We start from the raw sequence: 60,948 nt of genomic DNA on the forward strand, positions 1-60,948 counted from the left end.
AAAGCTGAAAACAAAGATGTTTGTGTGTTTTATCTCAACAGGATCTCACAGGCAGAAGAGGAGCGATGACCTCCAGATAGTTTTGTTGGGAAAGACAGGAGATTGGAAGAGTGCAGCAGGCGTCACCTTGCAGTATCCCATTTTGTTCAGATTGCATCTTCTGTACAGTATAAATCTACCTGTGAACATCTACTCCACTCTTATAGGTCCCTATAATCCTCTCTATTCCTGAAATACATATTCACCACAGCCGTTTCCATCCTTTTTTCAAAATCGACAACCGTCTGTACTTCCAATGTTCTCTCCTTCACCCCATACTTACCAAACACCACCTCATCACCTCAACATGCCCACTGAAGTCTGGGGAACAGGGGAAGATCATTTCAGGCCTAGATATTTAAACACAAATTCTTACATAAATTCTACAAATGAGCAACTAGAACAGGGGTGTCAAACATACGGCCCGGGGGCCAGAACCGGCCCGCCAGAGGGTCCAATCCGGCCCACAGGATGAATTTGTCAAAATATGATTACAATCTAAACGTAATGTCAAATGCAATATTTTTCACTTCCAGATACCTGTGACTAAATGTTTATGCCTTTATAGATGATGTGTAAATAGTAAATTTAGGCATGATATTGTTGAAATTGCACTTATATTTCTCAAGAAATGTCATGTTTTGTAAAAATATCCCTCATTAAATGTAAAACAAAGGAAAAAAAACAAAGGAGTTCTTGTTGGTCATAGGTTATTATGCTATTATTTTACTATTTTTACTGGTCCGGTCCACTTAAGATCAAATTGTGCTGTATGTGGCCCCTGAACAAAAATGAGTTTGACACCCCTGATCTAAACGTAATGTCAAATGCAATATTTTTCACTTCCAGATACCTGTAACTAAATGTTTATGCCTTTATAGATGATGTCTAAATAGTAAATTTAGGCATGATATTGTTGAAATTGCACTTATATTTCTCAAGAAATGTGATGTTTTGTAAAAATATCCCTCATTAAATGTAAAACAAATGAGTTCTTGTTGGTCATAGGTTATTATGCTATTATTTTACTATTTTTACTGGTCCGGCCCACTTAAGATCAAATTGTGCTGTATGTGGCCCCTGAACAAAAATGAGTTTGACACCCCTGAACTAGAAGAAGAAAACGCAATATTTATGTAAAACTGGAACGCTATAATAGTGTTTTTATTTACACTGTATATGTACAAACTAAAATGGGCTATATCGCTGAGCAAATAACAGCAAATACAAATACAAATAAAATACTGTCGTGGAACCTTTGTTATTTGCTGACATTTGCGGACAATTTTAGTAATCCCATATATAACTATTGGGTTTATGGTTTTTCATAAAATATTTGAGTTTCAATGTTATCTGTTTACCTTGATGTTGTGCTACATTCTTGTTATGGTTAAGGTTAGGGATAACATGTGTGCATGTAAAATTCTCAAACGACACTGACATCAAGTGGCAAAAAGAAGCCTCTCACCACCGAGTTGCCTCATGTTGTCTTTGTTGAGTTTCAGTGCTGACATTATCTTCAGTACGTTAGACATGAGACTAAACTGCCAGTGTCTCTCTCACTTATCTTTGGCTGCAACTCAATATTTAGTAACAACAAAAGCAGCAGATGTTTCAGGGAAGCAAAACTAATATTTGGCATCAGAAGAAAAAGAGAAACTTTTATCAATACATGAGCAAGGTTACAGAGCTAAACTTACGCCATCTCATCATCTTCCATTCAGTTTCAATTGGCAAATCACAACAACAGACACTTATGTAGAAAACCTTAAAGTGACAGTTGTGCAATAATAAAGACCAGGACTGGGCCATTTGACTCTGGACTTCTTTCACTAACATGTAACATGTAAATCTCTATCAAAGTAATTTTAAGATCCTGTGAGGCAAATTCAGCATTTTTGCAACTGGACTTGCTTGAGTTAAGTTTGAAAACATCTCAACTCACATCCAAGAGCTGAAGAAGCAGAAGAAGAAGAGAGGAAGACTATGACCTGGGTGACTGAGAACCTTCACAAATTTGTCAGACATACATTTTTCCCTTCAGGTCTCCTTATCATGATGTAGTGAGATTTATGTCCATCCATCCATTTTCTACTGCTTTATCCTCCACAGGGGGGTCGCGGAGGGTGCTGTGCCAATCTCAGCTGACATAGGGCAATAGGCGGGGTACACCCTGGACAGTTCGCCAGTCCATCGCAGGGCCACATATAAAGACAAACAACCATTCAACCATTCACGCTCACTCTCACACCTACGGTTAATTCAGAGTGTCCAATTTACCGAATCTAATCCCTATATTGCATGTTTTTAGACTTTTTAGACACACGGAGAGAACATGCAAGCTCCATGCAGACTGGCTAAAACCGGGGTCTTCTTGCTGCAAAGGCAAGAGTGCGACTATACGAACCATGTGGCCGAGACTTATGTCATGTTGACTTAAATGTGCTCAGTTTAAACTGGAAAAAAATAATAATACATGAACTGCACCAAGGACACTAATTGGAGCCAAAAAGCCACAAACAGTCCTGCAGGTACACACTGACTTTGGGATAAAACCCTATACTACACACAATCTCTAGCAGTAGGTGCACACACTAGGAGTAGGATTACTATGGCTACTTAGCACATTACTTTACTCCTAATCACTCCCCTTCATAGTTCAGGTTTTTGAGTTTAGTTCTGTCAAGGTTGTTACAAAAATGGAGGACCCAAATTCAGATTGAAAAACAAAAAGTTCAAAAGATGAAATAGCAAATATGTATCAAAGGCAGGAGGGAAAGATGAGAAATCCAGAGAATGGTTCTTCACCATTGAGTCAATGACACTGTTCAACCCTGTTATTAAACAATTACATCTAGATGGTGCCAAGTTCAGTTCTGAGCTCTCTCAATCTGATCACAGAGGCCCCATTCTGAGGTGGTTTGAGGACCCATGAGACCACATTCCTGATTAAAGGTGACATAGAATGCTTGTATCTCACATATATGTTAGTTATTGAGGTCTACTTACATATATTAACTTTTTTTTCATGATTAAAAACCTCCTAATCGCTGCAAACGAGCCGATCAAAATATCTCCTCACTGACGCTCTCGTCAGCCGCGCTGTTTCAGACCAAAGCCACACCCCCAGAACGTGGACTGTGTTGTGATCGGCCAGCCAACGAGAGCTTTCCTACTGTCCTGTGATTGGCCAGGTACCTGGAAGTGACGTAATAGATAGGCCAGCTCTCAGATACACAGCTCCCCCTCTGGCACGGTGGATGCTCTGCATCTCAGCAGCTACAACCAGAGTAGTTCTTCTTCTTCTGCGTTTGAATGTACGCAACCGGATGTGCCCGGACTAGTGCCCGCACCGGGAGGCGCTACGGTGGTGAGAGGAGTGGTGAGGATTTCTGATGACGACATCAAATTAAGGAAGTGCCGATCCGCTTCGCAGAGCCCAGGAAAACAATACAACACTATTTTCTCAGCAGTGGCTGAACTGTTTGTTCTGAAACTTTAGGGTTTCATAAACGAGGTAATGACGCAGATACACACACAAACGCAGCGTTAATTGGAGCTTCCGGTCTATGTGGCCTTCAACAAGCTCTGTTCTTTGACTGATTCATAAACCGCCTCCTCAGCTGATATTTTCTGATATTTATTTGTAGCCACCTCCACAATATTGACGCCGATCGTCCCCATTCGTTAAAATCTCATTTCATATTACAGCATTGTAGGTAGAGTTTTGACTAACTCAAGCTTCTCCAGTGCAGGTTGGTAACGGTCTTTATGAGAACCACAGCAGAGGAAACGGCAAACAGTCAGGAGATGAGGAATTAGGGTTCAGACAGAGGCAGCCCAGTCAAGGACAGGCAGGGTCAGGAAGCGATAGCCAGTCCATAAATAAACGCTGGAGAGTCTTGCATGAGGGCTAAGAACAATCTGACAAAGGAGTGAGTGTGGAGCTGGAGTATATAAGGAGGGCAGGGCTGATTGCACCTGTGATCATAGGCGAGTAGTGTAGCCAACACACCTCCATGTGTTGGCAGGCAGAGTGGTAGAGTCAGGTGAGTGGAAACTGCTGAGTGAACTGTGACACATCCAGGAGGCATTTTAATGCCAGGTGATCAGATCGCTGAGGGCAGATGTTAACACCAGGTCTGAACAGGGAGGTCACTGTCACCATGTGAAAACTGTGAAGTGAAGGTTACATATCAGGCTTTCATCACCAGCTCACAGGGAACACGAGGGAGAAAACAGACTTGTTATTATAATAATAATTTAGATATTTTGGACTATTTACAAACTGCACTTTCCAAGTAAACTCTCCCACACCACAGTTCATCAAGAAAATCAGTGCCATAATGTAAAATCAAGTGTCTTAAAAGCATTACCTACACACAATGCTGTTTAAATACTGACTTTATGCCTTTGTTGTTCTTGTTTTTTTGACTCTTGATTATGGACAGAATGAAAGACTGCCCAAATGAAGTTCAATTAATCAAGTGACCATTTAAAACATGTGAGGAATGTTCACTGTCTCCAACAATGCAGAGTTGTTGCAGGGTAATGAACTGGTGCAACTGGTTTTGTTGCACAACAGGAGAAAAAAAAATAGGATTTGTTTATAGTGTCTTTGGTTGCATAGTTATGCTTATAATTCCAGAAAAAATAATAAATACATTTTGTGATGTCCTGCTTCACATGTTTTATGTGTTGTATACGCGGCATAGTTACTTTGACATCCAATACAATCTATAATAAAAGGTAAAAAAGGTAGATTAATAAACCCCACACAGAATTGTACTTCCTCGTACAATTCTATTACACAGAGAGGAAACACCCATGCAGAGGTACGACGGGTGAAGTGAGAACAAGTGTCGGGAAGAAAAAAAGATCATACATCACAAGACACACGGACAACAGGAGAACAAGATCAGTTCAACATGAGTAAGGAGAAATATCAAGGTAAGAGTCTGATGTTTTGCACATGTGACAACTCAAAAGTGCTTTTTATCTTCAGAGGAGACATTTTAATGTTGCTGTTCTCTCTCTTTCATGATGTGCACAGTCATAAGACTTGTTTTCTCTGATTTGTCATCTCTGGAGTGTTACTCAATCACTTTCACCGTGTCTTTAAGTAATTGTTTAAATAGTAAGCCGTGAGTGACTCAACACATTCTATTACTAATCACTAAAGACTCTTGGTCATTTCTGCACACACCTATTGTAGAACATATCTTTATTTTTGGCTGACAGCTTACAGGAAATGGAAATGTTATTGAAATCACAGGAGGCAGATTTGGAGACCATTTGCTCTCTCATCCTCTTCTTCACATATACTTCACACACTGGTATAGTCAAATTAGATTAAGATGAAGCGAGACATAAGGTGACTCTAATTATTATTATTTAATTTATTATAATCTTATGTTATTTGTTTAATTTTCTACACAATCTGATTAAAAATATCCTCAGCTCACATACCCTGGTTTAAACAATAGAACAGTATTTCTGATTTTCCTTCAAGTACCACCAGTGGAAGCTTGCGTACCACTGTTTGAAAACCATGGTAGTAGGTGGTTTCTACTATTTACAGGTTCAAGCTTGGGGCGGAAACAGTGGACTAACTGAATGTTTATGCAGTAGTTATTACAAATACATTATCAGGATGTGTTAGTCCGACTTTGAGAAATCAATTTAGAACATTTTTTTTTTTTTTTTTAAATCTAGTTTTAGTTGCAATAAGATATATATCCTTTAATAACATCATGATACTGTGTGACATCACCTGTCTCTGTGACATCACTCTGTGACTACATATACAAATATATACCCATGGGCAGTTCAGTCAAACTGTTCTGTTAGCTAGTTAGTTAGTCGTCAGTTACCCAGCTAGTCGGGCTACCTAGTTATTTAAAGGTAAAAATCACAATTGAATATGCATGTCAGAGAGACCACAAACAAAGCAACTGTGACATTTAATACCAGTGAGCTATAAGCATATTCTGACAGGGGACCAGTGAAAACACACTAGGGCTGCCAAATTGTGTCCATGGTCTGTATATCCATGGTTGGTTCATAAAGTTCAAGCTCAAAACTGTTCAATTTAAAAATAAAAATAATAAAAATAATGAAAATATACAGCCTAGAAGCGCTACAGAGTTTATGAAGGAATTACCAAATTGTCCAAGAGAGTACACTGTGGGTTCAGCTTGGCCTGCTTTCAAGGATCTTTGCTTGTCAAAAATGCTGACTCATGTGCTAGCTGTTAGCTCCAGTAAAGATGAGGAAGTTGTTTGTTATTGCACGCATGCATGTCATTTTCTTTCTTTTTTTGTGGACAAAGTAGCATTCCTAAAACAGACATGTAACAAATATTAAAAGTTACTAAAGATCCAGGAGAAGAGCTAGCTCCGATTCCTGTTTACATTTTATTGTTTTGTTTTGTTTTTCATCCAGAAGATACACAAAGCCTCTAACAACACAGCTCTGTGGTGTATTTCTGTTCGACAGGGTTTCACAGTGCCACAGACTCCTATGAGAGGAGGATCATTCTAGTTGGCAAGACAGGCGTGGGGAAGAGTGCAGCTGGAAACACCATCTTGGGCCGAGAGGCTTTTAAGTCTGAAATATCTCCATCCTCCAAGACAGCTGAATGCCAGAAAGATAAAGAGAATGTTGGAGGCCGAAAGATTGCTGTTATTGACACTCCGGGACTGTTTGACACTAATTTCACTGAAGAGGAAGTGTTGAAGAGGATCAAGATGTGCATCTCACTGTCTGCTCCTGGCCCTCATGCCTTCCTGGTGGTTCTTCAGCTGGGCAGGTTCACCAAGGAGGAGAAGGACACTGTTAAGATGATCCAGACCACTTTTGGTGAAGATGCCGCCAAGTACACAATGGTGTTGTTTACTTATGGAGACCAGCTGAAAAAACAATCTATTGAGGGCTACATTTCAGAGAGTGCTGATCTGCAAGCCTTCATTCGCTCGTGTTATGGCCGATACCATGTCTTCAATAATGAAATCAAAGATGCTGTGCAAACCAACCGCCTCCTGGACAAAATTGACGAGATGACCATGGCCAACAACGGAAGCAACTACACCAATGACATGTTCATGAAAGCAGAGGAGGCCATAGAGAAGGAGAAAAAAAGACTCCTGCAGGAGATGGAAACTAAGAAGCAGAGAGAGCTGGATGAACTGAGGGCCAAATCTCTCGCACTTTGCGTCTACCACAAGGAGGAGAGGCGGGTGCATGACAGATATGAGCATGAAGCCAGAGCTCTAGCAGAAAAATCAAATGGCTTCATAGCTGCTCAAGTGATTGCTATAACAACAGCCTGCGGTGCAGCAGTTGGTGGTCTGATTGGAAGTGCGGGAGGTCCAATAGGTTCAGGGGTTGGAGCTGCAGCTGGAGCAGCCATTGGAGCTGCTGTTGGCGTTCTGTCAGTGAAAGTCTCTAAGAATTGCAAGGTTCAGTAACAACAAAGAAGCACACTCCAGAGAAAAACAAACCCTATTGTGACAGATAAATGCCAGTAAGCTAAGATGCCCATTTTAGTTGTACAGCGCTTTACAATTAAAACCAAATATCCAAGTGTATATATACAGAGCCGGCCCTGGGCATAGGCAGTAAAGGCAAATGTTAGGGGCGCCGTCATCCGCAGGGGGCGCCGAAAACGGAGGAAAAAAAAAAAAATTATAAATACAATTTTTTTTTTTTTTTACCAGTGCCATTATTACTATTATTTCGAAATATTATATAAGCCCACAGCAACATAAAGTCATAGCAAAGACTATTAAATAATGCAGAAGCCTTTTTTCTGGGTGCAACGAGCCGTTGCTCTGTACCTGCCCTCTGTGAGGGGGGCAGGGTCAAGAGGCCAGCTGCCTGAATCTGAACGGACCGTGACCCAGAGACGAAGAAAAAGATTAATGACACTGTATCGGAATTATGTCCAAAAGAATGAAGCCATCCAGCGCCCAAGGAAGGAAAGGAAGGAAAGAAGAGGAAGAAAAACGTGAAAAAGATAGAGGTACAGTAATGTCAATGTGATGAAGTGCATGAAATGCAAAATAGTTTAATGCATCGTAGTTACCGTTGTTGGAGCAGAGTGTTAGCTTGCTAGCTTACTTCGGACGATAGCAACATTGTTTAATAATCAATAAATAGCTGAGTCGACGTGTGTTAATGTTACTCCACCATAAATTCATCAGGGACGTTTGGAAACTTAACGTTAGGCCTGTTCAGGTGTTATTTTACAGGTGTCTTTCCTGCTTGTATGTCAGCTAAAATGCTTTTAGTTGTCCATCCCCTTTGTAATAGGGTGGTTGTAAGCCTTTGGTTTTATGTGTCACAGTTTATGTTTGTTAAAGTTTATATCAGTGTTAAAGTGCAGTTAAAGTGTGTTACTGTTAATATTTCATACCTTAGCTTTCCTATATCATTCATAGGCTATATATACATATATATTCATTTCACTGCACTTTACTTTTTTGCACTCTGGTTAGACTGAATTGCATTGCAATAACAATAAAGTTGAATGAATCTCATCACATTTTCCTTATTAGTCTATATTAGTCTCATGTATAGCACACCAAGCATCTGTTTTTTTATTAAAATGTAACATGCAGTCGTCACATATACTTCTCTTCTCTCTTCAGATGCACTTTTAAAATATTTCAGTACCACCCCCAGTGACACAGCATCAGGTGCTGCTGTCCTTTTTAATTTTATCACTTGTTTCTTTCTTTAGTTTTTATTTGGTGTGATATTTTTTACTCAAAGAAATAAAATCTTGAATACACACATGCAGTTTCTGTGTGATTGTATGAAAGTTGATTGTGAAATTGACTGCTGCGATGCAAGGGGGCGCCAGCTAAAATCTTGCCTAGGGCACCAAATTACTCAGGGCCGGCACTGGGTGATTCACTGAACATCATATGTTGGGTGCACATTTAAACACAGGATCCACGCAGCTTTCCAAGTTCCAATATTTTATTTCCAAGTAAACGGTAGTTGTTGACGAGGGGTAATGGTGGATGATTTTGTCTATATGAAAATGATAAAGGAAATATTGCAATCTAGAAAGTATCAAATATATAATAAGAAATTAGGTTGTCTTAGATTTACATCAATAATGCATCCACTCTTACTTTCCTCTCTTTAGCAAAGGATTAAACTCAGGAATCTAGTATAATGAAACACAAACAATAAGTAAATCTTCAAACAATATGTAGTATCAACCAAATTAATCATTAAATGAGTGAACGTCCATAAAACTCACAGACGGTGTCCCTTTATTCTTGTGGATTGTTTGGAGGGAAAATAGGGGGGTTAAAGGAAGGAAGAGGCGGGTTATATAGGATTAGGGGTGTGGTCCAGGTAGGTGTGGCAGTGATGAGGCAGGTGAGGAGGAGACAGGTGAGGTGGAGACTTGGGATTTTAACAGTTATGATTATTATTACTATTATTATTGTTGTACGTATTATTATTATTATTATTGTTATTATTATTATTATTATTATTATTATTATTATTATAATAATATCACTATTATTATGTAAGTTATCGTCCTCCACAGGGGTTGACACATGGATGTATTGGTTGACATCATAACACACAAATCTACTTTATGGCAAACGTCACAGCCCCGCCCCCCGCGCGGTCCTCAGACGCTGCACGCCGCGAGAAAGTTACACCGGTAAAGTGAAGTGCAAGTCCTGGTACAAAACCCGACGAGGGCGTCTTGTGCTGTCGGAGTAGAAAAGAAAACGGGAGAATGACAGAATCAGAGGCCGGACACGGATGAATATTGGTCCGGCTTTCACTCGCTGGTCTGAGTTGAGAGAGGAGGGATTCCTGTCCGGCGCCGACCTGGCTTGGTACTGTTGGACTAGTAGGCATTAATTGTTTACTTAACATCTACTGCATGTCTTGCTGTTATTCGCCGAGTCCTCTGTTTATGTTCAGAAATTAAGTGATTTAAACAATGTTCATAATGTGATAGTTTGTCAACAAATGCACATGTTTCACCGACATACTTTTTGACAGCTGTAACCGACGATACCATTTCCCAACTGTAGGGGGACAATAATTAATGAGAGCCCAGACACTACATGAGTGTTTGCAGCTGTAAAATGAATGTGTACCGGATTCAAGGGTCTTCGTAACAAAAACTACATTCATACGTACACATATGACGGGGGTGTGTAGTGTTGTTTTCCTTTGAGTATGTATGTTATACCAGGCGGAACGTCGTCTGTTTTGTTCTCGTGTCGCCTGGTGACAATTCGCTCGCTGCGCACAGGAAGTGATCTGTTCGACTGACAAGACGCCAAGGAGGAAATAACAGTAGTAATAAAACACTATAGGACGGTGTTAGTATGGCTGAAAACTCAAACAAACGCCCACAGAAAGTTTCGGCAGTGGAGCCCGCGGTTAAAAAGAAGCCTAAACGCACACCGGAAGGAATAAAGTCGAAAAGAGAAAGTGACCGGCGGCGAAGACAAACGCGAGTAACACTTGGTGTAGCTTTCCCTCGCTGGAGAGCACTGAAAGCAGAGTCGGGACTGAGGGCAGACACGGATTTTGCCTTATTGCTAATGGACAGGTTGGTGATCTAATATTACAAGTACGATGCTGCGCTGTTGTATTTCCGCTTCCTACGTAACCTTCTCTGCTACCGCTCTACAAATGTTCCCGTTGAAGGGAGTAGGTTCATGTTATTTGAGCTCTCCTGTATCTTTCTGGTCAGCTTCTGTCTGCTTGTCAATGAGGTGGTAATGCCAAGTCAGTTTGTGCAACTCTCACGTCCCGTTTCCTTTCATTCTGATTGGAAATGCTAAATCGGCATTTACTAGTTCCCATTTTCTGTATTGGCATTCGTTTGGAACGTTGAATCAGCATTTCAGTGTCCTGGTGTTCTTGTTTTACTGACAATTAGTATCTTATTCTCCCTGTTACACCCCCATTTCAAATTAGATGAAATGGTGACCCGCACAGTCAATAAAACACGAAGTCAAATTAACTATGTAGTTTTGTACCTTAATTTAACAGCCTCAGAGTTGTTGTGATGGTTAAATGTCTTGTTGTGGGGGAATGGGGGCTGTCTCTACCCTCTACTATCTTATTATAATTAATATTATTATTATTATTATTATTATTATTATTATTATGATAATAACAGTGTGATAAGTGCATGCCGTCAGATTTATATCCCAAGTTCACAATTTCATAGCCTGTTCAGATCGTGTTTAGATTAGTCCTAGCTGTTATTATTGTTATTGTTGTTGTTGTTGTTGTTATGCCTAACCTTAAACTATCTGTCCCTAAGCTTTAATTTAAACCTTTCCTCTGTCTAGGCCCTAACCTTAACCTATTTGTTCCTAATTTCTAATCTTAACCTATCTATCCATAAATACCCTGGGTTGCCTGTTGAGCCAGCTGTAACAGAAAGGCATGAAAAAGATGGCACAATATGGAGAGTTGTGCAGCACTGTCCACACAGCTGTGGCCATCATGAGCGGGTAAAAGGCTAAACCAGACATGGTAACGTACTACAACAGTACCAAGTTGGTGTGGATTTACTGTATCAAATGGTGAGAAAGTATTCAGTCAAAGCAACCATGCGTTGATGATGCGGAGGAAATTCATCATGCGCCTTGCAACTGCAATGCGTTCTGACCACATGAGCGCAAAAGCCCAACATGTCAAGGTGCCCGACGAGCAGCAAGAGATGGGGATGAGAATGCATTAAAAGGCTTTGATATACATATGTCAATGATTTAATGAAATAAACATTTTTAAGGTTCAAGAAACAATTAATTTCTATTTAGTTATAAATGAAATAAATCTGTAATTTCAAGAGCGGATTCGATTTCTGTTCATCAATTAACACATTTTCTCACTTGTTAGAATTCACATTTTGCTTCCTCATATTTACTATCACCTTTATTTACATTACATATCTATTAATTTTCACTTTGTACTTGATTATTGAAATTACATGCAAATTAAGTATGAAGGGTCAAAATGACCGCTATGGTACATGATTTCCGGTAATTTGAGTGTTAAATGGTCTACTAAAATTACAACTATGATGAGACTTTAACTAAATATTATTATAGATACAGAAATTAAATGTTACTTTCACTTCTATAAATCAGATACCTGGATATTCTTGGCCAGAAACTCAAATTTAAGTATCTCATCACGCAAGTATTGATCAATACCCATACCAACGTTGTATCCATACTCATTATTTTAGATTGATCGGCCCACCACTAATGAACAGCGAAGGATCTGACAGTATTCACAGATCTTAGAGGATTTAATATAAAATATTTGGATTCATGGCATTTTTACTTTGTTATATTTTGTATTTACTGATTTATAATGTCTTTTGAAAATGTTGATCTGTCTCAGCTCTTAATTTCATCATTGTATGATAATAATCAAAGTTGCTGTAAAGCATGAAAAGACCTACGGAAAGTCACTGTGTACATTGTGGAACTTTTTTCTGTGAACTGGATGTTTATGTGACATCATCAAACTTATAGGTAATAACAGGTAAACAACATTTCCTCAACAGTTCTATTGTCCATAAATGTTGCTATCACAGAACTCAGGGATTTTATATATTATTGTCCAAGAAAATGATGACAAAAAAACAAAACCAAAAAACCTTTATAATTATTTTACAAAGACAATTCCAATTTTTTAGTTGTCTCATTGCTTTGTTTTTTCATTCGCTTTTTCTTTTGGTAAACAATTGTAGAGTAATTTGTAACTGTTTTTGGAAAGGTGCAAATAAAGCTCACTATTATTATTCTTGTTATTATCATTATTACATTGATATTATATTAATATAATAGTCATAACATATTTAAATAAAGTCAGGCCAGAAAACTTGCAGACTCATGATCAGATTATTGGGAACAACAACATGTTAAAAGCAGTTTTAGAGGAAGATGATCCACTGTGACGACCCCGAAAGGGAAAAGCCAAAAGAAGGTGATGAAGAAGGAGATTTGGTTTGACAGTTGAAGATGAAACATCTCATTGTAAATTGTGAATTCTAGACACACTGTGTGACGTATATTCCACATGTCACATGCCACATGTCTATCATGCACCTGTGACAGGTGAAGGACAGGAAAAGAGTTGAGATACACTTTGCTTTCAGTCCGTTTGTCACTTGACAGTCGGCACATCAAGCATCAAGCAACAGCCTGCTTATAAATCAGGTGTCTGTAATGAGTAAAAACAAATCGGGGTCTTTCTCCCTAAGTGCTAAGGTTGCTCTTCCACTACAGTGTGTAGAATGTGGTCCTGTATTTTTGCCATAATCCTGGTAACAAAACATACCACACAGCCAGACTGATAAACAATCACCACTGATGTGATGTAACATCTTTTATCGCCATCATGTTTGTATAGTGTGACATGACATACTCTACACACCAGCCTATCACTGATTTCAACTTCCATCTTTTATTTCCCTTCCAGTTATGAAAGGTACATGAAGGTCTTAGCCTCCGTGAAGGCCGAGGGTAACCTGCAGGCTCCTCCTCCCCCGTCACAGTCCAGCAATGGCACGGAATATCACAGGTAAAATAATAAGTTTTGCAGAGCAAGCATTTTAGCAAGTGAATCACAGCACATTAATTAACATTACATGGTTATTACTCATGTTTATTCTTAGCAAGAGTTATTGATTATGGTTTTCTTATTCAGAATTTATTCATAACGCCTTTATGCATACTTTTTATTTTATTTTGAGTATATTGTCCATGAGTATGGAAGATGAATGTGCATGCGGATGAACCAACAACCTGAAAGCTCTATGTGTTTTACTATCCTGGAACAGTATGATTTGCAAATCTGTTCATCTGTTCACCCTTCATGGTAGCAGATATCCAATGACATTTTTATTTTCCTATGAAATGCTACTGTTTGTTCTGGAGTTACTCTTGTTTTCCAGAATGTGTAACTTCCATAATCAGAATATGTATCACTGCATTTTTCATCTCTTTTCCATAACACATGTATGCTGTGTTTTTTTGTAGTATAACTATTGACTGGGAGGGTGAAGATGACAGAGGGGACCCCATCTCTGATATAGAAGTGACGTCAAACCTAGAGGAAGACACAGAAAGCTTGGATGAAGAAGACTGTGATACTCCTCCTTGTGTCCCGTACGTTTTGTCTGCAGTCTGGTCATTTTTGTTCATAGCTGGAACAGAATATATACAGTAGTTGTGAGCTTAATATTTACAGTGTAAACCAGGATTGCACATGAAATATTGCACTTAATTAAAAAACAAAAATCTAAATCAAAATTATGACACAGTAACCTTATCACTTACTAATAGATACATGAAACATAAGAACAAAAAAACGCTAAAAAACCTCCCATACCAATTTGTAGGCTGCTTATTTTATGTTGCAGACATTAAAATAAGTTAATTAGGGGGTTTCAGGGTGGTTTTTAGGCTATATTCATTATATTTTTGTTGAACAGATTAAGTTAAATAGGCTTTGAATTTATTTAACTTAATGACTGAGACTTGATGCACAGGTGCATTAATAGACTTTTGACCTGTTAATGGTGTAAGTAGGTAAAATTTAGTTTGATTATTAGTAGATTGTTATTAGTTTTTTTGAAGTGATTAGTGATTAATGATGTAGTAATTAGCTCTAATCTGTGGTGATGACATTTTCTTTGTCACAAACTGATGTCTTTCGTAATTGACCATGTGGCTATCAGCTAGTATGCACCCAGAATAATGATGATATTTTAGTGACTAGTAATAGATGTATTCAAATAATGTTTAGCCCATATTTACCAGTTTTAATAAATGGCATCTGTTGATTATTATATAATATTGACAAGCATTTTTGTGTATACATTTTTTTCTATAAAACTCATTGGGAAAAAAGGGAAAATTTACGGAATACAGTTTATTGACAAAAAGATACCAGCATTCGGTTTATCATATTGAATAAAATGACGTTCCTCATTTTTACCCATGACTCACTTTTTATGTTTTAAACACAGATCTGACAGTTCCACAAAGACACCTCTCCCAGCTGCAAGCATGGAGGAGTCTGTGTGTGATGTTGGAGAGAGTGAGGAACTCCCAATGACTGACATCACATCAGGCCCAGATTACCAGCTTGTCTTATGTGAAGATGACATTGTTGGTGAAAAAGCCTCCATAGCATATGAGAAAAACCTCCGACAACTTGCAGGCTTTCTCAGATTCCCGCTGGAAAAGTGCGAATACAGCGACCCTCTCCTGGGAGTCGAATGTGACGCTGTTCAACCCTTTGACATAGTCATGGAGTCACGGGGAACTGCATCAACCATTGAATGGGTAAGGAAGCTTTTATGTAACACCACTGCAGTGCATTCCACTAAACCACCCTGGGGGGGGGGGGGGGGGGGGGTTGAGCAGACTGTTGAGTAGACTGGTGAGCTAGGGTAAACAGGAGGACCATATGCGCTGACTATGAATGCTCCCTGTAGTACAACACTTTCCAGTCCATTTGGTTGAGTCTTGTTTTGGTCACAAGCAACATTGAAGACTGTAACCAAAGAAACCTGTTTGAGGTTGTATGAGGAAGTCTGCTAGCGCCCACACATGCACAAATTAGTGCACAAAGTATGAGGATATATAAACGAGGGCAGTTTCCTGTTGAGAAATCACCTCACGTGTCCTGTTCCTCTGCATGTTCTCCTCGGAATAGGAGTCACCTGACCTGAAAACCCCCTTTTTTAAATTAAGTATGGTCTTAAGCTCACTGGTGAGCTCAAGATTTATTTTTTGGGTTCACGACAAATCTCTTTGCAGGGGATGATGATGTCTTTTCAGAAACCAGTGTAGCAAGAAATGCAGACAGTCATATCGTCAATATCCTCATTGTATGATGTTCAGAGAGCATTTTAGTTAGCGCTTTTGAAGGCACTGCACAAATATTCCATGGCTTTGTATTATACAAATATTGGTTCTACATGAAAATGCAAGGGCTGTGCTTTGAGATGTTTCCACTCTGGGACCTGTTTTAAAAAAAACCAAAAAAAAACAACATCTCAGGTCTCCCAAAACACTGTGGACAAGATGCCAGTATGATTTAAAAAAAAAAACTATGTGTACTCACCAAACCCATTTACGTGTGGATGGCTCGTATTTTTTAGTCATTCAAAATAGATCGAAGTGCTCAGGGCGCCCTCTCCTGGACCATGTAATAATCACTTTAGATGGTCTTATGTGTTTCCAGGCTGTATATTTTGTTTTAAGTTTTTAAAGTTCTAATTTGAACTGCTCACACCCTCAAGTTCAAACAGATATTTTTGATAACCATTGACAGCTCTGTTAGTGTGATGTTGGAATTCTGTATGCATAGTTTTTCTTCATGTTTGTTCTCTGTATCCGCAGGTATGTTCCCGAGGACACAGCCTTTGGAAGTGGAACTCCCAGCCTGTTTTCAAGTTTGGCATGCAGTCAGGGGACTTCATGCTGGCCACCAATATCCTCCTCTCTGGAAATGATTATGACAAAATAGCACTTCTGTTCCAGTACATGAACATGAACATAGTGGCTAAGTCCACTTTCACTGCGGTGCAACATTCATACTGTGTTAACACCATCAAGGAGTTCTGGCAGGAGACAAGGTCAGCATTTATAAACCACCTACATGCAAAGAAACAATTTTATCTGTTATTACTGAACTGGAGTGGAAGATTATGCTGACTTGTTGATGTGACGTTTGCTTTTTAAACCATCGTCTCACCAGATACAAAAAAGTCTACAATAAGATGTTAAAAAAGTATCAGTACATCATCAAGAACCACAAAACCTGCACTGACATCCTCGACCTACAGAGAGCCATTGTTGGGAAACGCTTCGGGTCAGGGAAGACAGTGCCGAGGATGAGGAGGAGGAGTTCCTCCAACCCTGATGATCCAGAGAGTGATGGCCTCATCCCACCAATGTAGTCACCAACAACACAGGAGCAGCTTCATAGGCAGGCCCCCAGAGGAGAGGTAAATAATAAGAATTACCATAAGGGATGTTCGATATTGGCTTTTTTACTGATATTCGATATGCCGATATTGTCCAACACTTAATTTTCCGATTCCAGTATCAACCGATATATACAGGCTTATTTCCCACAAAACTAATTTTAGTCACATCACAAATCTACTGTTGGCGCCAAGTGCTTAAGCCTCATTACCTCCATGTCAGAGTGTTGATAAATGAACATGTAAAATACTTTTGATAAATGCATATAGTTATTGTTATTATTTTCACAATTTAAATGTTAACTTAATGTATATATGTATATGTCTATATATATATATATATATATATAGACATATACAATGTGCAACAGTGCAACTTTAATATAAATCTAAAGTTCAAAAAAATACAAACTGTCAGGTCAAAACTTTTACATTAAAAACAAAATAACGCGTCAACAACAAATCTATTGATCACACCAAGTATCTAATGACAGAGACGTCAGCCAGCGGATCATTTCATCAGGACAGGCCGAGGTTCTAAGTTAACTAAACGCAGTATGTTTGTGCAGGCATGGTGCAATAACCATTGTTGTACTGTTTTTATACATGTTTAACTAGATTACTGCTACTTTGGTGTTTTTGTGTTTTGCACCATAAGTTAGAGTGTTCATGCAGTGCATGACACTCTGAGTTTTCGCTGAATATCATGTATAGCGAAACGCTGTGACTGTCAAAATAAAGGCACATTCTGTTCAATTGAATATCCGCCATCCACTAATGGACACTGCAATTAAGGTCATAATAATGCAAATCAAACATTTTTTCGCTCATTTTGGGACAATAAAGGTGTTATTGTATCGGATTTCAAAACCAAAGGTATCTTGGGCTAGCCATTTTAAGCAATACTAATCAATACCACTTGATTCTCTCCTCTGTAAGAACAAGGGTTTCTATTAAAAGCCCGGTCAAACTGAAATAGATATAAAGAAATAATGAAATCATAATTTCCAAAGGTCTCTTTTTTTGCCTGCCCAGACTAAAATGCCATATTTTTGTGGATTTTTAAATTTGTGCCAAACCCCTGGGGTAGTGTGAACGACAGGCACATCTGAAGCAGAAGAACAAAAACCAAGTCGCGATGTAGCCTCAGTTACACTCATGGTTTATGCTAATTGTTCTCTTCCCTTTTTCTAGCTGTCATCTTGAAGAAAGAGCTGTGTGGAAGGACTCGATCTAACTGAACAACACATCACTTATCAATAAGCTTTTTGTAAATATTATAATATTAATATAAAATTACTTGTTTATACACTGTTGTTTTTGCATCATTTGTTAAGAAATACAATAAATACTTGTTGAAAATGCTGTTAACATTGTGTCAACAAACTGTAAAGAAAACCCTGAAAACAATGAAATAAAATAAAATATAATGCAGATTCTTTTTTTAAAATAAATACAGCTATATAGATAATTGTATGTAATAAAGTAAGTAAAGTAAGCCAAGGGCTGTATCCTGTGCAGCTGTTGTAGTTGTCTCGCATGTGCCACACACAGGTATGACCTCAGTATGAAGGAACTGAAATTCGATGTGAAAGCTAATGGCACATCACATACATCACATGCACATATATCTATACAGATATAGATATATTTCTATATATACATGCATATATGTATGTACATATATATCTATATATATACATATTTATATACACATATATTTAAAATATTACTATATATATATATATATATATATATATATATATATATATATATATATATACTAGGATATTGCAGAATTGAATGATGAGATGCCTTGACAGCAAAATTGCTTGCAAGTTGACATGAGGACAGATGGCGAGATCAGTGACCAGTTTGTCACCTTTAACTTCATATCTTACAGTAGCAAATGCCGGATATAGTGATACAAAATAAAGCTGGCTTTCCCTTTACATTTCTTAGAAAACGTGTAGTTTAACCATTTTAAGATTTAATTAACATATCAAATGTAATTTAAATTGTAAACGCGTTTGTTATCGTCCTTTTTGCAAGCACTTGTACAATAACACCACGAATACATGAGCACAACATTTCTAGCGTAGGTTAACTTAAGCTAACGTGACGACAGTCTTTTGCCTTAGTGTAACACGTGACCACTCAGTAGCGCGATCATGTGACATAACAGCTGTATATGTCACGTGACAACACCTGTCATGTGACTCGGGCTCTCACTATTCCGCCGTCATTCAGCAGGAGAATGGCGTGGAGAGCAGTGTTCCCCGCGGCACTTGTGTTTTTAACTCTGTCTCTGAGTGCATGTGTGTCGCCTCTCCCATACGTTCTGGACGATAAAGCGGGACTGGGGAGGGTTTTTGACGGAATTGGAGGCTTGAGCGGCGGCGGGGTGAGTTAAGATGCTGCGGCTGTTTAATCTACTTCCGGGTTTGATGAAGGTCCACATTGTAACTGTCCCCCATAGAAAGTTAGAAGTTATTTCTAACTTTTTAGAAATAGTTGTAGAAGTAGTTATGTCACATTTAATGTGCATGTGTTTGTGTGTACACATAATGTTTGTGCTTCTAATCCAGACAAACATTTACTAACAATGTGAATTGAACTAGTCATTGTTGTTTTGGACAATGACTGTTGGGCCAGTGGCTCTTTATGTAAACCCAGTTGGGAGTGTTGATACTCATAACTTTCTTTTTCATAACACAGAGAGATATTGTACCTCAGACCTCCTGATTGTGACAGGTTTTCAAAGATTTTTGCTATCAATGTGCAGGTAACAGTGACTTGATAGACCAGTGCATTGATTGTATAGAAAATGTGGACATTGTCTTCTGGTTTTCTGGAGGAGGCTATGGTGGCAGGATGAGGTCAAAGGTTAACATAGTTGGACATCATGGTTGCAGAGGTTGTTGGGTAACTGCAGATGTTGAATGCTTTGCCTCGAGCATAGTGTTAACCAAACTTTCTGTTAGGGACACACAATATTACCAGCACACACACGCATGCATATGTAATGTTAACAAGTAATCAGGCGCAGTGTGCATTTCAGACACCATTAATTAATTGTGTCTTTCTTTTTAAACACGGAACTACACATAGAACTATGTCGTTTCAAAGAGACTCAGGCCTATAAACTCAGACCTATCAAGTGCCAACCAAGTAATCTTACAATAAAGGCCAACATGGATGACTGCCATCCTGTATGCAACAAGAACATACAGTGGCCCTGAAGTGCAAATTACCAACACAAATGGGAAAACACTAACATCAACGAAAATACAACAACATTAACATGAAACACACGCCCCCAAAAGCGCATAAATACAACAACATTAACCTAAACACAACGACATTAACTGCAATGGAAAGGTACATGCTGTCGGACAAGGATCGTCACTGATTGGACTTTTAACCTGAAGTAAAGCGCCGGTTTCAGTGAAATTAGCTGAGATTGGCACAGTACACGCGGTGGTCCCGTCGTCCGGCTTCTTAAAATAAAACCTTCCGCCCAACAATCCCTCACCTCTCTCCATCTTCAGCTTCTATCTCTGTCTCTCCTATCTGACTAACTGTAGGCAAGTGACTGTTTCGTGTGGATAATTTATGATAATTTAAACTTGCGTTAACTGCATTACATCTGCACGGCTGTATGAATAGCAACAATTAGCACGTTAACTTTGACAGCTTGTTTCATATCGGCATCTGTATCAGTCATTGGCTCAGATATCGGCAAAAAGTCCAATATTGTGTGTCCCTACTTTCTTTATGTAGAGCCAGTTTTTGACGATGGAAAACTATCATGACCCAAATCACTATATCAATCATGACGAAAGCAAATTTATGCACATAATGTAGCGACTAATTTACAGCCATATCTGTAATAATAATTTTGAATTGGATCTAATGAATCAAATGAACATTAGTTAATATTTAAAGTAACACACCACAGTTTACAAGAAGGGATGGCGGAGCAGTGTTTTACTGGACCAACTTGATAGACGTGTTGTGGGTTCAGAAATGGCCCTATGCAAACCCTGGTTGATAATGTAGTAAGTTGAAGCATTGGATATGTCAATAAAGCTTCACTACATAGAATCACTCCGCAAATGTTGGCTGCCCTGCTCTTCAAATTTACACTGAGCCTAATAATATTAATAATAATCACCTGGTGTGAATGTGCAGCTGTGTGCAGTGACTTCATGAATCACAAGATATGGATTGATTAGTTGCAGAACAGGTCAGGTGGCTAAAACCATGTAAAAACAGCTTGTGATTGCATGCCGGTGTGCACACCTCATTTCACTGTCATGTATCAAAAGATAAGATTATTCATAAATGATTAATCTATCGTTTATATCCTCGATTAGTTGTTTGGTCCATAAAAGGTTGAGAAATGTGCTTCGGTGATGAGGCTTGTTTGTCCGCAAAACAAGACTCATCACACATTTCTAAATGGAGAAAGGGAACCAGAAAATATTCAGATTTAAGAAGCTTAAAATAAGAACATTCAAATCAATTAATCAATTATCAAAATATTAGGGATGTGCATCTCTAGCAAAAATGCTATTCGACCATTATATGTTATTATTCGTCGATTATATAAACTTGTGCAGGGTTCACAGTGTGTTAAGCTAACAGGAGATTTAATTAAGAAATCTCACTTAAAACACATATGCAGTACACTGATTACACGCTTGCTTACGCTGTCTCTTTGTGATAATAGTTTTAAGGCTGCATCCAACTAATATTTCCATCATTTATTAATATGTCGATTTTTTTTTTTTTTGATAAATCGATTGTAGTTGTTTGGTTCATAGTACAGTTTGGCCCCATGCCTGTTATCATTTCAAGCCCTTGCAGCCTCTCATCACAGTTCATTAGGGTCCAGAGCCTGAGAGTTGATATCGGAGTGCTATTAGAACTGGCACAACATCGTCATCACGGCTCTTCATGAAGGTAATGTGTCATCTCTGACTCCCTCCAGGCAACGTCTCGGTTACTGGTGAACTATGCAGAGCCGTACCGTAGCCAGATACTGGACTACCTGTTCAAGGTGAGGCCTGATAATGTGATTATGTGTCAGTCATTGCTCCTACAGCTCAGTGGAAGCTACATGGAGACTCACTGCTCCGTCTTTCTTACTGCTTTCAGCCAAATTTCGGCGCCTCTTTGCACATACTGAAGGTGGAGATTGGAGGAGATGCTCAAACTACTGGTGAGTGACATATGCTAAACTTATTAATCTTTCTACCTTTAACTTCAAAGACACTCACTCAGCAGAGTTTCAACCAAGTACGTATTTCCAGGATTCACTTACTTGCTTGACATTAAATTAAATTAAATTAAATTAAATTACACAGATTTTTGTATTTGTTTATTTATTTCAAACCAAGTTTTAATGTTTAAATGTACTCTTTGTACTGAAAAGCAATACAAGCGGGGGACATTTTTGAGAATGTACGTGTATGTGTTTGCCCAGAAATGACTTGAGTTTGTGCAACTGTAAAATAGATCTAATAAGGATTCAGGTTTATTGTTTAAAAACCAAATGTATTTTCAATATCAAATAATTTAGAAACGTGTACATTTGTGGGGTATGTTTTGCCAGGCGGAACACAATTTGTTTTGGTTTGGTTTCTGGCGGTGTCATTTCCGCGCTGCGCAATTGAAGTGCTTCGTTTTACGTCACGCCTGACAGTCGATGACGGAAGCAAAGAGGAAACCACATCATCAGCGGAGCTTCAGTGGAGAGACGGCTGCGGACCGTGTTAGTATGGCTGAAAACGCCAACAAGCGGCCACAAAAAGTTTCAGAAGTGGACTCTACGGTCAAAAAGAAGCCTAAGCGCACACCAGAAGGAATAAAATCTAAAAAACAAAGCGACCGGGAGCGCGGACAAACGCGGGTAACACTTGGTGTAGCTTTTCCCCGTTGGAGAGCACTGAAAGCGGAGTCGGGACTCAGGGCGGACACAGATTTTGCCTTATTGCTCATGGACAGGTTGGTGATCTAATTTGTTAAACATTCAAAGTAGGACGCCTTGCTTTGCATTGACGCTTCCTACGTATTGTATTAATATACCATGTTGTCATTCCTTTACTCCTATAGCTGTGCTAATGTTCCCGTTGTTGGAATAGCTTTTTCTTATTTTATCTCTTGTATCATATTGTATCCTGGCTGTCTTAATAATGAGTTAGGAAGGCTAAGTCAGCATATCAATCTGCAGTGTTTACATTATTATTATTGTTAATAATATTATTGTTATTATTATTATTATTATTATTATTATTATAATTATAGGTTGCCAATGCAGATGTAGATTTTCAAACTATAGTGCTCCCGTTTTCGTTGTCATTGTTATTATTCTTAGTTGAGAAAGCGGAGTCTGCATTTACAACTATGTAGTTACTGTTTTCTTTCTTATTGAGAATGCTAAATAAGTATTTCCAACTCTATGTCCCTGTTTTCATTACTGTTATACTTGTTGTTGCATACTTTCTTTGGGAAGATGCAATGAAGCAACATTTACTGAGAGCACAGTGGTAATGCAAAAATCAGACATTTGAATCAGGCTGGAGAGCAACAGGTAAAAGATCATTTTGGTTTGACTCTTTGGAGAGGAAACTTCTAAATGAAGATGGTGACTACCAATGTGCAAGTGTGACTCAATGTACAGTATGTGACATTACTAAATTCAATTCAATTGAAATGATGTGAGAAAAGAGTTGAGAGACACTTTGTTTTCAGTTCATTCATGTCGTTTGGCAGAGTCTGTACTTATCAAGTATCAAGGGACAAAGTTTAAATCAGGCTTGATGAGTCTCTGATGAAGAAAGTCAGGGTTCTTCTACCTAACCATAATGCTAAACCAGTCTCTTAATTATTTAGCTTCCTTCCTTTTTTCTTACAGTTATGAAAAGTACTCGAAGGCATCCACCTCAATGACAGCTGAGGGTAACCTACAGTCTCATTTTCTCCTGTCACAGTCCAGCAATGGCAGTGAATATCACAGGTAGTGTGTGTGTGTGTGCGTGTGTTGTAATAGCATCATTGTATGGTATGACTTAGTATCTTTTTTTTGTTCTTTCAATCTGTCTGTGTGAGTGTGGCAGGTCCCCAGAGGAGAGGTGTGTTTTGCAGATTAAGCATTTTTGAGCACTAAACAAGGCACATTTTATTTGACATTAAATGCTCATTACTCAATGTTTATTCTTAGACATGAAGGCGGTAACGACTTCTTGGGTTTGTACTGAGCCAGAGCAAAAGATCATTATCAATATCTTGCTTAATATCAGCTATGAGTTAAGTCAGAATGATAAATTATAGTTTTTAAATCTGTTATACTACCTTTTATAGTAGCAGATATCCAATCGCTATTGTTTGTTCTTTAGTTTAGTATTATTGTCCAGAATGTGCAACCTCTATAATCCGAATACATCACTAGATAGTTTTCCTTTTTTCATCACAATGTTTGTTTTCATTTTAGTATTACCATTGATTGGGAAGACGAGGAAGAAGGAGTTTATGGGGAATCAATTTCTGATAAAGAGGTGCTATCGAACTCAGAGGAAGACACGGAGAGCTCTGATGAAGAAGACAGTGTTTTCCGCTCTTGTGCACGGTACGTTTTGTCTGCAGACTTCATGACTGAATATTTAGCTGATGTGGACAATGAAGATGAGCTATTTGAATTTGATTTGATCAGTTTGATTTTATAGCATTTAAAAAAACAAAACGCAGAGCTCATCTCACATTCAAAGTCAAAGGATGTTGGATGCTGTGAATCTCTGTCCACAGCATGATACTACCTGCTGACAAGCTGACCATTTCAATCAGGTGTGTTGGAGCAAGGCAACATCTAAAACATGCTGGGCAGGTGGACCAAGATTGAGAAACACTGATTGGCAACGACCATAGGAAAACCCTTGAGGGTCAACCTCTAGTTTTAGCTGATGCTTTCTGTTGCCTTGTTTTGAATGTTGGTTAATCTAAGTGTATAACTTTTGTAATTTCTGCCCATGACTCACTTTTATGTTTTCAACTCAGATCTGACAGTGCCACAAAGACACCTCTCCCAGCTGCAGGCATGGAGGAGTCGGGGTGTGATCTTGGAGAGAGTGAGGAACTCCCAATGACTGACATCACATCAGGCCCAGATTACCAGCTTGTCTTATGTGAAGATGACATTGTTGGTGAAAAAGCCTCCATAGCATATGAGAAAAACCTCCGACAACTTGCAGGCTTTCTCAGATTCCCGCTGGAAAAGTGTGAATACAGTGACCCTCTCCTGGGAGTTGAATGTGACGCTGTTCAACCCTTTGACATAGTCATGGAGTCACGGGGAACTGCATCAACCATTGAATGGGTAAGAAAGCTTTTATGTAACAACACTGCACTGAAGTTTCATTGTTTTCCAGGTCTCCTAATACCTAATTATACCATGTACATATGACACATTCTGCCCACTTTATTTGATGTTAGTTAGAAAAAAGCCCTTGTGTTGGTGGTTGTCGTCTTTTGAGATCGGGCACAGCCCATGCCCCGTCGACCAAGTACAGATACTGTTCTCAGTCAAAACGCAAGTCTGACCTCGAACTTAACCGTTCCGTACTGTACCGTACCATACTGTACCAAACTGAGTTTTATCCCACTTCGCATTTGCCGTCACTATCTCCGTTGGCGTCATCTTCCTCTTGTGTTTGGAGTTTTTTTCCTAAAAAAATCCTGGGGATAGCAATGTAGCCATCAGAACCTATTGTGATGAGTGGGAGCAGTAAAAACGAAAGCATATTGTGACTTATCCAAACCAAAAACATTGTGTTGTTGAGTTGTGATGTAATTATGAAATGTACATAGAAGTGGTAAAGACAGAAAATCTGAGAAACACTTGAACAACAACAGGGGCTTCTACAACAAGTTGCTGTGGCACCAGAAGCCAAAAAAGTCAAACAAATGGTTAGTCACTTTGCTTGTGTCCTCACAGCAACACATTTATATTATTAAAATATCACTGGCCATTTCTCAATATCCATACTTGTGCGTACTTGAGCGTACTTGCGTACTCCCGTACTTGTGAAAACGTCATCAGCCTCAGTCCAAGTGCTGTTCCAATTCTCAAGTGAGCGAACAGCGAGGACGGTTCTCAAACCCGGAAATGTTCTCGCTCCGCCCATTTTTACCAAGTATGCATCGGAGGTGACTTAAGCGTACTTGCGATGGCCATGTATCCCAGAATACATTTCGGCGGAGCGGAGCAGCAGATAATAGAAATATAAATCTGAAATAAATATTTTTCTGTGTCCCGGAACAAAGTTTTAACATCATTTGAGGCGAGAAATGAGTCATTTAGAATTCAAACATGTGGTTTGTGTATGAAGATATGACGTATTTATAGTTTGGCAGCGACGTTTGTCGGAGGTGATCAGCTCCGCCTCTGCGGTCGCTCGGCGCTCACTGTGCCCGGCACAGAGCAGCGTTACCTCGGCCTGTCCTGATGAAATGATCCGCTGGCTCAGACGTCGCTGTCATTAGATGCTCGGTGTGATCCATAGATTTGTTGTTGACGTGTTATTTTGTTTTTAATGGAAACGTTTTGACCTGAAAGTTTGAAGGTTTGTATATTGTTAATGTTTTATTTATTTTAACTTTGAATTTTAGATTTATATTAAAGTCGAGATTTATATTTAAATATAATATGTAAATATTAGATATGTATAGTATAGTATGTAGAGTAGTATATATATATATATATATATATATATATATATATATATATATATATACTACTCTACAATGCTGTAATATATCTATTTTCCACATTGTATTATTTGTATTGTATATTTTAATAGAAATAAATTAATAAATGAAGTTAAATATTTAAAATGTAAAAATAATAACAACATATATATGCATTTATTAAAAGTATTTCATATGTTCATTTATCAACACTGTAGGTGGCGGTAATGAGGCTGCAGCACTTGGCGCCAGCCACCATTCAAACAGCAGAACATTACATACATACTTGCATACTTGAGTATTGAGAAACAACCACATACTTGTGTACTCCCGTACTTGGCAAGTATATACTCCCAGCGTACTTCTCAAGTATATACTTCCCAAGTACGCAAGTACATACTTGCTTACTTGAGTATTGAGAAACGGCCACTGTCTCATTTTTCTGATCAGCAATAAAAATGCCAAGCCTTTTTTCAGTGCCCTCTGCTGGATGATATGGTAATTACTTCAGATGTATGATGTGCTCCTATGCCTGGTGCATTACATCATGCTTTTATTCACACATGGTTCCAGCTAAAATAGAGAAAATATCTGTTGATATTAATATTGGCATTCTACCATCAGTGTGACATTAAACTGACACCTTTTTTTACAGTCCTTTTCTTCTTGGCTAAATCTGAATACATGAAAAACAAAACTAATATATATTTTTCAAACAATTTTAGCCACTGTTTGTGGATAAAGTGGGGGCTACAGATATTGGAAAAACCTATTTATGTTATACTTATATCAGGTGAGAGGAAGATTTTAAACTTTTTGGATAAGTAGTCGCAGCCCTATCAGTGTGATGGTGGAGTTATGTATGCATAGTTTCTCTTCATGTTTGTTCTTTTCATGCACAGATATGTTCCCGAGGACACAGCCTTTGGAAGTGGAACTCTCAGCCTGTTTTCAAGTTTGGCATGCAGTCAGGGGACTTCATGCTGGCCACCAATATCCTCCTCTCTGGAAATGATTATGACAAAATAGCACTTCTGTTCCAGTACATGAGCATGAACATAGTGGCTAAGTCCTCTTTCGCTGCGGTGCAACATTCATACTGTGTTAACACCATCAAGGAGTTCTGGCAGGAGACGAGGTCAGCATTTATAAACCACCTACATGCAAAGAAACACATTTTATCTGTTGTTACTGAACTGGAGTGGTTAGTTTTCCTGACTTGTTGTTGTGACGTTTGCTTTATAAACCATCGTCTCACCAGATACAAAAAAGTCTACAACAAGCAGTTGCAAAAGTATCAGTACATCATCAAGAACCACAAAACCTGCACTGTCATACCTGACCTACAGAGAGCCATCGTTAGGAAACATTTGGGGTCAGGGAAGACCGTGCCGAGGATGAGGAGTTCCTCCAACCCTGATGATCCAGAGAGTCTTGGCCTCATCCCACCAATGTAGTCACTAACATCACAGGAGCTGCTCCAGAGGCAGGCCCCCAGAGGAGAGGTAAATAATAAGAATGACTGTTAGTGAATGTCATATGACAGGCTACATTCATTCCAAACTGTTATGTAGTCATCTATGAATTGCATTTTCAAAAAAAAAAAGGATCTGCATCCAAGTGAGTGTTTTTAGCTCAGTAATTAATCTAAAAATATATATCCCATGACCATTCATGTCCACTGGGTAAGTTGGTGTAAAAAGGAATCTGATTCTCTCCTCTGCAGTTGTTCGAAAAGACAAGGGTGAAAAGTATGAACATGGATTTCTGTCACAAGACTGACGACAAGGTGAAACTGAAAGTAAGTGTTGACGGAGTTTTCAGTCACAATCTTTTTTCTTTGTCGTTTTGATGTTTTCTGTTTACACATCGTTCAAAGAAATGAATTCATCCATACGAAATCACTGAAACAACTCCTAATGCTGTACATACAGTATGTATAGCAGGCCTGTATGTGGCACTGTAGTGCTGCCGCAGAAGACGATCATAACGTGCGCTGTGTACAAACGTTTGCAAATAAATCTTTATTAGAATAAGTATACATTACAATATATACAATCACAGAAAGAGAGAGAGAATGAAGAAAGTCAGGGTGACTCAGGAAAGAAAATAAAAGTTATCATAAAATGATAAAAAACAAACAATCTCCAAACACAACGAATGCAAGTGAGAGGTGGGATTATGACAATCATTTTCCCAAAAGTAGTGTTATTGTTGAATGCATTAAAAAAATAAAATAAATATTTTGAGGTTTTTCCACTCGGAAACCTTTTTTCAAAAATCCAAAGTGCTGTTTCCATGTGGATAAAATGCCCAAACGTTAAAAAAGGTGAGGAAACTCAAACTTGTTCTTGTATGGACAGCCCCTCCTTTTTTAAACTTCTCTTATTTTGGCTTGTTAAAACCCTGTGGGGCAGAACAAAAGCAAAGCAGCGTGGATGTATCCTCAGTTACACATTACTCGTGCTAATTGTTCTCTTGTCTCTTTTTTTTCTAGCTGTCCTGAAGAAAGAGCAGCATGGAAGGACTTGAACTACCTGAACTTATTGCTTATCAATAAGCTTTTTGTAAATATGTATAAAGGTATTTGTACAGTTTTGTGTTTGCATTTGTAAAGTAATATATTAAAAGATGTGATGATGTACTTTTGAAAAAGCTATTGATGTTTTTTTTTCTTTTGTTATGTATAAACAAATCATATCAACTCTCCGCTTCTGTTGGCATCTCCCAGCACCTTTGTGGTGGTGCCTTTGGCCTTGAACTTGTACATGCTCCTTGCAGCAGTACGGTCAGGTGGATTCCTGAAGGAGAGGATGACAAACACTCCTCTCACACACTGGGGAAGAAACTTCAGACAAAATAAAGAAATGAATGTGTTGAGGGGAAAAAAGAGAACAACTCTTACTTCATGATGCTGTTGCACCTGTGACTCTTCTTTCTGTCTGACTTCCTTCTTTGGCTTTGGACTGGTGAGCTTCTCAAGCCTTAAACAAAGAAGAAACAAAGAATGTGCACGTTAGGTTTGGCAGAGATAAGAAAATGAAAATAAGTAGGCTAATAATTTATTTATTTATTTCGGTCATGACATTTAGATCACTCATCACACAGCAGTGCAGTTCACACAATATACATAACCGAAAGGGAAAGCGGGAGAAGCAAAGCTTATCTAGTCCCGCCCCCATTATCATCATACATTTCATTTCATCTTTCTTTTTTTTTTTTTGTTTTATGACATTTTGACAAAGAAAACATGTTTCAGCATCAGGTAGCACTCAGAGATATAGTCTAGCTCCAGACAGTCAAATCAGACTCCATGTGTGTCTGTACATGTGTCCATGATATTCCGTCGCGCGTGACATTCTCGACTTGTTGCCTGGCATATTCAACTTCCCAAAAGTCACAAAATAATCCAATCAATAGAGGTCAATGCATCATTTTTTTTCTTTAGTCATACATCTCATCTGTAGGATTCGCCTCGCTTTGCTTCTCCATTCTTTTCACGAGCTCGAGGGTTGTGGAGACGTCGGAGCGCAGCCCAACCATGACTCTCTTTGTTATTGCGCTTTCCACCTTCATATCGATCAATTCCTTGGTCATCTCACTGCCGATCTTTCTCAGTTCCCGGTATTGTAGGAACATTCCCCATCCCAGGGAGAGCATTCCGATCATCATGAATGTGAATATGTACACATCCTCGACATCCTCTACATCCAGTGCAGCAAGGCACACGACTTTCCACTTATCCCATCCGTCCCGAATGTAGCCAGCCATGAAGGTCCCATCTGGGCAACTAGGTTCACCAGAACCTGTTCTTCTTGTTGAGAACACTCTGTCGATCGCATTCAATGACCAGCTTAGCAGTTCCATCTTGGATCAATTGATTCTCCGTAGTGACTTGTTTCACAGTGGCAGCTAAATACTTCTCATGTGTTGACATTTGTCTCAGTGTCAGCTGTTGTTTGGGTACATTCGCTTTTTTTTTTGTTTGGTTACATTTGCTTCCCCTGCCGTTTCCCACAGTGTCTACAGATTTCTGTCCCTGACCTTTGTCATACTTTCCTCCTGGGTCATTCTGTATTGTTTAATAGTCATATCTACATACTTCTTTTTAAATACACTCAGTTTTGCTGATTTTTTCATCTCCTCATCCAGATTATTCCAGTGTCTGACCCCCGTGACCGATACAGTAAAGGATTTTAATGTAGTTCTTACCCTTCTCTGCCTAAACCTCATGTTCCCTCTTACTTTTTTTTTTTTTCAAGAAGTTTTATTTTCATTATGAAACATAATGAAATTTTTGCAGAGACTCCCGGCTTGAGGTACACAATAAAATAGCAGAAATAACGAACGAAGGACTTGACATTTAAATAGACATAACGAAAGGCATTTAAATAAGACACAACAAGAGACTTAACACTTAACACTTAATGAGACACAATAAAATGTAAGACCCTTAGATTGTTTCCCTCCCCTCTGTTCAGGAATAATGTCTGTAGATTGTGAGGGAGGTTTTTGTTGGCAGCCCTGTACATCATCTGTACTGTGCGGTATTTTATTAAGTCATAGAATTTAAGTATTTTTGATTTAATAAATAATTGATTTGTATGTTCTCTGTAACTGGCATAATGTAGGATTCTCAAGGCTCTTTTTTGGAGTATAAACAGGGGATAGGTAGAGGTTTTGTAAGTGTGTCCCCAGACCTCTGCTCAGTATTGCAGGTGTGGAGAGACTAGTGTGCAGTACAACAAGTATAGTGCCTTCTGGTTTAATAGTTTTTGTGGGGTTTCATTTAGTAATCCAAGTACAAATAATGTTAGTGGAGCACTTCATGTGTTCTAATTATTTCCTGTTTACCTTCAGTCAATTTGTTCTGTAAGAAAAATACATTCAAAAGGCACACTCCACCATCCTCTCTCCTAATAAAGATCTGTTATAATTTATGTTATCTTTAGTACAATTAGTCCCCATTTTACCCCTTTATACTGTAATACAATGAAGTCGGGTTGTCACTTTTAACTATATGCTCAGATTCTCAGCAGGTGACGTAATCATTTGCAGAACATTTGCAGTTATCAGTTCATCCCATTCATATACAGAATGATCAGACCCAGTGTCATGTTTTTCTAGTATATAGACAGTGTTTTTAATTTTCTTATGAGATATTCTGTTTAATCATTTGTAGATGGAACTGAGCCGTCCCACATGCACTATGAGAACGACGAGAACTACTTCCGGGGCTACGAGTGGTGGCTCATGAAAGAAGCCAAGAAGAGGAACCCAAACATTACACTCATCGGTAAGAAATTGGTACTTCTGTAAGGAGGTCAGACAAACCGCTCATTTGTAATAAGTGATGAATCAAATGGCAATATAATGCTACTAAACAGCTTAATGTATTGCCAAATATTGCTTCAGAAGGTAATGACCCTCTTAATTTCATATTCATTGTCATTTATCCTTTTTTATTGATGGTGAACAGTTGCTTGACTCACACAACATCCATAATAGTCAACACTGCTGGCCAAATGCTCCTACCCATGTTTTACTTTGAAAGCTCTGAGGCTTTGTTAAAGGTTTGCACAATTCTCTGCTATTATGGCGGGAGAACTGATGGCTTCATCATCAGTGCGAGAATAAGGCCTGGTGTGTGTGTTAACACCAGCTTCATGTCCCCACACCACCAATATGATTATGACTTAATTTTTGTCAAGTTTTATCTCTTGACAGATAATGTCCCATGTTTTTCTTTAGTCTATTTTCACTATAATGTCCTCGCTGGTAGACTATCATTATCAACATTTTTCCTGGAAACTGCATGCGTCACATGTAAAAATTAGGCGAGACGCCAGAGTTAAAAAATAGGCATGCATCTCACACGTGCAGTGTGAACACTCTCATTTCTTAACATGGGTGCTGAAATAAAAACGCAGCCCCAACACACATGCATCTAGTGTGAACCATCTAAGGGACGGTTCGCATGCAGTGTACACTATTTTCAATGAAGACACAAAAACAAGAGTGATGCCCCTGCGACACAAATCCATTGCCATGTGATTGTTTTTTGAGGCACATATTTTGATACTTGGGCCAAAGTAGTAGGTCAAACTAGTCTTTATCCACTCTGATATAAGCGTTGGACGTCCCTCATCAAGACAAAGTTCCTGAATCAGTTGGTTGAAGGATAGGTTGCTCCAGACATGGTAACTTTGTCTGTACAGTAGCATTGTATTGGCCATTTTCTTTGTTATGATGTTCTGTTGTCCTTAGGACAATGTTTTTATTAATTCAGTGGGGCTGAAGTCATGTCAGCAGCTCCCAAGTGTTGCTACTCAGTAACAATGGATGTGACAGAGGTATAACCCTAAATGCAACGTAAATGTTTATAGTGGCGGCTTTTCTCCAGGTACTTTGTTACTGATAGTACCAGTTTCTCATTTTTCATCCCTGGCTCATGTGGTCTTACTGTGCATTTAGGCAGATAGGTCGAGGCAGATGTCCATTCACTCTGAGCCTGGTTCTGTCAGGAGAGGTTTTTTTTCTCTCCACTGTTGTCTATTATGTTCCAATTGGGTTCCTCTATAGTAATTGTAAGGTCTTGATCTTTGTGCCTTGAGATACTACATGTTTAAAAATAATAAAATAATGCCATTGAATGATACAGTACGTTGTTGTTAGTCAAAGCAGTCGTTGACTTGTTTGGTGTGTCTCTTCCTGTAGGATTACCCTGGGCATTTCCTGGTTGGGTTGGCCATGGTAAGAACTGGCCCTATGACTTCCCAGACGTTACTGCAACTTACGTGGTGAACTGGATCCTTGGTGCCAAGCAGTACCATGATCTGGACATTCAATATGTTGGGGTGTGTAGTCAGTTATTTGTCATCTCATTCTTATTCTCCTGTTTGCTGTGATGTGAAATTGCTGTTTTTCCTCAATGGACTTTGGTGCAGGGGGGTGGGTGGTTTACATGTATGAAAAAAGAAAATGAACCAAACTAAAAATAAATTATAGTAAACTAACAAAGGGGGGAGAGAAAGGGAAAGAAGCAGACGAGGTAGAGACAGAAGAGAGAGACTAGGAGCAGATATATAACAGTTGCATTAAGTTATAGGTTTAGACAGAACAGTTCTGAATCAGTTATGACATGTTTATAGTACTACAATGTAATTTATACAAGCCGTAGCATATATTAAACATGTATCACACTGATATTTAATTTAATTTAATTCATAGCATAATAGGTGGAACTGGAAGCCATGGTGATGTCATCTAAAGTGACAATGTGGTCAGAAAGTTTAAGTTTAGTTTAGGGCCGAGTACAATGACCTCAGTTTTGAGGGTTTAAAAGTAGACATTCACAGGTCAACCAGGACTTAATGTCTTTGAGAAATTCCTGGAGTTGAACAACCTGATTTGTTTCATTCTGTCTCATCAAATAATATAGCTGTGTGTTATCTGCATAACAATGGAAGTGCGTGTTCTCATGCTCTCTAATATTGTTCCCTAAAGTAAGCATGCATAGGGTAAAAGGTATAGGTCCAAGCACTGAGCCCTGTGGAACTCCATAATTAACTTTTGTGTGCAAAAGGCATTATTATTTATGTAAACAAACTGGAATATCTCTGATGAGTACGAGTATTCGAGCCCCAGTTGGAACAAGGGCCTTTCTGCATGGAGTTTGCATGTTCTCCCTGTGTGTGTGTGTGGGTTTTCTCCGGGTTCTCCGGCTTCCTCCCACAGTCCAAAAACATGCAATATGGGGATTAGGTAAATTGTAATTCGCTAAACAGCTGGATCAAGGGTTGCTTTTTTGAGAAGGGGTTTAATAACTTAAACTTTAAAGGCTTGGGGTACTAATAAGGATAGATCAACCTTGTTTAATATGGAGCTGTTAATAAAAGGAAAAACAACTTTAAACAGTTTGGTGGGGATGGGATCTAACTGACGGTGGTTAGGTTTGGATGATGACACTAATGATGTTAACTCAGGGAGATATATAGGAGAGAAACTGTGTAACTGTACATCTGGTGCTTAGAAAGCTCTTTAATTTATACCACTTCATCTTTTTAGATTTGGAATGAGCGAAGCTACGACAACAAGTACATCAAGGTAATCCTGACCTCTTGTGATGTCCTCCTGTCATTGACTAAAAATGTGTATACCCATAAAGCAAATGTGTATGTAAATAGTGCATTATGGGTAAACGTAGTGATGAAGGAGAGAAAAACAGCCACAGACGTTTTAGCTGGTTTCCTCTGAGGGCATGTCTTTGTTGTCAAGGTGCTCCGGAACATTCTGGATAAAGTTGGTCTAACTGGTGTTGGCATCATCGCTGCTGATGGTGATTGGAACATCGCTAAATCTATGAATGGCGACTCGGCCCTGAATAATTCTATTGAGGTTATTGGGTGAGTACAGCTGGCTTGAAGTCACTTTCAGAGGTGGCATGAAATACTGTACATGTTGCTTGAAAATGTTCATTGATACAAAATGATAATATCAAAAGAGCCAGTTTCCAATAATCCTAATGAATATAAGAGGACGCTATGATCATGAATCCCCTTTGACATTCTTGATGACTCATCATGCCGTTGGGGAAGTGTTGCATCCAACTGTAAGAATCTTTCAATGGCCCGCCCCAACTCGAAGAACCATCAACTCCTGTGTTTCTCCAATCTCTCTCTCCTCAGCAGCTCCTCTGCATCAGACATATGGTCTCTCTTTGGAGATTTCCTCCTCATCGTTATCCTCTTCGTCAGAAATATTATTCTGAGCTTTCTGTTTGCGTAACTCCAGAGACATAGAGCTCTGGTAGCTGAAGTCAAGCAGGAGACAAACCATAAATCAGGGTTATGCTAACATGATGCTTACCCCTCCAGTGTCAACAATGCTATCGTAAGTGGACTCCAGAGTCGGTTGATTGCCACAAAGTCAGATTGCGTCCAGTTGTTCCCCTCCACGCTCTTTCTTTCTTTAAACTTTCAGTGACTCTCGGTAAAATGAAGGGAAGATGTCCGGATACAGCAGGTCCGGAATAATGTCCTCTCCACCTCCTCTACACTCTGTCCACTCATGGGATGCTTTGAACAATCACAGAGCAGTTCAGAGAGAGTGCTCTTACTGGCTGTGCCTAAAATGCAGCTGGAAATAAACACAATAAAGCATGTGTCAGTATCGGCAGAGTTTCAGCGATGGAGAGTTCTTCTCTGGTCACCCGTCACTAATGAAACTACTTTGACTGTCGGCTGATGAGAGGAGCTCATGACAGAGAGGTGTCATCCCAAAATGTGAGCTGTGGATGAATTGCTACAATAAGTGCAGATTTAAAATTCTCACTGCTTATTTGAACCAATGATACATTAAGCATGACATAAAGACATGTTTGTCTCTGTGTGCTGTGAGGTTGGAGTTGCTAATCCAGAGATTTCTTCCTCTGGAACTGTCTAGTTAGATGTCTGTGGCTGTTTTTCCTTCTGTCGGACAAAAGGAATGAAAAGTTCAGTTGTTCCCTGTCATACACCCATACAGTATGCATGGCTTAGTATTTTCCTTATAAAGCATGGCATTTTCACCTTCAACAACTGCAAACTGTGCACTATATTGCTGCCTTCATGTAAATGACGACATGCCACTGTTTTTGGCATTTATAGATTCATTTTTGCCTCATAAATATGTTTTATATTGTGAACTTTATAACACTTGCGCTCCAAATGGTGCAAACATGAACAAATCAATGAGAGAGAAAGACAATAAAACATGTTTATAAAAGGGGAGGAGTCTGGGACAATAATTAGACAAGAGGGACTTTGACTTCTTCTCCCCTGCTTTCTTACTTTGGTTCATGTGCTCCCTCTGCTGGTATACAACTTAATTACACATCATTTTAGGCCTGCAGAAATGACATGCCAGTGAAATAGAAATTCAGAGACCTCACAACAACAATTATAATGCTCAAGAGAAAAGATATCACAGTTAGATAACCAAATCTAAAAAAAAGGCATAATTTTGTTCAGATGTTCAAGGTCCAGTGTGTAACATTTAGGAGGGTTTATTGGCAGAAATTAGACATACTCATATTTCTGTTTGTGAAAGTGTGTAATTGCTTTGAAATGGAAATAAGCAATATGTATTTTCAGCCAGTGTTACTCTTTAACAAAGTCTGCCATCTAGTGATGTCCTGTTTGTTGTAATCTGCAGTCTCACCATTAGATTCAGTTTTATTTGTATAGCACTGATTCATAACATACATTATCTCAAGGCATCTTTCATGGTAAGGTTACAACTATTAAAGGTACACACTGGACTAGGGCTGCTACGATTAATCGATTTTTTGTATATATATATAATTTAAACAAGTTCTCAGAAATATCAGCTTCTTAGATGTGAATTTTCTTAAAAAATGTTAAGGTTTGAAAAACACTGGCCAACATTTTTCAACTTTTTCTGACATTAATCTCAGAAACAATCAACAGATGAATCGATTATGAATATAATCATTGACCCGAATGAAACTTAATCTGACGGTACTGCAATGATCTTTCATACATTTACCAAATTTGTTGAAATCCGCTGAGTTTTGACAGAGATATGATTTTCTTTTTACAGTGGGTAGATTCTTGCCTAAATATAATGGGAACATACTTGGGGATCGCATTGGCGGACATAAATATTGAAGTAAACTTTTCATGTGTGGACACAAACTCAACCCCCACTGACTGTTCTACATGAATGCAGCAAATAATGCAAAGCGACACATGGCGACTCTGGGTTGCCATTGTAGCTCTGAATTCATGTTCTTCTCTGAACTCCCTGTGACTGTGACTCACTGGCTGACGGTACCAGCTGCTGCGGTACACGCTGGACAAGAATGGACTGGAGAGGGTCAGGATCATAGCCAGTGACAACCTGTGGCAGCCCATTGCCCATTCTCTGCTGTTAGACCCTGAGCTGAGCCAAGCTGTAGATGTGATAGGGTAGGATCCTCCTCTCGAGTGTGATGTCTGCATGTCCAACCTGTCACACCTCACACCAGCCTGTTGTTTTGTCTTCATGTTTCTTTTTGCCCTGCCTTAACAAGAATCAAATGCCTTTTCTTCAGCTTTTACCAGTACTCGGCCAGAATCCATAGTACCATGGTTTTATGAATTTAAATGTGCATTAATACAGTTTTGTTGCTCACATTAGAACCCATAATCAATCCTGATGTTTGATGTGAACATTAAGTGAAGCTCCTGACCTGTACCTGTATTAGTTTGCTGCTGCTGCTGCTGCTGCGGTAATATGACTATGAATAAGCAGGTGTGCCCGTGCATGTTAGTGTGTGTTTTTCTTTTTTAGTTTATATACCTTTTTTTTTTTTAATTTTACATACATCAGTACTGATGTTAACCTTTAGTTTAGTAAATTTTTGCACAGTATACAAAACAAAACATTACAGTGCACATTTAAAGCCAGAACGATATGAAAAAATAAGTGGTGGTGAAGTTATAAAGTTTAAGAAGCATACAATAATAGAAGTGAAAGTAATAACAGAAATATCAATTAAATGCTGTGAAACTGTAAAAGAGAGTCTTCAATATCCTGTATGAAAGAATAACATGTTTACATTATAATAAACAGAAACAGAACAGAAAAAGAGATCATAATGTTTAAAACAGACAAAGAGCTGTTTTTAAAAAACAAATAAAATAAAAAAAATCTTCTAACATTTTAGCTTTTTGTGAAATGTAATTCTATAATTTTTTATAGAAATTTTTTGTGTGTAGTGTTTTGTAGTGTATGTATTATTATTATTTATTTAAAAATAAAATGGTATAAAACTGGTCAGGAATATTGCTTTCATTGGAAAGTAATTTTCAAAAAAACACGCATGTTAATATCAGAATCTGACGTCTCTGAAATAATGCACTACATAGAAAAGTCTGTAAAACCGAAAGATAGCAGTAAATATTATGTTTAAGATATCAAAGACTAATGCTGGCAGCCATGTTTTCACTGTCAGTACCATGTACAAGCACACTTAACAAAAAGTGTCCCTTTAACTGTTCGTGCATTTTCATAAAACAACATAACAGTATTTTTTACAGTGTGGATGTTCTACTTAAACCCTGCTTTCTTTATGTGGCAGTTGAAACAGCACTTTGATGTGGTTGCTTAGGAGCAAATTAAAGTTGAATTTCCAACATTTTTAACAAAGTCGTGTGTTTCTGTTGTACAATAATAATGTGTTGTACTGTATGTGTAATGTGCAGGGCCCATTACCCAGGCACGACCACTGTGAAGGATGCCCTCACCACTCAGAAGAGGCTCTGGTCGTCAGAGGACTACAGCACCTTCAACAACGAGGTTGGAGGAGGCTGCTGGGCTCGAATCCTCAACCAGAACTATATCAATGGTCACATGACTGCGTGAGTTCACACATAAGAAACTCCTTCTGGCAAAATGAGCAGGGATTTTTTAAAGCCGCCGTGCATAACTTTTGGTGTGATCAGATCTGACTGAGGGGGTGTTTTTGTGTATACAGCTGCAGTGCGGGGGTGGGCGGGGACAAGAAGTGTATATGCCTTAGGTACTTTGAGCAGTAGAATTCACTTCTGAAAGTGAATGCTTGTGTGGATTTTAAGTCTAGATCCGTCACTGCTCATTTGAAATGTAATATTATTTTGAACATGGGGCGAGCTGTTCGAAATGCACCCTACTTAAGTAGTACCCTGCACCCAAGGTTTCCTACCTTTATCATATGGCAATGTCAGATGCAAGTGCAGCAGGGTCAACATAGATGCCAGTCTACAGTATGAGGGAGACTTGTCTCTTTCCTTTCTCTTCAGAAAGCACACCCAGCTTTGGTGGAGAGACACAGTGTGCACCCACTACCTCATAATAATCTAATGGCAGCTCTCTGTAAGGGACATATGTGTACTCTGAGCGTATGTTCTCGTCCTTGTCCCAGTAATATTGTAAATAAAAAGAGAACTAGACTAGATTTCAATCTATTCGACAAACAAATAATATCAGAAATGAAGTTTGAAGCCCTGATGATGTAACATAATGATATTTTAGCTGTTTTCAGTGAAGAGTGTTTACTCTATCATACCCTACTGAAAGCTGTGTGTTATGAATAGTCTAATGCTACCAGCATTGTTAATAGGGTAATGACGTTAGTAGTGTGTTAACGGGGTGGGATCTGGGTTGTTACGGGTCATTATAAAGACGTTTTAACTTGTTTGGATGAAGCCATATTTCAGTTATACTCCTCATATTCATAATCTTGCTTTTTCTAGCACAACATTGCTGTTGCGAATCACTTCACTGGGCTTTTATTTTATTTTATTCTAAATTTACGGACTAACGTTTTATTTTTGCACTTTTGATGTTTATGTGACAATAATATGTGAATGGATGGACAGAATGTGTGTTTTGTCTGTGTGTTATGTTGTTGTGTGTGTGCTACTGTCTAGTTGCTTACAGTGACTCTTCTTTCAGCACCATCTCCTGGAACCTGGTGGCCAGCTACTACCAGGAGCTGCCGTTTGGCAGAGATGGGTTGATGACGGCCGAGGAGCCGTGGAGTGGCAACTATGTGGTGGAGTCTCCTATCTGGATCACAGGTCAGAGAAAGACCAGATTGATCAGGGGTTGACCTGTTTCCATCTAATTTTATTAAGCATGGATCCTATTCTCCATCTCTTATCAACCTTCTGCAGTTAAATGATCCAACTTTGCATAAAAATCAGTAAGACACGTCATTATCTATGTTGGTAGTATGTCATAGTTACTAACACAATTAGGGCTGCAACTAATTATTATTTTCATAATCGATCCATTCGTCAACTATTTATGTCATTTGGTCCTTAAAAGTGTCAGAAAACGTCAAAACTTATTATTATTTTACGTAATCTATAATTATTACCATTTGTGTTGTTGATTTTGCCATCACAGTTATTATAACCCTATTATAAGATATTGTTTGCAGGGAAAATTATGAATGAGGACAGGTACATATGGAGCAGACAAATCTATTGATTTTACAGCTGTTAGTTACCTATTTTATTTATACTATTTTTATTGTTCTAGTTCTTAGTACCACTTTTTTGAATTCTTAAGTTCCCTACCAGTCCAGAACTAGTATAGGAGCACTGTGATGGGAGAGAGTGTGGGTGTTTCTGTAATGATGTGAATTTCTCTTTCCTGATTAATGGCATGTATATAAACTTAAGAGCAACATGTATAACTTATTTTTCTTCAAATAAAAAGCAAAAAAAATAATAATGATATAAATAATGAATATGATGACGTTCTCAAATGTCAAGATGATTCTGTTTTCATGATTTCTTTGTTATATGCAGAAAAGAACCCAGAACATGTTTGCTCTAACTTTTGTTCATTAATTTAGTAATCAATTAATAATCAAATTTAGTAATCAATAATCGGTTTATTGTTGCAGCCCTAACCACAATGATTCTTTACAACACTGAGTTAGCTATTCATGGAAAAAATAACATGACTCGTGCATTTAACCAGCCTTAGACACGGACGCTTGCTCTCAGTGAAAACATGGCTGCCAGTGGGGACACAGGTAAAAACTGGTTTGAGCCACTTAACAAACAAAATGTCCACCTGTTTGATTCTATGATATCTTTAAAAATATGTTTGGTCTTTTACCTCAATATGAGAGAGTATAGGTACAGATATGAATCCATGAACCTAGAGCTGTTTAAGGGTGATTAAGTTGGATATTGAACAGTTATGCACCTTGTGTGACTGATTGTTATGTGCCTTTGATATAATGTTAATGAATGATTTTCAAGTCAAGTGTTCTGCTGTGTTTCTCTTGAAGCTCACACCACACAGTTCACCCAGCCAGGATGGACCTACCTACAGACTGTTGGACACCTGGAACAGGGAGGAAGTTATGTTGCCCTGACTGATGGGAAAGGAAACCTCACTGTTGTCATAGAAACAATGGCAAGTCCACATCCTTCTACTTTTCGACATATGATGTTTTGTTACTCAAAAGGGAAATATCAAAAATAAGGGGGGGACCATTTACCATCGAAGTTGAAGTCGTTCATTGTGTCACTTTAATTGTGTGTGTTCATCATTTTGAGAAAATAGTCAAAATCATGGAATGAATGTGTCAAAGCCCTATACTGTACATTCAATTCACAACTTTAATCATGTTAAAAATAAATCTGGTATTCCTGTGAAATGGAGAATACAGAGACGATGTTTCCATTACTAGACAAAGACGGTAAAGCTGCTCTTGTGATATGTAACTAGTTGTTTCCTTTACAGACTCATGATCATTCAGTGTGCATCAGACCTCCTCTCCCTGCGTTTAACGTGACTGCCCAGAATGCAACTTTCCAGCTAAAGGGATCCTTTGTAAGTTCCTCTGTGATTTTCATCAAACTGCCGAAACTTAGCGAGCGATTCTTTCAACTCATTCAAAATTATTTCCTTTTTTTTATCCCAGGCGTCCATCAAGGAACTCCAAGTGTGGCGGTCACAGTTTAATTTCAAGACAAAAAAGCCGTCCTTCTTTGAGAAGCTAACTCCTCTGAAGGTAAAGCCATGGTTTGCAGTCATGAAGAAAGCAGGAAATGTTTGCACTGAGCTGAGACTGACAGCAGCTCTGATGTGACTGTCTTGCAGCTGTTAAATGGCTCCTTCACCTTAAATCTGGCTGAAGATGAAGTGTACACACTCACTACAGTGACAACGGGACAGAGAGGCAGTTACCCAGAACCACCTGCTTCCGCTCGCTTCCCCAAAGTCTACAAGGATGACTTTAATGTCCGTAAGTATCCTGACACACCTGAGCGTCGTTCTCCACGTGCCTCTGATAGGTGTCATGTAAGTTATTAAAATACTCACATTTCTTTTTGAGAGGAAATCTGTCTGAAACCTTCATGTCAGATGACCTGAGGCAGTTTCCTTTTTAGGTGTTTTTGTAGCATAGATCATAGTTGTTGATGCTGTAGTAGCTTTATCTTTAACCTTTATGCAGAGTAGTAAGGAGTGCCCTCTCTCTTTCTGAGCTGCCCTGTGATTGGTGAAAGCCTTCCGTCACGGGCCAGGTGCAAACAAGTTTGAATCCCTCTCAGACCGTTGGATTGATGCGATGCTGAAAGGTTATTATTGAATTATTGACTAAATTGTGTTGCAACCTGCACTTTTAAAGGTCAGAGTTCGTATGGAGAAGAAATAGAAATAAGAAATAGTAAATAAACACATTTTAAAGACATTTTCAGGATTTAGGTGATACGGTTTAGGACATTTCCACAATTATACAGAGATACTCATAAATGTTGCAGAACATTCCTTCTTCTTCTTCTTCTTCTTCTTCATTATTTGTATCAACTTCCTGTAGGAGCCCCTCCCTTCTCTGAAGCTCCGAACTTTGCTGACCAGGCAGGAGTGTTCGAGTACTTCATCAACCTGACTGACTCGGGACCTCACGTCTTCACGCTACGACAGGTTGTGACTCAAAGACCTGTCACGTGGGCAGCAGATGCTGACCAGACTGTCAGCGTGATAGGAGACTATCAGTGGTGAGAGGATTTACACATGTGTCCGCTTGACTGTGTAAAATGCCTAGTTTACACATCTGTGTGTGTGTGCGCGCGTGTGTTGTGGTGTTGTGTTACAGGCAGAACCTCACAGTGACGTGTGATGTCTTCATGGAGAAGAATCAGACGGGTGGTGTTTTCATCGCCGCCAGGGTGAATAAAGGAGGCCAGTCAGTCCGCGGTGCCACTGGAGTCTTTTTCTGGTTGTTTGCAAATGGCAACTACAAAGTTACCAATGATATTGGTCAGTGGTGGTCACCCTTTTAATGTAGCATCAGTAGTTGACACATCAATTGCATAAAGGATAAAAAGAAGTCTTTTAATATGTTTTCAATCTTCCTCCCCATCAGTGATAATCTGTGTCCTCTAATCTGTGTTTTTAACAGGTGGTCAGACTGTGCTGGCAGAGGGGCAGTCTGGTGCCCGAGCATATGTTTGGTACACCTTATCACTCACTGTGCAAGTAAGTGGAGCTTTTACATCCTTGTCATTTGGGAAATGAAAGTGTATGGGTTACAATTTGCAACCAGCGAAATACACAGGCCTGTACTTCATGAGGAGTTCATGAGCATTCAGATTTAGGATTAACATCCATCCTGTGCGACATAATCACAAGAGCTCAACATTAAGTTCAGGCGCCTTATTTATAAAAAATGTGCGCAACATTTATGTAAAAAAGTTGGTGTATGTACGAAACGGGCAGCCCATGGCTTGTAAACGGAGGGTTACCTCATCTTCTACCTCTTTATTCTTCCCATGAGGGTCAGGGGGCAACAACAACCATCCGCTCTGACACATATGTTCAATTTAGAGCAGGGGTGTCAAACATACGGCCCGGGGGCCAGAACCGGCCCGCCAGAGGGTCCAATCCGGCCCACAGGATGAATTTGTCAAAATATGATTACAATCTAAACGTAATGTCAAATGCAATATTTTTCACTTCCAGATACCTGTGACTAAATGTTTATGCCTTTATAGATGATGTGTAAATAGTAAATTTAGGCATGATATTGTTGAAATTGCACTTAGATTTCTCAAGAAATGTCATGTTTTGTAAAAATATCCCTCATTAAATGTAAAACAAAGGAAAAAAAACAAAGGAGTTCTTGTTGGTCATAGGTTATTATGCTATTATTTTACTATTTTTACTGGTCCGGCCCACTTAAGATCAAATTGTGCTGTATGTGGCCCCTGAACAAAAATGAGTTTGACACCCCTGATTTAGAGTGTCCAATTTGCCTTATTAAGTCTAAAACACAGAAAGTGCTGACACACAGACAGTAAATATTCTGATTTGTAAATCCATGTGCACACATGTCCCACACCATTTTCCCTTTAGGAATCACGGTGAGATGTGATTTGGCACAGCTTTTGTGAGCATCAAGTATAGTTGCCTTTAAATAGAAGAAGAGGAAATTCACGGTGACATTTCCATACAACGCAGTCAGGTGTGGACAGCTTTAGGATTATTCCCAGAATTATAGTTATATAGTTATAGAAATGTAGAGTTTAGAACGTTCTAGTTTTTCAGAATTCATGAATTGTCTACCACTTTATCCTCCGCACGAGGCCGCTGGAGCAACCTTCTTGCTGCGAGGCAACATTGCTAGCCACATGCTCTACAGTGTGGCCCATTTTGAGATTTGGACAGTCAGTACAGACCACAGTTTGTCAATTCTATTTTAGAATGATACAGTTAAGGACATTTTCAGAATTATAGGGTCAAACATTCTTGGAAATAAAGCACATTCCCAGAATTCTACAATAAGGACATGCACATTTGTACAGTCAGCATATTTACATTCTAAGTATCCACGACTCATTGTAATCCCAGGTGTATTTAACACTGTCCCGTTATGATCAGATTACTCTGGACGGTTGTTAATATCAGGTCTGAATGGTGCTAGATGGCGAAACACACAACTCGATCACCATTTATCTTCAGATGGATTAGGATTAGCTGTTTGCTGTTGCTTGTTTCTAAGCAAACAGCTGTTTATAATAATGTGTCCCATGCATGTGACTGCATGCTCTGTAACCTGTCACTGTGTGTGTGTGACTCCTCTGTCCTGCAGGGTCAGTATGCGTCCGGCCAGCTTAACGGATTCCCACTGTGGAAGAACGCTGTGGTTCTGACTCCAAAGAACGGCTGGGCCGCTATCGGAGCACACTCTTTTGAACTGGCTCAGTTTGACAACTTTGCGGTGGTGGCAAATGAAGGATTTTAAAACCTGAAGACACTTCTTTTATATTATTTGTTCAGAAAACGAGACGAGAAACTCTCTTTTCGTCCTGAGAGTCATCAATTAATGAAGGGTAAAAAAAAGAGAGGGAGAATAAAATCCTGTGTTATAATAGGAGTGTGGAAAGATTGCAGAAGCTCTCAGGATGTGAAAAGAATTCCAACAGTTATTACAACAGTTATGATATAAAGTGTCTTATAAGGCTTTTGGAGACTATGCTTTAAATGTGATGGATTACACCTTTCTAATCAATGTATTACCTTGAATCAGTGCCTTTAATTAATGTGGTACCTGGGGATAATTGTATGTTTTAAGGAACATGGATTTGAAGGCTGCACATTTTAATGTAACACATCGCACCCTGGAAATGTCTTGATTTTGCACTGATTGTCATTTTTAAGGAAATTCGAAATAACTGTTTTTTTCACTCTTAATGTTTTTACGGTTTTAAGCGTGTGTGTCATAAGAGAAGAAGTGTGCGTGACTACAATGAACAAACAGAAGTATATATATGTGTGTAATGTGTGTCGTTCCAGCAGTGAATAAAAACTCTTAAAACTACTGGAATTTTGTGACTACAGTGTTAATATTTGCATATGTTTCAATAAATAATAAATAGATCTGTAATGTTAGCACAGGTAATAATGATAATAAGGAGAATAACACCAGGTCATGAATTTGTGAAAATACACAAGGAAATGTAAATAAATGCTTGTGTTCATATGGTGCTGTAAATATTTATTATTATTTTTTTTTTTGATGAATGCATTTGTTTTAATCTTTTGGGTAAAGTGAGTCAATTTTTGCAGAACTTATAAAAAATATTAACCTTTGTTCTTGTTATAAATCTAAAATTGTTTGACAGTCACATTGTTCAAGATCAGTAGGTGGTTAAAACAAATTAAAATATAGTCAGAGGATATATAGGGAGTAGCAACACTCAAATATTTATGCACCAACCAAACACGTATCTTTGCTGTTTTACTTTTTTGGGACAACACCTGTTATACTAACCGCAGCGGCCAGAGGGGGGCGTGGCTTCTGTTCCAGCTGATCCGGCTGGGCGGGGAGAGAGAGAACGCGTCTCTATGGAAACGGCACACTGTCAACAACACAGCTAACATGGCGGAGCCGACGATGGAGGCAGTGGAGTTGGAGCAGTTAACCAAACGAGTTTACATCAACAACTTAGACTCTTATTCATCCAAATACATCGCCCAGGTAAACACACACACACACACACACGGTCATGTTCGAGAAACCATGGTAATCGGTAAAATACAAACCAATAAACAAACAAAGAAAATAAAAATGACAAAGAAGGCTGCTGAGATCGTAGATAGTTCTAACAATTTATTATTATATGTAGGAAAGAAGATTAGGGCCACACAAGACTATATATTTGAAAACAAAATTTAAAAAAGTCTGAAAAAATAAATATACTATCAAAATAACCATGACAAATGCTTATTTGAAAAGATATGGTTATATGAAATGTTTTTTATATGAAAAATCACAGATATTTTGTTTCCAATCTAATCTAATCTAATCTAATCCTCTTCTGTACATGTGTGCATTTTAGGTTTAAGAATGAAGAAATCCATACATTTGAAATTCACTTCAGAAGGTTTCCAGGAGGAGAGAGAGAATGTGGACTTATACAGTATGAATGTGTCAACAAGCTCAATGAGTTAAACTTACAAACATTCTATTGATATAGTGCTTTAAAAGATACTCAAGGACACTTGACCAAAATATAAGCAGATGGTGTTTTGTATTTGACACTGACAGAGCAGTCCGCTCCACTTCAGCTCCTCCAGTAAAAGTGCAAACTCAGCCCTTAGTTTGAAGGTTCGTAAAGTTTCCCATAGGACTTTATATTTCATTGGAATGAATGGAGATCACAGATGTAAGACAGATGAAATGATGTTGCCCTGGTGACCCTTACAAAAACTGATGTGATGTGATGTGGAGCAATCAGCAAATCACTGCTCTGTTGACAAGAGGATTCAAAACCTTTAAAGTCAGTGTAAAGCCATGAACAATATCTCTCCTGACTGTTTCACCCTACTGCTGAACATGTGTTACTTCCCACCTTTCTAAATCTGAATGACTCAAAATGTTGCCAAGTGTTTAAAAAGTGAGTTTGAAATCGTCTACAATTCAGCATCATTCTCTGCTCTGAGATGCTGTGGGTCCTTCAGTATCAGAGGAACCATGTTCAACTGCTTTGGTCCTCACTAAATAGTGTTATTCGTCCGCTGGACGAGGACCACTGCGTCTTTCCTTCGTTCATTTTCTACCATTTTATCCTCCACATGAGCTGCAGCCAATCCCAGCTCACATAGGGTCCCATCCCTGTCCATCACTGAGTCACCTAAAAAAGAATCAACAGCCAAATCAAGACTGCTGGATGTTTACAAAAGCTGCTAGAAGTCTCTTTCGTCATCGTGTGATTGGTTCCCTTATTAGGAGACTAAAACAGCTTCCTCACCGGGATCCAAACTGGTGACTCTCTTGCTGTGAGGCAACAATGTTAACCACTGCATCTTTCCTCCATATTCCTCTACACCACAGTTGTAATTTCTTTTACACAATGTCTCAAACAAACATTTGTCAAACATATAGCGTGTGAAGAGCAGAAACGCTGTGCCGGAGGATTATTAGAAGATGAAGAGAAGATCAATACTGGATTTGTTTTCCAGGCACTTTTAGAACAATTCAAAGGATTCAAAGGAAAAAAAAGGAAGTTAAATAAAGAGAAGAAGGCACTGATTCAACCGACAGAGAGAACTGTGAGCATTACACCCCCTAGTGTACAGTTTGAAATCATCATTCAAATAAGAAGTTACAAGAGAAAGTCATTACATAATATAACTGCTCCCACCTGACACACACACCTTAGCTTCATCTCACAATGTCAGCCCATGTCAACAGATCCTGTGGCGAGCTCTTGCAGCAGACCAAGGCCCAGGTGGACGAGGTGGTGGCTGTGATGGAAGTGAATATGCACAAACTGCTGGAACGTGACCAGAGGCTGTGTGACCTGGTGGACAGAACGGACGCACTGCAGGCTGGAGCCGCACAGTTTAAGACCAGCGCCATCAAGGTGAAAAGGAACTGCAGGTGGAAGAACCGCAAGGTGTGGGCCATCCTGATCGCTGTCATATTGATCATCATCCTCATCATCATCATCATCATAATCTCTGAGGTGCATAAATAAAGGAATAAGGAATTCCCCCCAAAAAAATATGTAAGAAAGGGGAGGAGCCAAGATGAGGAGGATGACAACTGCTGTAAAACACCAAGAATATCGAACTGAATAACTGACTAATGGACTGCAAAGGAGGAAGGACAGGAACTGAGAGAAGGATCAGGAGATGAGAGGAGGCAGTAATGCCACTTTCTAGGAGACGCCAAGAATAAACAGAACAAACAAAACAAAGCACATGTTAATGCAGTGATTAAACCCAGAAGAGGGCAGTAATGCAACATAAGTGCTGTAAAACATGCACATACACATCTATCTGCTGGGGCAAATGGCACTAAATGAAAATTGGACTGATCACCATATTAATTACAAATCATCCTGAGGGGAACAAAACTTAATAGATATAGGAAAAGTCTTTATATCTCTATAATAAGTATTTATCTTTTAAAATCATCACAGTGTTTCCACCTGTTTCCCTTTATCCCCTCAGCTCACTGTGATTGGCTCGTCCAACCAGTCCATTATCTTCTGTTCTTTGACCTCGCTGGCAAACGTCATGAGGTCAAGAAAAGAAGACAAGATGAGTTTAAGAGAGTTTGAATGCACTTAGGCCTAATTTAGACTGCAGCCCAAATCGGATTTTAAGCATATCCACATTGTATGTAGTTTGTCTGGACAGCTTAAAAACACATGAGATTTGACCAAAGCTGATTCTACCAGTGACGTGTGGTGAGGTTCATGAATGGGGAGGCACTCCTAACAATAAAAGCTAAAATAGAACCTTATATTTCAATTTTGACCGTAATCGAAACATTTAGTTGATTTAAAAGCTTTTAATTATGCTTTAATCAATTAATCAATATGATAGCAAGAAAAACAAAAGAATATTTATTAATATAAGGTCACATTCGATTATTATTTATTTATTTTTTTTTTAAGTCCATGCGCCCAATCCTTCTCCAATAATATCTCCTCCACTCTGTTGTAAAAACCGCCCTCACAGCGATATGCACCTGTTACCCATTGTGCCTATGGGGCTCAGCACTGCCCCCTATCAGTGCGGCACGGTACTTTCTGCCTCACCCTGTGCATTTTCACTGCACATTTACAACTGATCAGAAAGACTAACTAGGTCACACACATTCATTAAATATATTAGACAGCGTGTGGAACGTCAGCATGTGTAGTACATGTATAATAATAATAATAACAATAATAATTAATTTTATTTAGAGGCGCCTTTCAGGACTCTCAAGGTCACCTTACAAAAAATAATTACAGAAGGACAACAAATAAAAACATTTTTAATCAAACATCTATATTGATGATATAAAGATTTATTTCTTCTTCTAATAATAATAATGATGATGATACTACTACTAATAATAATAATAACTGGAAGCTTGTACACTGAGAGGTATAATGCTGCCCCCCTCAGTCTGAAGTTCTTAATCACAGTTTTAGGGTCTCCTTCATTCTCATCCTCATTCTTTTATTCTGATTCCATAATGTGCTGATTGAGTTTTTTCTCCTTCTAAAAACAATTATTTTTCCTCAGTTTGCCTCCTTCTAGATAATATTTCCCTCAGGCTGTAATGCTGCCCTCCACGGTTTGAAGTTCTTTATCACAGTTCCCCCCCATCCTCTCCTCAGCTTCATCCTCTGCTTCTTCATCACAGTTCAAAGCTTCAGAATTCTTCATCGCAGTTCAGAGTTCTCTTCCTAGTTTTAACTGTCCCTTCAAAGGCATTTGTGCTTTGATCCACACCTGTTGAAGAAGAAGAAGAAGAAGAGGAAGAAGGAGAAGAAGCTGCATTGAGCAAAGAGGACACAATATATTTGGAAGGTGAAGAAAAATAATTTAAATATAGAAGGAAATAATCCAACATTACCGATGATAAGTGCTGTAAAAGAAGAACATAAAAGACGGCAAGTCTGTCCAAACCTGAAGAAAGAGATGCATAGAAAAGGAAAGGATACAGAGGAGATTATGAGGCTGAAGATGGAGGCAGTGAAGCACTTACCCAAACGGATTTTCATCAACTGCATAGACTCTCACTCGTCCAAGTACATCACCAAGGTAAATGTAGTGAAATGTGGAATGTCAGTGTCAGTGTCAGTCAGTAGTTAAAGCCAGGACACTGCTCTGGTCATCAGATGGTCATCAGGCAGTTGACGACAGTAGACATAAGAAGACATGGACATTGTTTGCATCTTCCTGGATTCACATGAGAACATTTTTACTAAATAAAGCCATTCATTCTTTCTAGTAATATTTACTTTGTTCCAATTAACAGTATGGTGAATAGACTGCTTTTGAGATAGTTTTGTTGTATAAAGTGCCAAAGGAATTCTGGGTTTTCAAACGTTCTTTTATCCATTTTAAAGTTATTGGGTATAAGGGACTTTCTGGGATTAGGTAAAATGGACACTAGGTGTGAGTGTGAGAGTGGATGTTGTCCCACCCTCATGTGGAGGATAAAGTGGAAGAATAATGAATTAACAGTCATAAAATCCAGTATCTCTGAGCCTTCCTCACATCTCGGGCAGCTTACATCTTCTTCTTTGAAATACAGATGTAAATAGAACTGCATCATCTGCTAATTGAATGATTCCACTCTCTCTCTCTCTCAAACATTGTTAAGCTTTCAAAGTGTTGGCATGGTAGCGTTATATTGAAAGAGTGAAAGCAATTCAACATTAACGGACAGTTAACATGTTCACAGTTCTTGCGTCAACGTTTGGTCGGACCGACCGCTGACCCTGATGCTGAGGACGAGAAAGACAAGAGGACATCTGGAGTTGTGCAGGTTGTAGGAAGTGTTTCTGAGATGTCTGATGAGGACAGCCCACACGTGCTGGAGAAATACTTTGTGAGTACTTCACCCAATAACAGCCGTATAGCATAAGATAGTCAGGAGTCAGTCTGTACTCAGTTCGACATGTTTGTTTGTAAGGGTCTGAACAGGGACGAGCTGCTCCTTAAACTGATGGAGTGCGACGTCATCATCTATAACGTCAGCCAGAATGAGGATCAGGTGGAAGAAGCCTTGTGGGCCGTTTCAGGTAAGCAGTGCTCTGATGACAGTGCTGAGATATCCACTGTTAGCTGTGTTTGGTATCTTCTGCTGTGATTTGTTCGTCCTGAGTGGACCTTCTGTTCGTTGTGGTGCTGTGTCTCCTTTGAAGTGGGATTCTATGAAGTATTGACACACAGTCAACACTGTATCAGTGGTTACATGTGGAAAAACTGTTTTTAGCCACTGCACAAAAGTTATTTTGTAACTTCAGTTTGAAATCCTTTGTTTGGATTTACTTAAGTGACAAAAACTTACCAATTAAGGCAGCAGTAGACCAGCAGCTTCTGTGTTCATACCAAGATAAAGCAGTAAACATATGCTATAGTATCTCTGGACTTAAGCGGACATAGATGTGAGTGAGTGAGTCTTTTATTTGTGGCTAAAATCACTTTTTCCATGTTTTCACTGAAGACTAGAGCTAACTAAAATACTGTCCACTGGTGCTTTTACTACTGTTTCAGAGCTGATACCTTTATAATGGTGTTGTGGGACACTGGAGCGGTTTCTCCTAGATTTACAGAGTCAAACAAACAGCATGTAGAGCTATTAATACTGGATTTGAATTCAAATATTTCATTGCCAGGTCACACTAACACAACTGAACTGATGACATAAATCTATAAGTGAATAAATCAGGTAATGTTTTCTGTGTCATGTGTTGTGCTTGCAGCTCTTCACAATGAAATAGGACATTTCTCTGAACCAAAGATGTTCATCCTCATTTCCACAGTGATGACTTGGGCATGCAGCAAGCCAGATCCGGTAAGTGGACACAAGTGCCGTGTCTCAGATTAGGTACTTCACTTGGAATGTGCACTGTGTACACTATATTTGTTTAGAGCACATGCATTTCAAGATCTCAACTCAGGGCCATTACACACTAATAATAGCAATGTATGATTGTCTCCTGTCTAAGCATCTAACTCAATTACTGAAGGGGCCAAAATTAAAAAACTGTGTCCAAATCCAGGCCCAGATGAGGTCAAATTATATAGAACTATATAGATTAAATAAAGAAACTCCAAAGATCAAATTTAAAATTTACGATACATAAGTTAACACAATTAATGCCCTTTCTTTGCCATAAAATAAGTTGGAATGATCCCCTTGGAATAGCCTCAGAAGCTTCAAAGTCATGTACACATCCGTTGGAATACTCGCAAAAGACCATAAATATGTTATGGGGTATTTCCACTGAAAATCAGCAGCATCTTAACCAATTATATGCTGTACCAAAGAATATTTACTGGACATATAATGAGGGGCTGAGCCACCCTTTAACCCCGCCCCCTCTGGTTCCAGCTATGTGTTCTTAAAATCCACATTTCATTTGTTCATTTCTTTTACAGGCGAGATAACGATGTGTGGTATTTATACTCGTGTCAATGGGGGAGCAGGAAAGACATATCATCTTGAGGGCCCAATACAGTTGTATGGTTTTAATTGACATGCCGATGACTTGTCCTCCTTACTTGACCACCACCATTTTCACAAGGTTGAAAATGAATTTGTTTTCCCTCTCCTTCCACTCAGTGTAGCCACGATCAGTCAGTCAGTACCTAAAGCATGGAACATACTCTACTCTCCTAGACAAGTCTTGTACAATGGCTGAATAGACTTTTTCAGGCAACCATGAAAGTGAAACAGCTGCACTTAAAAAACCTGAACCATTAGTCCTCACAGCTTGTTTGGTTATCAATAAAGTGTGTCCACGTGATGATTGTTAGTAGCATGGCTGTTTTTGTGTAACAGGATAATCCACAGCGTCCTTTCAATGACAAGATGTTTGTCAAAAGAAAACCACATCCAAACTTCAAGCAACACCTCTACCTGGAGAAGAAAGTGGCCAAAATGGGCAAAACAGTGAGTACCAAATTCCAGAGTTGTTGTATTTTATACTGAGTGTTGAGACGTGATATCAACTTGTCACTTTGTGGTTGTTGTTTGTAGGACAGAACATTGTTCTTGACTTATGTGGTGGCATCAGGACTTCAGTATGGGATGGGAGAGCACGTCCTACACTTCTTTTTCAAGGTGAGATTGAAAGACCAGCGTAGATAATTGCAACTCTAACAGAATTCCTACGTCAATGTATGCCTTCATTTCAGCACGGAAACCAAGCTCGACTTGCTTCCTACTAATTGAAATCCATGTCATATGTCACAACAGTTTTTTTCATTTATTATTATTAATATTAATATTACAATTATTATTATTATTGTTATTATTTTCAGACCTTTTATTGATTCCTTTAATTTGGATTTGTTAGTTTTTTCATGCATCTAAAATGTCTTAAGAAACAGCCGCTGCTAATAAAACACTGTTAATTCACATAGTATTGTTTCTTGTATTGTATTCTTCAAGTGTTAACATATGGGCACATACTGTTGGAATGTGCGTCTGCTTCATTTGAAAGTAATCTGTAGAAAAAAAAAGAACACTACACAAACCTCTGTCTTATTGTTAGACATCATGGCTGGGACATGAACCTGAAACACCTGTCTTTGGAGATGGCCACAACATCATCCCTATGATTCACATCAATGACCTCGCAAGGTTTGTTACACATTTCCAAACATGAAAAACAATCTTTTAATTTTCTTTACTGATGTAAAGTTATTGCATAAGAGCTTGCTTTGCATCTCGGTTGTCTTGACCTCTCTCAAGTGCTCCTTGAATCCCACCTAACACCAAAAGTGTGACCAAGTTAAATAAATCACTTGAAATTCAGTGACAGTGGTGATCAACAACTGTGGAGGATATCATGTTTGTTGCAGTAGGCTGAAAAACACAATCAGGGACTATGTAAAAATAATCCGATTAAACCAGATACTGGAAGAAGGTTAATATGAGACAATGTCATCGCTAAAAACAGTGTTTCCTCTTTCAGAGTGATTCAGAATGTGATTGAACATCAGCCCAAGCCGCACTACCTGGTTGCCGTGGACTCTGCCAGCAGTACTATGGAAGACATCGTGAAGGTACCCACAGTATATATTACTCATATGACCAGGCCCAAGGAAAAACCTGATTGCAACAAGAATGAGGAGACTCCCTTTTCCAAACTCCCAATAAACCAACAGGAACCCACTAATCAAACCATTTGAAAGGTTTATAATATCTGCTTGCAGTCTGGCTGTGAGTGGTTCAAGGGATCAGTGGCAGTGCTCAGCATAAGTGAGAACACCACCAACCAATGTGTCAGAAAACCTTTACTTTAATGTCAGAATCAACATTTTCGATGACACTATACTACAAAATACTCAAATACTACAAATGTGGGCCAGTGATTGCAGACAAGATTTTTAGTTTGCACACACACAAGTATTTTCCTCCCAAATTTAGACAGTGTTTGGGGATTTTGTGTATATAGAAAATCTTTTAGATCTTTGAGTTCAGCTCATGAAAAATGGGAGAAAAAAACAAAAGTGTTGCATTTCTATTTTTGTTCAGTGTGTATGTGCTGAAAATGTGATGCTACCTGAACACATCATCTTGCCATTCTTTCTACACTCCACCAGGCAATAGCTGCTGAACTTGGATCAGGGAAGATCAAGCGTACGCCATTTGAAGATGCCTTCCTCACACAGGACTTAAGTGTACGTTGTAATTGCTTATATCTGGACACACGAGGCAGTGGCTTTAAATCTTAGTTGCCCAAAGGCCTTTCTATGAGGAATTTGCGTGTTCTGCCAGTGTGTGAGTGGCTTTTCTCTGGGTTTTCTCTGGGTTCTCCTGTTTCCTCCCACAGTCCAAAAACATGTAGATTACTAGATCAGAGCAGTTATATTGGCAATTATCAATATTTAATGTTAGAAGACATATCACTATGAAAACAGTGTTAATGATGTAGTGGTGAATCAGCATCTTTACTATGGCTTTATTCTTTTAAGATACATGTTACTGACATGTTTTCTTTTTTAACAGATGATGGATATTGAATCCATGATGGTCAACCTTCGCATGGAGGCCATCTTGGTCAAATCACTATTCACGATCAACTGGTCATGTGAGTCTGGTCTGGTGGCTAACATAGAGCAGGTGGCGGAGGAGTACAGGCAAACCAGAGGACTGCTGGTAAGACAGAAACATGAAAATATTAGAAACTGTTCAAATCATGAATAGTTTTATATTTGGAGAATGAATATTACTTGTACTTTTCTGGTTATTTTCAATATTGGTGTAATCCTGTGGTGTGTATTTTCTCCAGCCTCTCCGTCTGTGTGTGCTGGGTCCTCCTGCAGTGGGGAAAAGTGCACTGTCCAAACTGATCTGTCAACACTACAGTCTCCACCACATTACACGGAAGGAGACCATCTCTGAAGAAATTACCAAACTCGTGAGCTCTCACATGACACATATTCATGCCATTGATGTACTGTACAATGGTGCACTCCATTTGTAGTCACACCTCGGAATTCCCAAGGTCAGGGGCTATTTCTTCAATGGGAATGCCCTTTGACCTCTGGAATTCCAACTCTGAAACTTTGCCACCAAACAAACTCTGCCAATTTTACCGTTAATAACACTTCTGTCATAGTTATTTCACACTAAATCACTCATACGCACAGTACTGTTTCATTTTGGATTTGGTTGTTGCAAACAGTGGCTAGGCTGGCTTCCATGTTTTTTTCTGACTCTCTCTGGAACACTGTGAACTCACTCACCTCCGACTCCTGAGTTCCAATGTAAATGGAACCGAGCATAAGCTGTAGATAGTGCTGCAAATGTTGTGTTTTTTTTCTTTTTCGGTGTGAATCTAGGAGGAAACTTTTAAGAATGCAGGTGTAGATGCAGAGGATGAAGATTCAGCATCTGAGGCCCAAGAACTGCTCAACACTCTGAAGGAGAGTATGGAGCAGAATGGAGGTGTGGTCTATCAAGTCACTTAAATCAATTCACTCTTGAAGGTCCAGTATGTAGGAGGTTTAAATGCTTTAAAATAAAAATAATTTGGTTTGGTATGGTTTTGGGCCTTATTGTGCATTCTAGATGTAGTCGGAAGTCCAAATTTCCAACTTCTATGTTCCATAATTAGAATTTTCATCTCAGAAAGTCAAGTAACCTTACACCTGTACACATGCTGCTACTTTTACTGATATCGCACTTCTGTCTTATTTTTCACTCTAAAACTTGTTTGGTTTTATAAAAAGGGTCGTCATATCCATGATTCTTTATCTACTGCATCATTTGCTTGTATTTTACATGTTGTACAACTTTATTTGCATACAATACCAAATCACTGGAATGTCCCTGTGAGGTGATTTCAACAGCGTCTTTGTCCATTAGGGCTTGTGGACGAGCAGGTGATGAAGGTGGTGAGGGACAAACTGATGTCCCCCCCATGCAGAAATCAGGGTTTTGTTCTGGATGGCCTGCCTGAGACATATGAACAAGCTAAAGAGCTCTTCACTGGTGAGACACTGACAATGTCATAAACCCACGCACTGTGTATAAAACTGATGAATACTTAACATTCACCTCTGTCTTCTCTTTTTTGTAAAAGAACATGAATCAGAAGATGGGCAACCCCAGGCTTCTGCATCTGGGAAGAAAATCACACCAGGTATCTGTAGAGTGTTGCCTTTCAATACTTTTATATTCTACTTGGAGAGAGACACTGTTGAAGGTCAAATATGAAATATATAACCACCACTGGTTGTCACAGTTGAGCTTGCCTGTCAGACCGAAACACAAGTGATCATAACAGCTAATGGCAGTAAGCTATCATGTCTATTGTAGTCGGTCAGCAGTGACGACAGACATTAAGTAACTTGATGAAGTCATCAAGTTACTTAAAAGAGAGCTGGACACTGAAAACTACTTTTATGTCACTACTGTCCACTTTGCTAAAAAACTCTTATTCATAATTGTAAACTGGACATCCTGAAGGTTGAGTAGTGGCTAGCACTGTTAAAGGGGGCGACGGTAGCTCAGTGGTAGAGCGAGTTGTCTTTCAACTTGAAGGTTGGTCTACATGCCGATGGACACTTAACCGCACGTTGCTCCCAGGTTTGTACCAAACAAGGGCCGTGAAAGTGTACGCTGTCTTTTTGTGCGTACGTGCGGTTTATACATGAGGCCCCTGGTCTTCAATCAGTCCAAAAGGAAACATGTCACCCTTCTGTTCATTGAGCTTCACTGGCTACCCTTAGCCGCCCACATCAAACTCAAATCACTGATGCTAGCCTACAAAGTGCTTCATGGGTCTGCTCCCACCTACTTTAATGCGCTCCTGAAGGCTTATGTTACCTCTCGACTACTCTGTTCATCAAAGGATTGTGGTCTGGCGATGCCAGAGCTCCACACAAGATAATCCAGACTCTTTTCATGTGTCGTTCCACGCTGGTGGAATGACCTACCGAGCGCTACCAGAACAGGGGCGTCCCAAGCATCTTCTGTCCTAGTACTTACCCTACCCCTCCCCTGAGACCTCTTTTGTAGCCCTTGTGGCACTCACATCTACAAACTAGAAATAATCCAGCTACAAACAGCAGGTAGCAAATATTATCAAGTACAGCCCCTAGAGTTAGTGAGCAGTGTTGCAGCAGCAGTGACAGTTTCCTTGTGTTTCTCAGAGTTTGTTTTTAGCCTGGACGCGACAGATGATTTCCTAAGGGATCGGGTGATGAACATGCCTGAGAGGCTGGTGCAGGAGAACAACTATGAACTGGAGAACTTCCTGCCACGCCTGGCAATGTACAGAGAAAACAAGGAGGATGAAACTGCTGAGGACTACTTTGATGAGCTGGGTATCAGCCCTGTCTGCCTGGGTAATCCACAACGCATACTTACATCATGTGTGGGAAAGATGTAGGGAGAAGGACTGTAGATTAATAACATCCATTTTGGAATAAAAGAGATAGTTAAACCTTTATATCACCAATTTATTTCAAATTCATTGATATTAAAACTTTTTTGCAAGAGCGTCCTGGCCAAGACAAGCAATAGTACATATGGGTTAGGACATAGATACACCATCAAGCATTCAACACACTCAACACACATTATAGAAAATACAGTACAAATCTCATAATCAGCCATTTTTTAATAAAATCAATAAAATTGCATTCAGGCAAAACATCTTTCAAACATGTTCCTAAGATATAGATTTGACTTTTTAAGCATTGAGTAACTGTGTTTACTTCATACTGGTGCTTTCACACATGTATGTGTTCCCTGTCATCCTCTCCAGAGATCACCGACAGTGAGGAACCTAACTGCTCTCTGCTGATGCAGATGGTCTGTGATGTTGTGGGCGAGCCCAGGAATTACGGCCTTAACAGCCACGAGCTGGAGGAGGAGGAGAGGATAATGGCTGAGGAGAGGATGAAGACAGAGTCCAAGCTGAGGGCAAAAGAGGAGCAGAGGGAGAAAGAGGAGGCCATAAAGAGGAATGCACGCTGGGAGAAGTGGGTAGGTGCTAGTCAAACTCAATCACTCAACCTGTGTACACTGTCTATTCGTCGATAAGTTAGATTAAATGCTGCTGCTGGAGCATGTTAAAGGGATAGTTGAGTTCTCCTGATTTGAGATGAATCTTGGTTTCACTTTGTGAACGGCTCATTCCCCACACCAAAGTCCAAAGAGAAAAACACAGCTAAAAACTTTGATTTTCTCCATGGACTTTGGTGTAGGAGAGCGAGTAGTTTACAACCTTCATTTTCCCATCAGAAAAAGGCTAACTTTAACTTGATAAAGCAGCAAAAACATTCCAAAGATATAGACTTAAGGAGGCACATTTTTATTAGGTCATCCTTTTTTTGGGTGGGATAGAGTTGGTCTTCTGTGGGCTGGCCTCCATATTCCAGGCTGGTTCCTGGTGATGGCAGCTGCAGCACACTTGGCAAAAAGGATTATAGCACTTTTTATATAATGGGTTCTGAATATCTGTCATTACCTACTATAAGAACACTTTAAGAACCTTTACTATTACTTTAAAGACAAAGAGAAAAAGTATTGTCAGCCTTGTACATGTGCCTCCTTATGCTCCTGTTGTCGTGTCTCATCATGAGCACTGCTCCTGTTCCATTGACTGTGGGAAAACTAGAGAGCTCACTATTGACATATGACTAATGAAGCACACAGCTACTAATATAGTATAAGAACTGGCTTAATATGTCATACTGTAGGATATGTTGTGGTGCTCGATGAGTCATGTTTATGTCTACCAAAGGGTCTGGAGGAGGGGAAGCTGCAGGAGGAGCTGATGGAAGCCCAGTCGGCCCCGATGAAGAACTACCTGATGGAGCATGTCATGCCTACTCTGACCCAGGGTCTGCTCGAATGCTGCATGACACAACCAGCTGACCCTGTGGACTTCCTGGTATTACACTTAACTTATTACAGACAGACAGGTTGTGAACAGCTTACCCTCATGGCGACACAGGTCTACTGCTATCTCATTTGGTCATTTGGCTCAGTTATTGTCTTTTATGTAAATCAAAAATAAGGATCTCAAACACAAAAGTCACTAAAGATCACATTTGAACTCACTACTACATGTAAGAAAAACTCAACTATCCTTTTAAATTTCACTACATTTTGATTTGTTTTTTGTCTCATTCAAGGCCGAGTACCTGTTAAAGAACAACACCTATGAATACTAAAGAAGAAGAGACAGAAGACAGAAAGGAAGAAGTAATGGATGTTCACAGCCAGAAGAAAGCAGTAAAGCAACATTATGGAGGCCGACTGCCGTTAAACACCATCTCTAACTAACTAATACCTGAAGGTGGAGCTCACTTCCTGTGGTTTTATTCACACAGTACAAATAATGGAAATAAAATCTGTTTTTTTTTCACTCTTGAATTTCCCGTGCGCTGTAAGACAATTACACGCATCATTTCGATTAGAGGAAACCCTCCTAGAGTCTTTTAGACTTGTCAAACTATTTCAGCCATCGCTTTCTACGTGTCCCTCAGTTCATGCAGGGATTTTGATTAGGTCTGATTTGTAAGTGACTAAATCCCCTGCCCCTGCCGTATTTACACACCGGCCATTATTTAAAATCACCCTAAAACAGCAAATTAAAGTGTGCATG

General features: G+C 39.0%; 5 protein-coding genes across 8 annotated transcripts; all 5 read left to right on the forward strand.

Moving 5' to 3' along the window:
* Positions 1-4,833: 4,833 nt before the first annotated feature.
* LOC131445280 (GTPase IMAP family member 9-like) lies at positions 4,834-8,955 on the forward strand. The gene is made up of 2 exons (XM_058616246.1): positions 4,834-4,989; positions 6,538-8,955. Exons 1-2 carry the CDS (start codon positions 4,968-4,970, stop codon positions 7,506-7,508), a joined length of 993 nt encoding a protein of 330 aa, XP_058472229.1. The 5' UTR covers positions 4,834-4,967; the 3' UTR covers positions 7,509-8,955.
* Positions 8,956-9,712: 757 nt separating this feature from the next.
* LOC131444649 (uncharacterized) lies at positions 9,713-18,365 on the forward strand. Of its 3 annotated transcripts, none has more exons than XM_058615192.1 (7): positions 9,713-9,911; positions 13,537-13,638; positions 14,097-14,225; positions 15,089-15,407; positions 16,470-16,705; positions 16,828-17,077; positions 18,251-18,365. In XM_058615192.1, the coding sequence occupies exons 1-6, from the start codon at positions 9,835-9,837 to the stop codon at positions 17,027-17,029; spliced, it is 1,065 nt and encodes a 354-aa protein (XP_058471175.1). In that variant the 5' UTR covers positions 9,713-9,834; the 3' UTR covers positions 17,030-17,077; positions 18,251-18,365. The 3 variants fall into 3 exon arrangements, with proteins under 3 accessions (XP_058471175.1, XP_058471176.1, XP_058471174.1); XM_058615193.1 differs by having other exon boundaries at positions 9,795-9,925; XM_058615191.1 differs by lacking the exon at positions 9,713-9,911 and adding an exon at positions 9,941-10,639.
* A 911-nt stretch (positions 18,366-19,276) lies between these two features.
* Positions 19,277-46,175, forward strand: galcb (galactosylceramidase b). The gene is made up of 17 exons (XM_058615190.1): positions 19,277-19,460; positions 22,053-22,121; positions 22,220-22,283; positions 31,986-32,099; positions 33,521-33,660; positions 34,871-34,909; positions 35,081-35,208; positions 39,052-39,207; positions 40,283-40,407; positions 41,637-41,764; positions 42,095-42,184; positions 42,276-42,365; positions 42,455-42,599; positions 43,173-43,353; positions 43,452-43,615; positions 43,758-43,834; positions 45,447-46,175. The coding sequence occupies exons 1-17, from the start codon at positions 19,314-19,316 to the stop codon at positions 45,597-45,599; spliced, it is 2,010 nt and encodes a 669-aa protein (XP_058471173.1). The 5' UTR covers positions 19,277-19,313; the 3' UTR covers positions 45,600-46,175.
* On the forward strand, positions 23,080-29,462 carry LOC131444650 (uncharacterized). The gene is made up of 7 exons (XM_058615194.1): positions 23,080-24,080; positions 24,555-24,689; positions 25,115-25,433; positions 27,706-27,941; positions 28,065-28,308; positions 28,530-28,604; positions 29,301-29,462. The coding sequence occupies exons 1-5, from the start codon at positions 23,929-23,931 to the stop codon at positions 28,258-28,260; spliced, it is 1,038 nt and encodes a 345-aa protein (XP_058471177.1). The 5' UTR covers positions 23,080-23,928; the 3' UTR covers positions 28,261-28,308; positions 28,530-28,604; positions 29,301-29,462.
* Positions 46,176-46,729: 554 nt separating the features above from the next.
* Positions 46,730-60,711, forward strand: ak7b (adenylate kinase 7b). 2 transcript variants are annotated; one of them, XM_058614608.1, is made up of 18 exons: positions 46,730-46,835; positions 51,552-51,698; positions 51,783-51,891; positions 52,576-52,667; positions 53,658-53,768; positions 53,856-53,939; positions 54,373-54,461; positions 54,796-54,886; positions 55,427-55,504; positions 55,833-55,982; positions 56,116-56,244; positions 56,669-56,774; positions 57,195-57,320; positions 57,412-57,471; positions 58,484-58,678; positions 59,101-59,321; positions 60,082-60,231; positions 60,476-60,711. In XM_058614608.1, the coding sequence occupies exons 1-18, from the start codon at positions 46,737-46,739 to the stop codon at positions 60,512-60,514; spliced, it is 2,076 nt and encodes a 691-aa protein (XP_058470591.1). In that variant the 5' UTR covers positions 46,730-46,736; the 3' UTR covers positions 60,515-60,711. The 2 variants fall into 2 exon arrangements, with proteins under 2 accessions (XP_058470591.1, XP_058470590.1); XM_058614607.1 differs by lacking the exon at positions 46,730-46,835 and adding an exon at positions 50,562-50,905.
* The last annotated feature ends 237 nt before the right edge of the window (positions 60,712-60,948 follow it).

This window comes from Solea solea, chromosome 18, assembly GCF_958295425.1.
Source record: "Solea solea chromosome 18, fSolSol10.1, whole genome shotgun sequence".
In the NCBI taxonomy this organism is placed as follows: Eukaryota; Metazoa; Chordata; class Actinopteri; order Pleuronectiformes; family Soleidae; genus Solea; species Solea solea.

Excerpts from the sequence above, each read along its gene's own strand:
- LOC131445280 (XM_058616246.1), top strand. The coding sequence starts at position 4,968 with ATGAGTAAGGAGAAATATCAAG. Across the intron at positions 4,990-6,537 it reads GAGTAAGGAGAAATATCAAG|GGTTTCACAGTGCCACAGAC; the intron begins GTAAGAGTCTGA and ends TCTGTTCGACAG.
- LOC131444649 (XM_058615191.1), top strand. The coding sequence starts at position 10,413 with ATGGCTGAAAACTCAAACAAACGCCCACAGAAAGTTTCGGCAGTGGAG. Across the intron at positions 10,640-13,536 it reads GCCTTATTGCTAATGGACAG|TTATGAAAGGTACATGAAGG; the intron begins GTTGGTGATCTA and ends TTTCCCTTCCAG. Across the intron at positions 14,226-15,088 it reads GATACTCCTCCTTGTGTCCC|ATCTGACAGTTCCACAAAGA; the intron begins GTACGTTTTGTC and ends TTTTAAACACAG.
- galcb (XM_058615190.1), top strand. The coding sequence starts at position 19,314 with ATGGCGTGGAGAGCAGTGTTCCCCGCGGCACTTGTGTTTTTAACTCTG. Across the intron at positions 22,122-22,219 it reads TACTGGACTACCTGTTCAAG|CCAAATTTCGGCGCCTCTTT; the intron begins GTGAGGCCTGAT and ends TACTGCTTTCAG. Across the intron at positions 32,100-33,520 it reads CCCAAACATTACACTCATCG|GATTACCCTGGGCATTTCCT; the intron begins GTAAGAAATTGG and ends CTCTTCCTGTAG.
- LOC131444650 (XM_058615194.1), top strand. The coding sequence starts at position 23,929 with ATGCTAAACCAGTCTCTTAATTATTTAGCTTCCTTCCTTTTTTCTTAC. Across the intron at positions 25,434-27,705 it reads CTGCATCAACCATTGAATGG|ATATGTTCCCGAGGACACAG; the intron begins GTAAGAAAGCTT and ends TTTCATGCACAG. Across the intron at positions 27,942-28,064 it reads GAGTTCTGGCAGGAGACGAG|ATACAAAAAAGTCTACAACA; the intron begins GTCAGCATTTAT and ends TCGTCTCACCAG.
- ak7b (XM_058614607.1), top strand. The coding sequence starts at position 50,720 with ATGATAAGTGCTGTAAAAGAAGAACATAAAAGACGGCAAGTCTGTCCA. Across the intron at positions 54,887-55,426 it reads CTATGGAAGACATCGTGAAG|GCAATAGCTGCTGAACTTGG; the intron begins GTACCCACAGTA and ends ACACTCCACCAG. Across the intron at positions 56,245-56,668 it reads CTGAAGAAATTACCAAACTC|GAGGAAACTTTTAAGAATGC; the intron begins GTGAGCTCTCAC and ends GTGTGAATCTAG.